Source organism: Ochotona curzoniae, unplaced genomic scaffold (assembly GCF_017591425.1).
Source record: "Ochotona curzoniae isolate NIBS_2020 unplaced genomic scaffold, NIBS_Ocur_1.0 contig_1014, whole genome shotgun sequence".
Classification (NCBI taxonomy): Eukaryota; Metazoa; Chordata; class Mammalia; order Lagomorpha; family Ochotonidae; genus Ochotona; species Ochotona curzoniae.
Genome location: NW_024464920.1, coordinates 27,266,256 through 27,338,344, shown reverse-complemented (window position 1 = coordinate 27,338,344; position 72,089 = coordinate 27,266,256). Strand labels below are relative to the sequence as shown.

General features: G+C 37.8%; 1 protein-coding gene across 1 annotated transcript; it reads right to left on the bottom strand.

Moving 5' to 3' along the window:
• Positions 1–14,503: 14,503 nt before the first annotated feature.
• TSPAN8 (tetraspanin 8) lies at positions 14,504–43,844 on the bottom strand. The gene is made up of 8 exons (XM_040990046.1): positions 43,553–43,844; positions 36,162–36,224; positions 27,759–27,896; positions 26,286–26,360; positions 26,077–26,184; positions 21,326–21,460; positions 18,313–18,396; positions 14,504–14,794 (listed from the first exon to the last, which is right to left on the bottom strand). Exons 1-8 carry the CDS (start codon positions 43,610–43,612, stop codon positions 14,741–14,743), a joined length of 717 nt encoding a protein of 238 aa, XP_040845980.1. The 5' UTR covers positions 43,613–43,844; the 3' UTR covers positions 14,504–14,740.
• Between the last annotated feature and the right edge of the window lie 28,245 nt (positions 43,845–72,089).

The window sequence follows — 72,089 nt, the reverse complement described above, 5'->3', positions numbered from 1 at the left end:
CTCTGCAGAATTTTTAATTTAGTAGAAACATTGTTTTATTGTGATGGTATACTTCACCACTATTCATATTTACTATTACTATCTAAATAAATTATTTTCATAATATTTATCATAATGTTAGATATTTCATATTCAAAAGAATGAATTACAAACTTTGTATTGACAAAAGCATGAACTGAAATCAATCATAATTGAAATTACTTTTTCTGCCTCAAGAAAAATAATTAGTTTACAGAGGGCTATTAGTACAGGCAATACATTAGCTGTAGTCACTTTGTGTCATATTCTAGAAAAATTTGAGTTGAAAACAGAGCAATTAGTTCAAAATGGTTATTTGATATAAATAAAATCATGCCTTATAAAGTGTTACATAAACAAATCTATTTATTCAGTAGGTATTTTCTGATTTTGTTATGTGGTCATATGAAACAGGTGATAATATAAATTAATTTATATTTATTACATATTCATCCATTTCCTCATGGAATAGAAATTCAGGACCTACTTTTTAAATTAAGCATACTTTTCCATTTTTTAAAATCAATGCTGCTGCAAAATCAGAATTATACATAGTACATTCTTCATCTCTGACAGGGTTACCAAAAGTTCCTAATCCCAGGAGATGTCCACATTTATGTCTTAATCATATCATAAGCTGCTGACCGTAGATCAGCTGAGCCCACTGCGAATCTCCCGGGCTCTGGTCCAAGGGCCTCCGCCTTCTGAGCTCAGTCTGAAGAAGAACCCTAATTTAGGTCATGCCATTCTTATAAAAAGGAGAACAGGAAATACTGACCAACACCCTTAGAATCTACCACCACACACACCACAGCCACCAAATACCCATTCAGCTTCCTTCTCTTCCCTACCACCTTTCCTTTTCTCTGATGGAGAAAAGTCAGAAGTTCTGTTTAATCGCAACATTAAGTTCAAATGTATAAGCAGAATATAAACATTTAATGTTATGTATTTAGGAAGAAAGAGATTAAGAGAAGGATAGAGCAAGTGACAGAGAAACAGAGTGAGAAAGTGAGAGGAAAAGAATCTCCCCAAATGTCACTCCACCTTCAGCAGGAGCTGGGAACTCAGTCTGAGTTTCACAGGGATGACAGGGATTTAACTATCTAAGCTGTTACCTGTTGCCTTTCACGTTTCATGTTAACAGGGAGCTGGAACCAGGGCTGGTGCCTGGCCCAGGAGCTCTGATATCCCAAATAGCATGTGAACAGCCACTCTAACCACCCACTCCTAAAGCATACTGTGCAGGCTCCACCTTCAGACCAGAGATGGTCTCCCCAGGAAACCGTTGAATTTATCTGGACAATAAGATGCTGGACTTTATGCTTGGTAGATGCTTGCAATGAAAGAATCTCAAGTGAATTTGAACTGTGGTAATGCAACATGGTGGAGGAATCCACCATGGGGGGCGGGTTGGGGAGGAGTGGGGGGAATCCCAGTACCTATAAAACTGTGTCACATGATGCAATGTACTCAATTTAAAAAAGGAAATGCCAGTTCTCTATTCCCATAGGCCATGACTCTGTTCTCAGAGTTGGTTCTTTTTGCCGTCCTCTTCTCTCACATTTGAAAGGGTTTGGGGGAATATGATCTATGTGTACTTTGGGGCTGAGTGACTTTCTGACTCACTTCTTTCCCTCAGTTGGAGCTCAAAAATTTCAAATTTTGAACTTTCAATTCATATATTTCCAATCTCAAATGCAGTAGGCTGTTTTTTCATTAATTCTAGTCATATTTTTGCACTAGAACCTTGAGTCACAGTTCCCTTTTTGTAGGTAGTTTTTAAGTTACCACATTCCTTTGCTTTCTTTGACATCCCTCATCCAGCCCCATTTATATTTCTCACTAACTGAAAGTACATGCCCTGCACTTAGCTGACTTCAAGGGGAAATTTTGCCTTGAGATATAATCTGAGCATGAGCTGTGATTTGAATGCTACATCCGTAATTGAATCTGTACTCTGAAAAAACTGAATAGAGGTTTTAATAGAGTATGAAAAACATGAAGTTCCTTTAGCTGTATTTTTTCCACAAAGGTTGAACTGCAATCAGTACTTGCCCTTCAAAGCTTTCAAAAACATATTTTTTTATCACTATGAAACTTTGGAGTTGTAAATTAATCCCCTTTTATAACCCTTCTGGTCTTTGGATTCTGAGTTCTTTATTATCTTTTACTTCTGCCTGTAAAACAACCGTTTTCTTCCTGATGACATCTCTTTGTTAGAGTAGCATTGCAAAGCAACCAATACATGCGATTAATGTTTCTGAGCCTTCCCTGGAAAATAGATTATTAGAATCATCATCTGCATTGCAAATTACTGTGGAAACCAAATATCTGATAGTTGCATGAAATAAATGACCACATGTACATTTTTCTATAAGAATTTTCAAAGCACTAACCACTGATTCCCTAGTCATTACTTTGATTTTTATCTTATTTTATCACTATGGTGCTATCTTCTAGATCCTGTAACTGAATAATGTGGAATAGGTCATGCATTTCCAAATCTCAGGGGTTTAGACTAGGAGTTAGCAAATGCTGTATAAAAGGTGACAGAATGCTGACATTTTTATCTTCACAGACTGTATAGTCTGTGCTGTAATGACTTACCACTGCTGTTGTATCTTAAAAGTCACTGGAGGCAAAGGGTAAGCAGATAAACATGGGTCTCCTGCCATGGTTAATACTCTAACTACAAAAAGAAGGAATGCACCCATGAAGCTCTCAGGCTGCAGTTTGTCAAATCTGGCCTTACACATTTAGAATCTGTATTTGAATCTTTTGAGGCACACATTACAGATAGGACTTAAGTATAGATATATAACAAATCTGTGTATGAATAATCATATTTTACATCACTTAGAGTATTGATGCATTTATTCCCAGCATGGAATAAAGTCTAACTTCTCAAGGTATTTGACTGCTACTTCTTTCAAGCCTTGGCTGATGGTCCACATATGAAAGCATAAAAACAGGCTCTAGAAAGCCAGACTTAAAAACGGAAATAGACTACAAGGAAAAAATAATTATTTAAATCAGATACATCAGTGATCACATACATACTAGGCTAGGTTTTCATTTGTGGTGCCAGCATCCTATATGAGCACAGGTTCCTGTCCTAGCTGTTCCATTTCCTATCCAGCTCCCTACTTGTGGCCTGAGAAAGCAATGCAGAATGGCCCAAGGACCGCTGTATCCACATGGGACACCAGGAAAATTCTCCTTGTGTTGGATCAGCTCAGCTCCAGCCATTGTGGTCATTTCCAATCTTTTATTATCATAATCTATATGGGTTTTTTGGTGTGTGTTGTTTTGTATTTGCCAAGATGCAATGCCAAGATAAATTTCTGGAGATAGAGGTTGCAAGGTAAAGGGGCTATTGGATACACAGTATTGTCAGATGCTCCCAAACTTCTTCCATTAGAGGTGAGACCGTACTGAATACTGTGAAGGAATGCTAACTGCACTGATTCCATTTGTCCCCCAGGCTATTCCTTGTGCTTGATGACCACTCTATAAACTTGCTCACATGCCAACAAGACAATTATTTACTGAAACAGGGCATCCTGAAGATTACACAAACAACTAAACTCTTTGTTAGGAACAATTATTCAGTCTGAACTGTTCTGCAATAGACCAACAAGTCCACAAGCAAATTTATTTTCTAGTTATAATTTTTGACCAACAATCTAGCAATGTTTTAAACTTCCTTTAAGACCCATATAACAACTCTTTAACCACCCTTTCTGGGGACACTTTCTGATCTCTACAGGGATCTGTGCTTCCCAATTTGCAAATTTAAGATGACAAGTAAAAGCCTTTTTGCTTATCAGATCCTCTGAGCCTCTTTGGATGACAAATCCAACCACATTTGATGATAGGGACTGTTTTCTACAGCCTTGCCAACAACACGTATTTTCAAGCTTTGGAAGTTTGCCAATCTTTTATCTCAGTGCAGTTTGGATTTATAGTTTTCTTATTTTTAGGGTTATTTCTTTTCCCACAACCTGTCTTTATACTTTGGCCCAATTTTCCATTGAATTGCTGATCTTTATCCTTTTGATTGCAAATAACTTTTTACATTTGTGGAAATTAGCACACTGTCTTACAGGAATTTTCTCCCAGCCTGTCCTTCATATTTTGCCTTTACTTAAGGTAGTTTGATTTTTACACAGTTTTTTAGAATACACACAGAAATATAACTGCGTCAAATATACAAATGTTTTATACTTTGTGGAGCTAAATACATAAACTGTTTATTCCTTCTTGCTTTATAAAATGAGTTTCTTCACTTCCAGATATAAGAGCTTTATTTTGTTATGTATATGACTTTATTTCCCTGATTTTTATAGAGTTTATTATACTATAATGTGGCACACAGATATAACTCTATCAAATACTGTCCAGTTTCACCACTATAATATGTTAAAACCCATCTATTGAAGTAAGGAGACCACTTGCAATGCCTATTCCCACAGAAACGCCCTGTTGAACTCTCACATCCCACTTTGACTCCATCTCGATGTTAATGTGCACTAAAGATGGTCTACTGACAACGTGGGTCCACAGCTCCCATGTGGGAGACCCAGACTAGGTTCCTGATTCCATGCTTTGGCCTGGCCAAGTCGTGGAGGTAGTGAGAATTTGGGGAATAAACCAACATGTTGAAAATATTTATTTGTTTTTCCATCTTTGTCTCTGCCTTTCAAATAAAATGAAAATGTTTTGAAAACCACATGTATCCTTACAGTTACTTGGAATGAAAGATTTATCACAACCTAAATGACCAGGTAGATTTGGATCTATTTATGAAATTGCTCTTCTATGTATTTGCCAATGTTATATTAATTATGGAGGCTCTATTATGTTTACTATCTTACAGAAATAGTCCTTACAGTTATTGATTTCCCCAGCTGTTCTTACCTAATTACTTTTTGCATAAGACCTTTAAACCAATTTGTCCAGTTGTGGCAGAAAATGCTGTTTGAAATTTTATGTAGATTATTTTAAATACATATGAACTTACTTTCATTTGTATTCACACCCCTACACGTACACACAGAGAAGGTAATTGATGCATTTATAAACTTGTATCTTCCTCTCCAAGGATAGGTTACGTTTTCAGTTTTTGCTTGTTTGTTTGTTTTTAATTTGAGAGAGAAACAGAAAGAGAAAAAAAGAGGAGGGGCTGGGGGAGAGAGAAAGAGAGCAATCTATCATCCACTGGCTCACAGCCCAGATGCCTGCACTGGTAGGATTTGAACCAGGCTGGAGCCAGGAACCAGGAACCCCACACAGGTCTCCCACATGGGTGGCATGGAAGCACTACTAACCCCTACCCGCTACTTCCCAGAATACACCTTAGCAAGAAGTGGGAATCAGGAACAGTGCGAGGACACAAACCTAGGCCTGCCCTGTGGAATGTGAGCATCTTAACTTCTAGGCCAAACTCCCACCCACTTCCATCTTTCATTTGTCTCAGTCTTGCTCTGTCTGTCAAAGGTTTCACGTTCTCTTCCTATAGATTTTGAACATTTCAAGTGAAGTTTATTCCCAAAGATTGCATGCGTTTATTCCTATCATAAATGTAGTTTACAATCTATCTTTAGTCACATCTTACTTGTTAATGTGAAGACTTTAGGCTTGTGTAGGCTAGCATTTTATCTTACGCTTCCTTGCGAATTCGATTTGTAGGATTAATTTTTTGCTTCATTTTGAAAGGCAGGGTTACAGAGAGCAAGCTTTTCCATCTGCTGGTTCACTTACTGGCTTGAAGCCAGGAGCTTGCTGTGGGTCTGCACATGGGTGTAGGGCACCAGGGGCTTGGGCCATTTTTGGCTACCTTCCCAGATACATTAGCAGGGAGTTTCATCAGAAAAGGAGCAGCCAGGCCTCCCAGGTAAATACAAAACTGTATTTCCAGAGTATTTCTGTGAGGGTGTTTGCAGAAGAGATTGCTGTTTGAATCAGTGGACTCAGTAAAGATCACACTCACCGGTGTGGTAGACATGACCATTCTCCTTTAGCCCAAATAGAAGAAAAGAATGGAAAAAGAAGTTCTCTCTTCTTAAGCTCAGTCATCCATCCTCCCTTTCCCATGGACCATCAACTGAAATCCTGGGTCTTGGGTCCTTAGACACTCAGGAAGTTTCGCAGGTGCCCCACACTTCAGCCAGTTTTTAGGCCTTCAGACTAGGATTGCTTTTGACTTCCTTGGCTCTCATACTTCGGATTTAGACTATGTTACCTCATCCACTTTTCTGTTTTTCCAGCTTTTAGATAGCACACCTTGTCTAATTGTGTGAGCCCATTCTTACAATTAATCTCCTGCTGTAGAATTATAGTGAATTGTATTCTAGTCTACCTGAAAATACTACCATGCTTTTATTAATTATATTAATTTTAGCATTTAATTTCCTGGATTTCTCCATTAAATAATTCTAATTGGGAGCTGAGGTTTACACTCAAGGAATTGTCATATTTTTCAAATTATTTTCTGTGTTTTTAAATATGAGTATTTAATTTCATTGGAGAAATTGTATCTATTGAAATGATTTTATGAATTTTCTCTTTATGTCCTTTGTAGATTAATTGCATACGTATTAGTTCATAAATTTGTTTCTATTTATGTTTACATATAAACATAAGTTTATATATAAATATTTCATTATATTTCATCTATGTATAAATATTTAGCTTATAAGTGCATGAAATATAATTTATAAACCTATGTACAGTTTATAAATATGCATCTACATATTTATATAGTAACATAAATATATATAATTCATAAATATTTATAATATAGTTTATAAATATACATCTACAAACATATGGTTCATAAATTTATATTTATATATAGATAGCTATAAATTGGTATATAAATATAATGTAGCTTAAACTATATTAGACCTTGGTTAATTTGATCACAAACCACATGCAAAATAACTGAATAAAATGAATATCAAAATAAACCTGTCAATTCACTCAGTTATCTCACTACTGTGTATGTACCCAAAAGACTTCAACAAAATGGATCAAATAGAGACCTACATCACCATGCTTATAGCAGTACTGTTCATATGAGCCAAAATTTGGATTCATCCTAGCTGCCCATCATCAGATGAATGAATAGGGAGTGTGGTATATGTACTCAGTACAATATCATTCAGCTATGAAAAAATTAAATTTTACCATTATTATAGCAAAGTAGGCTTCCCTGAAATACATCATATTGAGTAAAATAACCCAAACCCAAAGGATAAACACCATGTGTACTCCCTTCTATGTGGGAGCTAAAATTTAAATTTTTTTAAATTAAAAAAAACCTATGTGTGCCAGTATTACTGCAAATATAATTTTGTAAAACTTTGCTTTATACTTTTGTCAAACCAATTAATGTTTGCTTAATTGCTGAAGAATGTTACACTGCCAGTCCTCATGATCAATGATTCCTTTAAAATTTACTTAGTGTGGATGAAATTGTCATTTTTCCGTTGTAACCATTGTTTGTATTCACACTAACCTAAAGTCTTTTTGCTTATTCTTGTTAAACAGGTTGTTCAGTGAAGTACTAAGTCTTTTTATTGTAATGTGAATTTAAAATATGTTACCTGAAAACTTGAAAAACAACCTAAAAGGAGGAAGAAAGTGAAGGGGAATGAGGTGGGGAGAGAGAGAGATGTAGGGAGAAAAGAAGAAATTATTTTGTTCTTGGAATGGTATCTTCAAACCATACTGAATCTATTAAGGACTAATTGAAATTAAGATTTTAAAAATTAAATAACATTGAATAAAAATCAAAGTCAGGCCCATCTGAATGTAAAACCAAGAACAAGCATCTTCCTTGCTAGATGAAACATGGTGGTTATGGCAGGAACACTGCAGATGTTAAAACTTTGATTAAAATGCAGCTATAAAAAACAACTAAGCAGGAGCAGGCATTTAGCCTAGTAACTAAGGTCTCCAAGGCCTCTGCAGGAGTGCCGTGGTTCCATTCTTCTTTCCACAAATGCAGAACCTGCAGGCAGCAATGGTGGTTCAGGTCATTGCATTCCTACCACCCAAATGGAAAATTTGGACTGAGTCCCTGATTTGGGTCCCAGTTTGGGTCCCTGGCTGGCCTGTGGCATTGTGGGAATTTGAGAAGTGATCTAGTGGATGGGATATAGATATCTTTGTCTTAAATTCATTCTTGAAAAAAATTAATTTAGTAAACAATATATGCTTTTAGACACAAAAATATTTAGGTGTACACTGAAAAAATGATATAGCAATGAAAATGAATCATAGTATATAAGGCTACACTGTATAACACAAATAAATTTCACAAACTTAGAGTGAAAGAAAGTCAACAAAAATAGTGTCAGTTTTTAGATTCCACTTATGTGAAAGAGAAGAAACAGTAAAAACAAAGTAAGGAAATAAGGCAAAACCAAAAACTATGTCATAAATCAGTGATGTAGTTTTGAAGCAGTGCAGAGACTAACGGCTATAAGGTAACACAGACCAAGTGTCAATATTGTAGTTCTTGATCTGGGTCCCAGGGTATCCAGGCTCCGTAAAGTTTTTCATTTGCACGCTTAATGTATTGTTTATTCTTTTGCCTAATAGAATATTGCAAACTTAAAGGCCCCAAATAATAATTAATCACTTCTCGTATGGATTGAATTCATGCAATGTAGACTTGAGTGTGTGGATTGGTCATGTCCCCTTTGTTAGTTGGTAAAATTTTCCTTGCATCGTGTCAAGAGAATTTTTATCAGTTTGGTTAACATTTAGCTGCCATAACATGACTGACAAATGTCTGCTGCTGATAGCCATTTATCCACAGGCAAGTGGAAATATAAGGGAGCCGCACACAAATAACGTTTGAGATCTGCATATTAAATTAAAAAGTATGTAAGGACACGATCCAAGCATCATTTCTGAGATATTTCCTTGAAATAAAATATGTAAAGTGCCTAGCCTTGAGCCTTACCCACAACCAGTATCTACAGAATGAATCTTGACTCCTGCCCCATTCCATCTTCTATATACTATGATCTTTTATTTTCTCTGGATAACTGGGTGAGTTTCATAGGGAATTTCAATGACATTATCCACACTTTCTTCTTAAAACAACAAATAATGTAACATTGCCATTTAATCCAATTTCTTTGGGGACTTAGGGAGGTTCCCAAAATTTCAACCACTTTCATCCGTCCCCTGCCCCTTAATCGAATATTAAAAAGACTCACAAAGCTACCCTTTGACCATAATGACACACTAATTACAAACAAGAGTAAGGTGGGTAGTATAAAAAGTAAATTCTCTGCTTTGTAATTCTCAAATATATGGTGTTTCCAAGATATTTTTAGAATTTTTATGGCTAGATGCATGCAGGAAAGTTGGCTCATCCATCAGAAACTCTCATCCTATCAAAAGATTTTGCAGATCTTTAGCTCTTTTGAAAGTTCTTTCCGAAGTGGAGAATTTTGAACCACTGAGGGACAATTAACAAGGATAAAAAAAGGTGTTGGGGAGTTAGCCAGCATCACACAGAGCCAGGCCCACAGCCCAGCTCATAAGCCACAGGTCCAGCATCCAGACCCACGAGACTTCCATTTTCAGTTCAGCAAGTACTGGCTACAATCTTGCGCTCATTACACGCATTTGATTCTTATTTTATTTCTGAGCATTCATTGGGCTTAGCTCTCAAAAAATTTTTTTGACTTGTCTGCTTCTATATTAAGCATATTTTGACTATTTTTAAAGTCTGATTTCCAGTTATCATGGCAGTTAATTGCGAATAATTTCTTGTTTATAGCATTCTTGATCATTTTCATCTCTAGTTTTGCCAGAACCCTAACCTGTTTTCCAAAATGACAATTTCTGCACAGAACAACATGTTCTATTGGAATCAGTTGAAATAATGTCACAAATTACTCTTGGAGATATCATGAGCCAGGTGCAGCGATGTGCTTGCTTGACTTAGTTATTGCTCTTGGCTTTGCCACAAGCGATGCTGAGATTGCGCTAAACAGACATGACTTATTTGGGTCTCACCTTGCCAGCAGAGCTGATCAGGCTGTCTCTCCACTTGTCCCCAAGTGTGCTGTTCAACATCACAAGGATTCCTGATTATATCTCCTTTCATTTAATGTCTGTCATTCTCTGTGGCTCATTTCCAGGCCCACAGTCCCTTCTCTTTCTTTCTGGTTTCACTGCTTAACATAATAGCTGGTTAGCAGCCTTTGAAAGAGATTCTGAGCCAAGGATTTATCATTCTGGGGAGGAGTTATTGTCAAAATCCATTTCAAAACTTAGGGCTTTGAAGATGAACTTCCCGATAGCCCAAAACATTCTTCAAAAAATCAAAATGCTTCATAATCAAAAACAGCACTAGATAAGCACATCATTAAATACTAAGGCTATGTGCAATTATTCTAAGAGTGACGGTGCTTTTGTTATGCTAAATTGACTACTAACTGTAGCATGACTTCTATAACTTTTTCATATTATTATGTAATTTCACCTTAGCCCTGTAGAGATTTTCTTTTCTCCTTATAGGATGGAAGGCCTTTTTCTCCATCTCTCCCTCTGTAACTCTGCCTTTATAATACATAAAATAAATCTTAAAAAAATATTATTGAATAATCCTCGCAGGAGAGATTGTGAGAGATAAAACAGGATGATGATGATAATGAATGAACAATGGCAGATTTGAGAATCATTTCCAAGTTTTAATATAAAGTTTATACTCTTGTGTTAGTACCATTATACAATCTTAAGCATCATGAAGAAAATTTCTACATTTTTTTTGAATGGGAAGAAATAGTTGTACCTATCCTGAATTACCTATTTGACCAGAGTGTATTTTTTTTTATTTTGTTCTTGCTAGGATTCTTAACTATTTTAACCTAATTTAATATAATTTTCTAGGATGGCTTGATCGTGGACACATGAACTTAAAGAATGAATTGATTCTTAAAACTGAGCTGAATGTCCTTTGAGAGAATAAGAACTTCCCTCCTACTCACCTTCAATACTAAAGATCAAAATGGAAACTTGGGGGGACTATCATAAGCAAATAAATATTGATATTTAAAAAGCAGGAAACTAAATACATTTAAGAAGGTAGTACACAGACAGACTGAGTAATGATAGAGAATTTAAATGTCTTCTTGATAAAAATGTTTGTTTGAAGAGAAACAAAATCAAGTTTGTTGAGTTCTAGAGGTCACAAAACTAGCAAGTGTCACATTCCATTCTAGGGTGGTGCCCCTGGACTCCAATCCATTCACTTTCCATAGTCACAGAAACTTTGTTTTCTCCTAAGATAGATTTTTTAAAAATTCATCTATGCTCCTCTGAAGCAGGGCCTTTCTACCACAGTTCAACAGACTGCTCATTAGACAATTGCAACACCCACACACTATGTACCTTAGTTGCACTAATCAGAAATGCCTCCAGATCTTACCAACGGTCCTCCATTACAGACAAGTGCTCTAAAGTCCTTCTGTCCTTAAATGTTATGTCCTTCAACCCTAACAGAAAGACTCTAAGAAACCTTATATGGTTGCTTATGATTCCTGAATTTCACTTATGCCTTCCACAATTTTTATAACATTTTTTAATTCAATAAGAGGACACACTACAGTTTTTATTCTCTGTGTGACATACACACATATAAAGACACAGAAAAACGAGTTAATCTGCTAACCCAAAAAAGAGCCTTCACCAGGAGCCAAATCTGACAGTAACTTGATCATCTTGTCCTTGGCATTCATAACTCTGAGAAAGGAAATTTCTGTTGTTTACTATACCTAGTCCATTATATTTTTGTTACAGCAGTTCAAGTTGAATAATGTAGAAATTTACTGAATTATATCCCAATTGCTTGAAATAGTACAGGGTTTCTGTTTTCTTGATACAAGTTCTTTTCTTTATAATTTTGTTTATTTGAAAGCCATGCGCATTCACTCTGTGTGTGTGTGTGTGTGTGAGAGAGAGAGAGAGAGAGAGAGAGAGAGAGAGAGAGAGAGAGAGAGAGAGACGTCTACCCACTGATTCACTCTCTAAATGCTTGTAACAGTTCCCAAGCCTGGGGCTAGAACTTCAGTCCAGGACCTCCAAGCAAGTAGCAGGAACTCAAAGACTGGAGCCATCCTTGCTGCTTCCCTGTGTCTGAATTAGCAGGAAGCTGGAGGCCAAAAACTAGAACCTGGTATCAAACCTAAGTGCTATGAACTGTCATTGTGGTGCAGCCAGTAAAGCCACTGCCTCCAATGCCAGCATCCTGCATGAATGCGAGTTCAAGTCCCAGCTGTTCTGCTTCTGATCCAGATCCCTGCTAATGTGCCTGTGAGATGACTCGAACAGTTGATCCCCTGACACCCAGGTGGGAGTCCTCCACGGAGTTGCAGGTGCCTGTCTTTGCCTTGGCTCAGCCCTAGCCACTGGTACAATTTGGGGAGTAAACTGGTAGATGGAAGATCTCTCTCTTCTTTCTGTCTCTCCTTTTCAAATAAACAAATATTTTGGAAAACCAAGTGTTGTTATGTGGATTCCAGATACATTAGTCATCATTTTAACCACTAAGGTTAAACATCTGGCTGTGACACAAGTTTCTTTGCAATCCTGATGCACTGTGACCTAATTTGTGTCTGACATCATACACGAGTCACTTTACTATTTGCCCCTTTATCTCTTTCTCCCAACATCATTATAAGATATGACATATGAAGCAGATTTTGAGTCATCAAGATGAAATCACCAGTCTTCCATTTGCTAGCTACGTATCTAAAAAAAATTGATCTCCCTGGGTCCTATTTTCCCTGAATGTCATTTCTCTGCCAAGCACTTCAATATAGTTAGGATGTATAAAGATAAATACAGAAGAATCAGCATCTCTAAATTTTTTAGTATATTAACAGAGACAAAATACATGAGCGGGCAATTATTTAAAAATATGTTTATTGATAGATATGGTATAGGAAAGCCAGCATGATCAATAGGACTGGGGAACATTTCTCAACCTTTGAAACTCAGGTCTGCCAATTATTAACTGTTCGACTTGGGGCAAACCACCTAACTTTTTTATGCCTCAGTTTTCTCACCTGCAAAATGGAGAGAGTAACAGAGGCCAGCTCATAAGGACAAGGCAGGAAGAGCAGAGACAATAATATTACATTTTCTACTGTGGTGTTTTGAAGACGGAAGATGGTTAATTTTATCATTATAGGAAGCACAAAATGGAGGTGCCTTTTCTAATCCAGCACTTCGCTCAAGTTACTTCTTCGTTGGTGGTCACTCTACTTCAAAGTAACCTCATAAGAGATCGACTAGTTTGGATATTACAGAAAAAAGTGCCTATAGAATCTGTTAGAACTGAACACAGTGTATAAAACACTTCCACTCTTGCTTATGCACCCCCAACATGAGCACATTTATGTACTAAAGGACATGTAAAAGGATGTTTTAGCAGCTTTGTTTATAATGGTGCCCAAATCAAAAGCAAATCAAATGCCCATCAATAAAAGAATAGATACCGAGTGATGTATCCACTAGAATGATATAGAACAGGGAGAATAAACTGCAGCTAAAATCAACAACACAGAGGAAGCTCACAAACACAATCCTGACTGAAAAAAAAGATGGCATACCTTTTTGTTGCATCAAGGCGAAGTTCAAGAGCAAGAAAAATGACTCAAAGGTTATAGAATTCAGAAGAATGATTAGCCTTAAGGACGTTGCTTACTAAAAGAGGCAGTACAGTGGTCAATATTTATCAATCAGTTGTCCAAAATTAGAGAAAAATCCAGTTCCGGTTTTATGTCTAGTGTCCAATTTCCATGTTGGTGAATTTCCAATGTGATGTCACCAAGTAGAATTGGGGAGCTGTGTGTGTGTGTGTGTGTGGACTCAGCTCTCTCAGTATGAGCCAGCAATCCAGGACAGCACTGGGAGGTGCAAGAAGCAGCACTGTGTGGTGCTGGAAATGTTCTACACGTTCAGTCAGGAGAGTGTTTATGCAGATGTATGCACAATCCTAGAGCTATACAATAAAGGAATTACTCTGATAAAAAGCAGATTTTAAACATGTTTCTGGGATCTAGAAAGGAAGGTCACTGATAACTATAGTGACCCAGAGTAAAATCCAGAATATACCAGAAGTTCAAGAGCTGGGACATGGCATTCACATATTCTTGTCCCCACAATAAATATTTAACAAGAGAGACATCATGATGGTCATTGCCATACATAGAAGAAGAGGCTGAGACTTTAGAGCGATTGCCTCAATCAACACAGCCTCAGATTTAATTCAGTCTTTTCATCTGAGAACAAATTACACAGGAAAGAATGTTGATTCTGGAAATCCCAGAGGCACTGCCTTGACTATCTCTGACTCTGTCACTGAAAAGTAAAGATTACTCCACTGGGTGGCTCTAGATGAGCATTTTACACACAGCATTACCTGAATAAAGTGATTTAGATGCAGAAAAAAATCCATATAAAGTTACTTTTATTTTGAGTAAAAATACACATCCACATAATTTTCATTTTGTTCCTCAATTCTTAAATATATTCAATGCATCTAGAGTATATCCTAGGTCTAACTAAATGAGACATTTTAATAGAACAGTTGCATCTGAAATACACGTACTCACATATTTAGTCACAAAGCTAAAACAAAATTTTAAAGGGTTTTGACGGATGATAGCTTGACACTTCTGCAGAATCATTTGTTCCCAATCTGGCAGTACAGGACCATAGAAAACACCAAACCAAGTATCTGGAGGATAAAGCAACAAAATTAATATGGTACTAGAGACATAAATAAACAAGAAAAAACTACGGATTTTAAAAGAGTCATTCCATGGAACATGGATGTGGCAACTTCCATGTTTCTAAAAAGAACACATGCTTTCCCATACACTGAAAAATACACAGTGTTAATTCCTCATTATTTCATTTAATAACATTGATTGGCATACATCTGTCACTGTCATGCAATTTGTGGAACACTATAGATTTTAAAAGATTCGGTCTATTGAGAGTTCTGATTTTATGCATCTAAAACACTATTTTTCCTGAGGCTCCGTCAGAAGAGCACCCAGAGAGCTCTCAGTCAGGTTTTAGGCTGATCGGTCAGATTCTAGGAGTCTTGTTGAGTTCTGCAGTAGCAGCTCCCCAGGGACCTTGATCCTCTTTCTGGAACACATGTAGTCTGTAGGGTATCTGCCCTAGAGCCTGGGGGAGCTGAGACCTCTGGGGGTTCAATACACCTATTGCTTCCAGAATAATCTGTGATCATCTGTTTTAAATCATCTGCATAAAAATCAAGGAGTCTTAAATTTCTTCTGCCGTAGTTTTAGGCATTGCTGAGAGGGATGAAAAAAATGAAGTAACTTAAAAAAAAAAAGCTTCTAGACTATGGGGAATAGCTTAATTCAGGAATTTCCTTTGAAGCTGAAAAAAGCACAGCTGAAAATCTAGGGCATAATTTCCACCATATTATGCAGCTCATCTAAGAGGAAGGGACCCCAAATTTTGCCCTAATTGCCTCTGCAGGTGGTTTTCTCCCACACTGTGGCTTTGATGTTGAAATGACAGAGAGGACCTGTTCTCTTCTTCACCAGTCCTGTTACTAGAGGCAGGAGGGAGGCAAGGTGCCATCAACACTGAGTCAGCTTAAATGTTCCTGCTGTGTGGAGCTCTCCTGTTGGCTAATTCTTTCCTGGAAATGTAATTCAAATAAGAATTGCTGCCTAATATCCCTTCTTTCACAACAATAACAACAAAAGTCACCAATTCTCTACAAAAATAATGATGTTCACTCAAAAGTGTTCTAAAAGGATTAAAACGTGGTCTTTTTTGTTTTGACCTTAAGCCTTGAGTCTGGGGAACAGGGATTAGGAAAGAAAAAAATAAAATGCAAAATAGTGGGATAAGGCAATCATGTGTGATTGTCACATTCTTTAAAAAAGGAAGCCCACAATTCATCAGTGAACTAGACAGCTAATACAATGTGTTCTGTTTTATATTGATCATTGTTTAGGGAAATACCAAATACAAGATAATCATTTCACAATAGGGTATGCTAAGAGTCGAGAAAGATTTGCCAAGTGGTATGCAGAAGACCAACATTCTAAGGAAATCTTACAAAAAAAAGTTGTAAAATTTTCATTTTAACTGCTCCACCCTCCTGCCAGCGTAACTTTTATCCTACACAGTGATGACTACCAGTCTCAAACAGCTTTTTAAAAAACACTAAAAGAGAATAAATGTTGATCATTTGAGGGGGGGTAGGAAACTTATAAATCATTGCAGTCAAATAAAGATGATAGTCTGGCTATTGAAGTGAAAATAATGATAATTCCAAACATGTCCACAGACACATCTTTCTAGAGTAAAGCATTTTGCAAACATTCTGAGCAACAGATCTGCGACCATTTTGAAGTGCCTTTAAAACTATTACCCCACCAGTGCCTACACAGGCTAAGGCCAGTGCCTACACAGGCTAAGGCCAAAGGTGTAAGTGAAAAGGGTGTCATTTGTTTGTTCTATGACTTATTTCTAAGGAAATGGTCTGACTGTGTTTTCTGCAGGTATATCAGTTCCCTTATAAATATCTGCCAGAAAAGTTTTCTCCCTTTGTGTCTTTGTTTCCGGAATTTGAACTTCAGAAACAGAAAAGGAGATGGGCCTTCGTGTTAGACCACCTGTATAACAACCCATTTTGATTGGGAAAAGGGGGTACGTTTTTTAAACTGGCTGGCAGAAGAGTACCTTCTAAACTCCTTTTCTAATAAAGCAAGAATGAATACAAAATTAGTTTCTTTCTCTTCAAACCCTTCAGAAAAGGCAGGCTTTAGATTCAGATTTAGAACAGAAAAAAAAAATTGAAAATTAAAAAAGCTAACAGTTCTTTGACATATCTACAGAGCCTAATTGATCTAACTGTAAAATATACTCATATTTTATGTTAACACCATGTAAATTCCTCAGTTATAAATTATTGCACATAAGGTTTTTATTAAGTTATTTCACTGTATATTTCTTTAGAAAAATCAAACAACTAAAGTTATAACAAATACATGAACTATACCAATTTCATAAATATCTCAATATATCATTCCTCTTACAATCTTATTTTCTACTCAGTGTATTTAGATTCTTGGCAATATATTTGGCTACGATACAAGAGACATCAGTCTCTCCAATCAATTATTATTTTTTCTGGCTTGACTTACCAGAAGCTTCTTCCGTACATTTGTTGAGTATAGACAGCGATAGCCAGTTGTCTGAGTTTGGGTGTAAGAAAAAGCTTAACACTCACATTGACCATTTTCTCATTTCAGGCCTGCACTAAGAATCTTTCTTTTAAATTCAACTCCACAACATATATGCATATATGTACTGTATGGATGAGTATATATGAGTATTTATATAATTTTTCTCGCATCTCTGTGTCATTAGTAGTTAGTTCTAAATTAGCATAAAGCCAGAACGTAGAACAAAGAAATAAAGGCACATTTTTCAAAAGATAGAATCAAGAGAAATTAACTGGATCTGACATTGTGTTGCAGTGGCAGAAGCCTCCACTAGTGGCTCCAGCAACCCATCTGATGCTGGGTTGAGGCCCAGCCACTCCACTGCTCCACTTCCCATCGAGCTGCCCGCTAAGGTGCCCTGGGAAACAGCAGAGGATGGCCCAAGTGCTTGGTTCCCTGCCAACCACTTGGGAAAACCAGCTGTTGTTCTAGGTTCCTGGCTGCAGTCTGGCCCAGACCTCAGCATTTGCTTCTATTGGGGAGTAAACCAGTGGATGGAAAATCTCTCTCTCTCCCTTTTTCTCATTGTATCTATCTGTCTCTCCCTCTCTGTGTAACTGGGCTTTCCAAATAAACAAGTAAAAAAATTTTTTTTTAAAAAAAATCACATACTCTTGGAACTGTTTTGTAAAATAGAGAAACAAACTATTTCAAGTTGGCTATATTTCAGATCTCGAGACAGCGATTATCAGTCACCAAAGACTTACTAATCTGGGCTACAAAAAAATTATAGAGTAGCTCTACCTGCTGTGAATGGTCCCTACCTTTTCTCTTCTTGTTGGCTGGGAAATTTATGAATTATAGGAATAGCTCACATCCTGAGGATTCTTACTAATGTCCTGTAAGTGAATTTGGCTCACTTGGTATCTAAGTTACTCAACATGAGAGATTTGGCTTACCACAGATAATTTGTTAGGAATATTAATGAACTGACAAAAGGATGAATGAGGAGCCAGTAAGGCAAGATTGTACATACCTCAATAACCGCCAGTCCAAAAGCGATTCCAATAATTATAATAATATGTTTCTCAAATAGGTCTTTTACCATGGAAATACATGTCTGTCAAAAAAAAAAGAGTAAAATTTCACCTTTAGTAAAATTTTGATGTTATATAAATTAACATATTTATTCATTCAATTGAATAAATTCATGTCTTTCATTGTTACCAAGCAACACACTCAACAAAAAGAAAGGAGAATATTTTATCTACTCCCTACTTCATCCTTGCTCCAAAAAGTTACAACTGGTTTGATCTTGTGCAAATTAAAAATCACCTATAAATGTACTCCTCAGAAGAAACATTTTGCTCAACCATATAGCTACTAAATATAGGATCTAAAATTGTAAATGATATGCTTTCACCAATATCTCCCCAAATTAAGATATTTCCCCCAAATTCAAAATCACTTGAGGAACAAAACTGCTTCAGCTAACTGGCTGCCAAATCTATCGATCAATTATTAATCATAATTATTATAAATATTAATATCAAACATTTAATTAATGCAAATTGTATACATTATACAAATTATAATGTTTATAAATTACAAAATATAATTTTATCCTAAATTCAGATTCTTCATTTTAGAGCTGATATCACTTTGATTAGGTTTTTAGGGGATTTCAGAAACTGTAAGTGAAGGGTTTCTGGTTATGATTTTAGTTAATTATCTAACAAATTTTCATTTACAAAAGAAGAAATTTTTAAACCCCTTTGCAATATCAATGTCACAAATGTGTACAATTTTGTCAGTTGAAAATGAAAGGAAATTATATGAGAATGTTTCACTGTTATTAAAGGAAAGAATCTTTATATCTACCATTATGCCATCAGTTTAGGTAAACAGGAGAATATGTAATGTTGTCACTATTACCCTTTTCAAATTTATTCAAATCACCACATAATTCCCCAAATTTAAAACATTTCAGATTAGACCTAAAAATTTCCAGAAACTTTAATTTTTAGGGATAATTGTAAAAGTGGAGATTGAATTTATATGAAATACAGCATCTTTAAAACATTCTGATGTGTTCAAAGGCCAACATAATATTTCTATTTGTTAAATAACATAAGTTTTTCCATCCAGTTGAGTTGTTATTTCCTCATTCATTCCTAAATGTAATGAGTTTCTTCATTCATGTCTGATGCAAAGCAGCAAATATTAATGGAGATTTCTACATCACTTATGGTTAACTGAAATTAATCATTATATCTACTGAGTCACATTAGTTATATCTAAGGAATTTTTCCTTACACACCCCTTGAGATAACAAGCTTATCTTGGTGAAATAAGGGTTGGGGTAAGAGGAAATGCAAAGTATAGCCATTCCAGATTTCTTATTTTTCCAGACTTGTTGAAAATGAGCAAAGGCAGATGGAAGTATTTTCTGAATTTATGGCCTTCCTTTTGGAAAACTGGTGCATCTATCAAACTACATCCAGCTGAATGATGTGTGAAATTGCAGGGCATACCCTTTTTATGAATACTGCTAGGGACTTTTTTAGGATCTGAGGAAAAAACATTTTTGAGTTGAATCCTTACCAGGAGATCTCCAGCAATCTGTAATTGAATTGACTCATTTTCTCATTATGCTAAACTGAAACTGTATCCATTTGTACCGTATTCACTTCCTTCCCTCTTAGAGATAATGTACCATTAATATTAGATGAGGAAGCAGGGAGCAGGCAATAATACAAACGGTAAGAATAAAACGTTTTTGGTGGGATTACTTTGACATTGAAAATACACGGTAACATTACAGTCTTGTAATAACTTTTCCCATACCAATTACTTCCAATATTAATGCCAGCAATTTGTCTTTAGAACAGAGCTTGTGGGAGGAGGAAGTATTCAGGTAAAAGGAATTTTCCCTTTGACACTATTGTATTCTAAACATTAACTTCAGTATTAGTTGCTAAACAGGAACAACAAAACATTGAAAACAATCTTTAGGCATTAAAGAAATCAGCTCATTGTGATTGATGACCATTTGTATGCATCTCTCTCTTCACTTGAATCATAATCCTGAGGATCCAGAACCACATATGACCCTATGAAGAGTCTATATCACACACAGTGGGCACTGAAGAATTACAGTACACACATGGCATACTAATACCAATTTATTCATTACGCATTTCTTCCAGGCAAAAGGATGTCAAGTCCTCCGCCTGGATTAGAGACAGAGGAGGGCCCAACACTTGTGCCTACTCAAGCAATAGCAATATCCACTGAATTGAGTTGCCTAATCATATTATTCTCTCTTCTAATGGCATTAGTTCCATTAATAGAGATGTTATATGGTGTTCAAGAAAGGATTCCCCCAATCTGGTAGAACATCTGCCACATAGGAGGTGCTCAACAAGTACCTGATGACTTGATGAACAGCAAGAAACAAGACATTCACTAATATCCACAAGTCACATAAACACTGCTTTCACAGATATACAAGATAAAGTCACCTTTCCAATTGACTTTAAATATCCATGGTAACTTCTCATTTCATAAATAACTAGATAAACTGAGAGTTTCTTTAATGCCATAACCTAAATCTCAAAACACCAAATCCTTCCTTTACACTTATATAATTTCTTGAGAAAAGAAAACTTTAATTTGAAAAACGTAATGTAAAAATACTATTTTTTTAAATTTATGTTTTTAAGTTTACTTTTAAAAATTTATTTCGCTAAAAACAGGACAAAATATACTTTATGCATATACTTTGCCATCTTTTACTGGTTTTATGGTTTTATTGAGTATTGAAGTTGCTTTCAAATAACACCAAACTCATAGAAGAAATATGAATACTTCCTTTTCTTAATACATGCTTTTGTCCTTAGGTAAGGTATTATCATCCAAGGGGGAAACTCCTGCGAATTTAATATCATAATTCCCATTTTACTTGCTGCGCTTGGATTTTCTGGACACACATTCATTGTGAAAATACCATATCCACATTTTTGTGGCAAATTTGATTTTTTTCTCACCTCTTTGTACACATACAGTCCATTATAAACTGTACAGGAATCTAACGTCGTTGATGAACATTCACATGATTTGTAATTTTGTTGAAAATTATTTCCCCAATCAGCAGCTCCTTTGACCAGACCACAGCATTGAAACTGTTTGATGAAAAGAATGAGAAGCAGTCATTACAAAGATTTAAAACATTGTCAACACATTAAATCTTACACTTCTGAGCTCATTATTAAGATGTTTCTAATGTTAAATTATAAATCTCACTTCTCTGAACATAGGAGTCAAAATGAAAGTTTATTTTATCTTAATGAGGAAAATGACATTAAGATACAAAAGTTGGAGAAACTTAGAAATAAGATTTTTAAAAATTCATCTTCAAGTTTAGTGACAAGAGAAGGGCTAAATCGGCTCTATATAGCCCAGATTTTAGCAAAGATGCTTCAAAAGATTTGAAGAAACTGTCAAGGTATCACTAAAGAACCATTGTTCAAAATGGAGGAGAACTTTTAAAAATAAAGTTTTCATTCCAAAATTTCTGGTCACTTCTGGAGGAGAGGAGAAAAATTAGAAGCACCTCAAAAAAATTACATTCTCTCTTTTTCTCTCTTTCTCTCTTCATTTTCTCCCTCTCTGTTGCTTAAAAAAAAATGTAGTGATATGGAGCCAGGAGTGGTGATTAATGCATTGAACAACAGATTCAAGTTCCACAAATAGTTCAAACAATGGATTTAAACTAACAAGTTCAACTGAGAAGTTACACAGTTTCACACTTTGGCTGAAAGAATTAATTGCGCAAGAACATGACTCAACAGGTGTGTGTATGACAAAGAGCTGGAAATTTTAGGTGGTTCCAAGATCAATATTAGTGAGGAGGGTGATCTTGAAACAATTTTTTTTTGTTTCTGTGGGAGACATGATTAATTGCCTACTCTTTCTGATTATGTAATCTTAAAAAGCATGAAATGATGCAGATACTCCAATTCAAACAGAATGTAGGTCCCACAATACACAGAGATCAGTTTGTACTTGGAATTCAACACACCTCAGGGAGGCACACAGACATAGAATAAAGGTGGGAAGCAGGAAAGCTCAAGCTTACCATAATTGATCAACAGATCGACAGTGGGAGCAGTTAGGAAAAAAGTTAGGCAGAACTTGGGGAAAGCTGTGCAACCTCTGAATAAAAAGGGCAGTCTACTGTGAAGCACAAAGCCCCTCTAGACAGTTACTATTAAGAACCCAGGAGAGGAACATTCCATCATATATCAACAGGAAATCTGCATGGAAATTCCCTGAAACTCAAAAATGAAAGCTGCACCTCCTTTGCAGTTTCTGTCTATGGGTAGTAGAACCCATATTACCCAGCCAAAATCAAGAGTAGGACACTTTTCCCAAAGAATCAATTAAAACATGGAGGATAAAAAAGAAGAAAAATAACCAAACTTAAGACAGGAGAAAGGAATGGTAGCCTAATAAACATAAGGAGCAAAAATGAAGGATTTCTGTAACAAGACTGGGGGCACTTGAGCAGAATATACAAAAATAAACAGACTATTTAGGAACTCACAGCTAGCACTGAGAGTTTGAATTTCAGGGATAATGTACAGCAAGTATGACCTCTGGCACATCTGGCTGATGCCAACCTTCTAGGGGGGTCTAAGTTACTACATCTGGCCAATGCCAACTGACTGGGAAAGGTTCAAAGTTGCTTAAGGATTAAGGCTGTGCAAATTCTTCCTACTTTAAACTTGTGTTAGCTTGTGTCCTAGAGTGGAAATGACCCAGAAGGAGAGAAACAAAAATCAAAGGGATGCAACTACAAGGGAGTTAAGATCACACACAACACTGAGGATGCTGAACAGCGAGTGACCCTTATCAGGTTGCAGTTATTGGAAACAATGCTTTAAGCAGAATTTTTACAAGCTGGAGTCTATCCAAATGGGAACTGAATAATGCTCCGGGGGAAAAAAGGCATCTGATAAATAGCTTAAGAAACCAAGGATGTTTCAAATTGAAAAGCAAAGCTTTTAAGAATGAAGCAATATCAATTTTCAAAGAAAAAGTTGCCATGTGTGAAAGCATCCATAGAATTTCTTTGTTTTCTGAAAATGTTGAAGAAATAGGACTAAATGATGTAAACTCTAGGGAGGTACATTTGTTTTGAATTTAAAAAAAAAAACAGTAATCATCTGACATATTTAAATGGAATGGAAATTTAAAAGTTTCAATTCTTTAGTATTTATTCCTAATGTATTTATGTTATTTATTACTTTGAATGAGACATGAAGAGAGAGAAAGAGTGAGAGTTAGCACCCATCAGTTGGTCATCCTCTGTCCCGCAAAAAGTTTATAACAGCCAAGAATGGACCAGGCCAAAACCTGAAACCTAGAATTCCATGTCTTCTAGATGAGTCACAAAGGCCTCTAAGTAATTAAATCATCACCTACTACATCACAGGGTGTGTATTAGCAGCAAGTTGGAGTAGAAGGCACAAGTGCTTGGAACTTGAACCCAAGCACTCTGAAATGGCCACCTTGAGTGGTGGTTAAATCTGCTGCACCTAAACCCAACCCTTCAATGTTTAAACAGAGGGTGGGTACAAGATCACAAATACAATGCTTCAGTAATTGGGAAGTCAGGTTAAATAATCTATACAATTATCCTCTAAAATTGTAAGAATTTGCAAGACTTGCATGAAATGAATACTACTAGTAGTTAATCTGAATTAGAAGATATGAAAAGGAAGAATTTCATAGGGAACTGTTAGTTTCTGTACATGGATTTTGAAAGAAAAGAAATTAGTACATTCTAATAGTGGACAAAGGTGAAGGACAGCGCAGTGGCAGAAAGGCAAAATGTCCCAAGGGAGCTCAAGGATACAAACGAATTGGAGTCCAAATGTCTTCTTCATGGAAGGGTGTACAGCCAAATGAAAAACAGTAGGTGAGAGCCAGATAGTAGAATACCTTCTGTGTCTAGCCCATTTTTAACTTTATCTTAAAAAGAAGGTTATCCTGGAGTGGGGTTAGTGTGGCAACTATAAAGTAGTAAATAGACTAGCAATACAGATCTCAACTCAAATGCCAACCCCATTTATCAGCAGTCAGATACCTCTAAACCTCAATCTCTTCATCTGTAAACTGGGATGATGAGAATAGTGATGCTATCCATCCTTTGTGACTTGGATATTGGTTTGGATGTTTCTCAAATGACCAATATTAAAGGTGTGGTCCTCAGGGATCACAGCTGTAAGGTCTTGTCATCTCTTGGAGCTGGACCCTTGCAGTGGTGGTGGGGGTGGGGGTTTCTTAGATCATTGAGGACATGCCCTTAGAAGGACTGAGGCACATGCTATCACTTTTTGCTCCTAGATGGAGATGTGACCACCTAGTCCAAGGCACACTCCTGCCATTTCTATCTGCTACTTGCACAGATCCCTCACCAGAACTGAGAAAGATGCTGGCTTCACATCCCTCAAAACTGCAAGCCAGTCAAATAACCATTTTGTCTTCTGAAAGTTACCTGCTTTAGCTACTGTGACGTTAGAATGCAGCAGCTGACTAGTGTATCCTGTGGTTTGGTGTGATCATAGTGTGTTTCTCAAAGCTGCATGTGCTGGAAGCATGCTTCCCAGTGGACTGGCTTTGAGAGGGTGGAAGCTTTAAGAGGTGGTGCCTAATGGAAAGAGTTAACTCTCAAGGGTTCCTTCCTTGCAGGTTAATTAATGCTGCTTTTCTTGAGTGGATTGTTTTTGCAGAAGTGAACTGATTGTTATGAGAATAGACTGTTACAGAAAGGCTAAACCTGGACTGTCCCCAACCTCTTTCTTCATGTCTTGCCATGTGATGTCTCTCTCAGACATACACCTGTTGCAGGATGACATCTGACATCTGCCTGTCCTGCAGTTGAATAGGGGCAGGGACCAGGTTCTGTTATATTAACACAAATTGAACCAAAACACCATGTCATATGATTATTGTGAGGATTAAAATAGCCACTGCATGTAAACTGGGTGCATCATGAGTATTAATATTAGCAAAGCTTATTTGTATGAGAGACTGAAGAACGGGCAAGAGAGAGAGGAGAGAAGAAGGGAGAGGAGACCCCCCAATCACACCATCATTTTGATGACAAATTTTAAAGCAATTATTGATTTGAACCAATCTTGCGCATAACTTCTTACCTCTACCTTCCAAACTGCTAAAAGAACTACATATGAAACTAGAGGGCCCGGCGCGGTGGCGCAAGTGGTTAAGTCCTCGCTTTGCACGCCCAGGATCCCATATGGGCACCGGTTCTAATCCCGGCAGCCCCACTTCCCTTCCAGCTCCCTGCCTGTGGCCTGGGAAAGCAGTCGAGGACGGCCCAAAGCTTTGGGACGCTGCACCCGCGTGGGAGACCCGGAAGAGGCTCCTGGCTTCGGAGCGGCATAGCATCGGCCCGTTGCGCTCACTTGGGGAGTGAATCATCGGATGGAAGATCTTCCTCTCTGTCTCTCCTCTCTGTATATCCGCCTTTCCAATTAAAAAAATAATAAAAATAAATCTTTAAAAAAAAAAATAAATAATAATAAAAAAAAAAAGAAACTAGAAAATGGTTTCAGATATTTCTGAATTTTTCTCAAGCATGGGAAAAGCAAAACCAGTCAAAATCTGTAAAATGCAAACATTATCAATCTTCATGGAATACAATCCCTTTAAAAACACCCAACATAAAAAACTGCATCTAACTCCCAAATGACCCACAGATTCTAATTACCTCTTCTTGAAATTCACTCATCGCCTGCTGGAAGGTTTTTGCAGCGTCATTTGTTTCACTCAACAGTTTTGCATTTTCATAAAGAGTTTCATTTAGAATGCGGCTGTACTGCAAATGACAACAAATGTTATTCAATTACTTGTGCCACAGGGCATTACTGCAGTTTCTTATACTTTTCCAGCACTGTGAAACATCCCCTATATACACACCTCAGATTTAAAAGTAGCTCCTAGGATTCCCGCTGCCACTTGCAGGAGCAGGATCAGCAGCAAACCTATGAAAAACTGAAACAAAGCAATAGGAATGTTTATTGTCCTCTATGCATTCAGCAATTTTCAGGAAAACTTCCCTTGACAGCTGGAGTCTTACCACAGTTAAGTGACAACCACACTCTTCACTTACTCTACCCTGCCTCAAACTGCAAACCCCAGCTCTGTGGTTGCTCAGAAACATCTGCTTCAAAGACTGGCCAAGGAGAATAGTTCAGATGAAGATTTACAGATAGTAAGTACCATGGGCATCTACGAGTGTGAATGACGGGGGCTTTAAACATGCATTTGAATATTATCGCTCCTCTTTCCTTTCTTCATAAAACACAACTCAGAGATGGTCTTGAAACAGCATTTCCATCATTATCAGGACCATCTGACCTCCGGTTAGATAGATTCCCTCAGTCTACTTCAGGTCTACATAACCATAATTTTGGAGGATGCAGCCCACTACTTCTTTTTGTTTAACAAATTGCTCAATAAAAAAATTAATTCCCCCACATTGCAAATAAGGTCATACCAACCAAAAGGCACTGCTAAAGATGCTGTTACAGTTCTGTTAAAACTCTTGGGCTTCTTTGATAGAAAAGAAATAGTTAAAAGAAATTCTTTTCAGGGGCAAAAGAAACATTAATTTTATTGAGAAGCAGGCTTTGATTAGCTCTGATAAACACTAGTGTCAGATTTATAACTGATAAACACTTGGGGGTTTTTTTCCACTAGTTTTATCATATCCATTCATTCTTTGCTACTGTTCATGTCAAAATCTTCGGCTTATCTAATATAATTCATTCTCCTTGAAGCTTTCTGAGTGATAGACTCAGTTCTGTTATTCCTTATGCTTGTCTTACCAGGCACATAGGACACTTTCTGATTTGACCACAGACTTAGCTCCATCCCTTGCTGCAGGCAGCTTCTGCCTATTCTCCAGCCATTTCCAAAGCCTTTCAGTTCCCCAAACATACCACTAAACTGTCAGGGCCTCATTTTTAGAGATATCGTTATGCCTTTGCCCATACAATCATTTTTTATTTTTTTCCCTGGCTAACTATTCCCTACCTGTCCCCACCCTTTACCTTTTTTTACTTATTAATCTTTCCTTCCAGGTTCTAATTGCTTTAAATTGTGTTTAGGATTTAGCACAGGTTCTGACACATGGAGGTATGTAGCGGTGTTAACAAATGAATAACTTATAAACAATTGGATGAATGATGACCATTTATCTTTTCTTACAGTATCCTCCAATCTAGGCAAACTTAGTCAACTCTAAGTCAAGCTCTCGTCCACAGTCAAGCCCTCTAACAAATATTGGCATTAGATCAATCTTAGCTAATCCTTTGGAAAGGCAAGGAGGGTGGGTGATGACCCTCCGAGTCTTCTGATTGAGCATTGAAGCTTGCTTGAAACACTCACCAAGAGAAGCATGCAGCGGCTTTCTTTCACGGCACCGCAGCACCCCAGGAAGCCCAGGACCATGATGATGGCACCCACAGCGATCAAGAGATCCACAGAAACATAGGAGTTGGTGCCAGTGTCCCCACTACTGAGAATCTGGAAATAAAAACAAGTTGATGACAAAACAAACAAACAAACAAAAAGTCCTCTGCTTCATGCTTCCTTCACTTAACAGTTATATCTCTCTCTCACACACACACACAAAAAAAGAAAAAAAAAATTAGCCAGAAAACAAGATTGCGAACAGCTTTCACCTCTGAAAAATCTTCATATTTGAGAAAATAAATATGATCTCCTTGATTGAACATTTTATACACTACATATGTATATATTAAAATATCAGTTGGTAACCCATGCATAAGTACAGCTTCTATGTATACAAAATCTTAGTTTTTCTAAGACAATACATTGAAAGTTGAATGAGATAGATGCAATAGGTTTTTTTTTAAAGATTTATTTGTTTTTATTGCAAAGTCAAATATACAGAGAGGAGAAAAGCAGAGAGGAAAATCTTCCGTTCAATGATTCACTCCCCAAGTGGTTGCAATAGTCGGAGTTGAGCCGATCCAAAGCCACGAGCCAGGAGCCTCTTCTGGGTCTCCTACATGGATGCAGAGTCCCAAAGCTCTAGGACATCCTCAATTGCTTTCCCGGATCACAAGCAGGGAGCTGGATGGGAAGCAGGGAGCTGGATGGGAAGCAGGGCTGCTGGGATTAGAACCAGCACCCATATGGTATCCCAGTGCATGCAAGGCAAGGACTTGAGCAGCGAGGCTACCATGTCAGCTCCTGTAATGGGCTTTTGAAAACAATTTTCAAAAGCTTAAAACAGATGCTTTCCTTGTTATTGTTGTGATTGTTGGTTTATATATTTTGTATTTTATACATTAAGTAGTATTATAAAGCATGTGCATCATTGTAATTTAATTTTTATATTTAAAAGTCCAATGATTCTCAAACTATGGATTGACATGTTTTAAATGCATTTTGAAATTACATTGATGTATATAAGAGTAAATAATATGTGAACTCAGTGATAGGTAATTCAAGAACAGGTAATACTACATTGATGATAATCAAAACAGTGTTTGCCTTAGAAGAGATAGTAAATTGTAGATACTGATTGAAAAAGGACATGGAGGAACATTTGTGAGTTAATAAGAATATTTTTTGTCTTCATAAAAAAAAGGCCAAAGCCAGGTATATCATATGAATTCCCTGTGTGTTGTATGGAAGTTAAGTAATGGGATATTCTAGAAAAACTTCTTGAGCCTTTTCTGGAAGGTGAGCTATCCGTGTGGTGTAATTCAGTCCTATTAGCACACACACACACTTTTCCTCAACATCTACTTAACAACTAGCCTCAACGCTACCTCTTGTCCTCCATAAATGTGCAGAAACAAACCACCAGAAAAGACTGAAATTGCTTGTGTCATGCATGAGTGTCACATCAGCCCATCTCGCTCTTCCATACTGTATCTGGTCTGTTCCAGGTGGAACACTAGTTCTCAGGCTACTCCAATTACTTTGCCTCTCCGAATCTGCATTACAGATGCGGGACATTCTCTAGCAGTGTCAATTGCAAAACTGGCCACTGCAATAACTTCTAGCACTCTTTTTGTTTATGCTCAAAGCTTTTTGTCCCACTTCATATCAAGAGAATCTCTATTCTCCAATCAATAGGAAGGATTGTGTTGAAGTTTGAAATGCATTAAAACAAATTTTTAGGCCCCAGCCAGGTTTTGGGTAAAGACCTAATTTGTTACAAACACACACACACACACACACACACACACACACACACACACATTTGTAACTCTGAAATAGTAAAATAGTCAACTTGGGCTCAGATTTTCCCTTTGCAAAAAGATTCTGCACCAGGCTCTGATAATCCATGGCATCTTTTGTCTATAAAAGTCTGTATTTACAGATAATGTTTCAATTTACATAGTTTGAAAGCGTGGTTATGTCCTAAAGATTTTTGTTTGTTTTGGGGCTTGCTGTGTTTGTTTTCTTTTTAGGATTGCAGCCATGAAATCAGTTTTGTTAATAAACAGTCATGATATTTGAGTCAAAATACATGTGACAAAAAAGCAGCTTAAAAAAGCCAGCCTGGAGTGGGCATTTGGCCTAGCAGCTGAGATGGCCAGTTAAGCTGCCTGAATCCCATTTGCACTGCCTGGACTTGACCCTCAGTTTTGACTCCTAACTCTAGCCTCCTGCTCGTGCAGACTCTAAAAGGCAATAGGTGATGGCTCAATCAGATGAGGCCCTACCTTCCATGCGGGAGACCTGGCTGAATTCCCAGCTCCTAGCATGTAGTCACTGTGGTGCTAGTCATGAATCAGCTTTGGGGTCTCTTACTCTCTATCAGTCTCTCCTCTCTCTGTCATTCTCTCAAATAAACAATTTTTTTAAAGAAACAAAATAGCCATCTTTATTGACTCACCACTAAATATTGCAGCCAGTACATGCAAACCCTAAGTTGAACAACAAGATGGAAGACTCACCATCTGGATCATCAGAGAACAGATAGAGACCTGGTTGGTACAGCCAGCACTTATACAACATATTGCAAGGTGCCTTTGCAAGAATGGCCCAGGTGAGGTGACCCACTGTCAGAGACTGGCCAGAAAGCCATGGATTGGCTGCCTGGCAAAAACAGTGCCATGGCCAGCCCCAAAACAACTATTTAGGAATGGAGTAGAAATCTGAGTTCAGATGTTTGCTCCAACTATGCAATATTAAAAGCTGTACAGAGATTCTCTTTGGATTGGGGAAAGTCTCCTGGGACAAGAAAGGCTACCCATTCCCTTTGCCTCATGGAGCTGAGTTTTTATATCCCAAAGGAGAAAAAACTTCCTATGAAACTCTCTTGCAGAAAAATATGTTACCTCCTCCCCAGCATCCTCCTTTTCTATCTGTGTCCATGTTTTCCCTTCTGAAACTGCTCCTTCTATTCCTCCGCTACCATAATTCAACTCTTTACTCAGTCATGATTCTTTGTTACAGACTTCAGATAAATATAAAGCTAATTCCATATAAGTCAGGCTGGTTAATGTGGTCCTGGCAGATAACTGGTTTTTGTTCATGCTAAGTGGCTGATGGTGCAAGTGTCTAAATGTAACTAGAGATGCTGCCTAGCTCCATTAATTCCTTCTTATGCCCAGATGAGGAGTAACACCCTCAAGACAACAGTTCTCTTTAATACATTCAAGATGTGTAACTTCTTAATAGACTAAACACCAAATTTGTTTACCAGAAACACTGGGAAGAGAGGAAGTATCAACTAGAAATAAAACAATAGAATAAAATAAGATGCAAGCTTCACACACATATTAAAAAGTAGGTGGTTGTTAAACTCTGAGTTTCATTATGAGATCCAGAGTCAGACATCCCAACCTAGACAACAGGATCTCTGTCCATCTACAAATACCCTTCCTGGGATCAAACACAGGATTCTCAAACCTCCAGAAAAGCGTATTTTTCACTATAAAATAATAAATAAATCCTGATGTACTGGGAGCTTATCAGCTAGCTGTCATACTGTCCCTTGTCAAAGGTTATCACCAAACAAAGGCAAAGAATGAGGAAGTGGCTGAGCGTCACCATGATTCTAGGGGTTCTCTAGGAGTGGAAAGCAAAATATAAGAGAAATAAAGGAGAAGGGGAGAAGGAGAGAGAGATATTGAGAGAGAGAAAGCAATTTCCACAAATGTTCCTCAACTTCAGGCTAGGAAACAGAATAAATAATTTTGTTTTTAATTGCTCTTTCCACAAGGCTGTGAATAGAGGCATTTAAGTGCACAATGATAAAACAAAAACTAATTAGACATTCACTGACTTGAACAAATGATTGAGTCAGTAGTAAAAAAATGGTGGAGAAAAAAAAATACGAATCAACAGAATCAGAGACACAACAATGGATATGTCAGACACACATAGAATAATCAGGAACTGTTACGGAAACTGTATGCCAACATGTCAGAAGATCTAGAAAAATGGATATATTTTAGGGTACATACTGTGACAGAGTGAAAAATTACAGAGTACATCATCCAGTGGTCACCAGTTGGGCTACTCCCTTAAGGAGGAACCAGGTCCTGGAAACTGAACCCCATGGGAAGTAGAACCAATTTCCATGAAGTTAAACAGTAACTGCAATTTTAGAATTGCTCATCTTGAATCTAACCTGCTTATTGTAGCTTCTGTACCCTAGCCTGCTTGCTTGCCAGCCAGTGTGCAGGCCACCAGAATGTGTTTTTTTTTCCTTTAAAAGCTCCTTACAATAACAGCTCACGGCTGTAGCCCTTAGATCTGTTCTGAGTGGGGGTATTTGCCAGCTGGCTAATAAAGATTTCTCAACTTTTCTAATTGGCTTCAGTAGTGTTTTATATGGTATGCTCCAAAACAATACAATCTACCAAAATTGAATCATAAGGTAATTAATAACCTAAGTAGCCCTATGATCAGGATGAGGATTGAATCAGTAATTAACACCCCCCCCCCCGCCAAAAAAATCCCTGGATCAGATGGTTTTGCTGATAAATTCTAGCAAATGTTTTAAGAACCTACCCCAATCTTCTGTAAGCTATTCAAAAACAATAAAAATGGAGGCGATTCTTCCACACTTTCTATGAAACCAACATCACTTTAGTACAAATGTCAGAGACAAAACAGAGAAAGAGACACAGACTGATATCCCTGAACAGAGATGCAAAAACCCTCAACAAAATACTAGCTGAAGGAATTCAACAAAATATCAGACAGGTCATTCACCCAAAGTGGGATTCATCACTGGCATGCAGGGATGGCTTAACATTCACAAACCAGTAAATGTTATATACCACATCAACAAATTAAAGAATAAAATCATAGGATCATCTCAACAGATGCAAAGAAGGCATTTGATAAAATCCAACACCACTTCATGCTAAAAATCCTAAGTAAGATAGGCATAGTAGTAACAGTCTACAACACAATCAAATCAATATATGAAAAACCTAATGCCATCATCATACCAAATGAGGAAAAACTGGAAGCTTTTCCACTAAGACCTGGAATTAGACAAGGATGTTCATTTTCATAATCACTATTCAACATAGTTTTGCAAGTCCTCATTAGAGCTACTAGGCAAGAAAAAAGCTAAAAGAATTCAAATCAGAAACTACGAATTAAAATTATCCCTACTGCAGACAACATGATTTTGTACATAGGAGAACCAAAAGACTCAATCAAAACACAATTGGAACGTGTAAGAGTTTGGCAGGGTAGCAGAATATAAAATTAATGAACATAAATCATGGTCCTAATATACATAATTAACTCTATGACTGAGATAACTCCTAGCTATTAGGGAAATACAAATAAAAACCACACTGAGGTTCCACCTTACTCCTGTGAGATTGGCCTACATTTAGAACTCTACTAACACTGGCACGAAGGTTGGGAGAAAGGCAGTCTATTCACTGTTGGTGGGAATATAGGTTAGTACAGATACTATGGAGGTCAATATGGAGAGTGCTCAGACAACTGAAAATTGATCTACGGTATGACCCACCTATCCACTTCTTAGAAAAGAGCTAAAGTGAACTCCGTATATAAGAAAGTTACCTGTGATCCTATATTTACAACAGCACAATCTACAATAGGGAAGACATGGAAACAACCCAAATGCCTATCAAAAGAGGAATGGATAAAGAAAGACTATGGTACATCTATTATATGGAGTATTACTCAGGCATGCAAAAGAATAAGATTTTACCATTTGTAACAAAATGGTCCCAACTAGAGAAGATTTTGGTCAGTGAAATAAGCCAATCCCAAAAGAGCAAATATCATATGTTCTGCCTAACGTAAGGCAATCTTCATGCAAAATACAAAATCAATAGATATATAGGTAAACATGTGTATAGATATATTCATCTAGAGGAACTGTATAATGGAAACTAGCACACCAAGAAGTGAAGATGCGCTGCAGAATGTATCTCTACTGCTGAATAAAGGACGGACTCCCAAAGAAACTGGTAACTATATGTTGACAATAGGATGCTTGACTGTCTACCATTATCTATACGTACTGTAATGCCATGACACACTTAAACAGCAAAATGCTGGACTTCTAACTGCTGCTGAGGGACTATCATATTACAATAATATAGGGGAAAACAGTGGTGGGAGAAGAAAGAGGAGGGTAAAGGGAGAAGCCCCTCAGCCTAAGGAATTCTATCACGGAAAGTAAACAGAAAGAAGCTGGCTGTCTGCATTCCACAACCAAGTGGTAGATTTGAATGCTGGCTCCACTACAGACTCCAGCTTCCAATTAATGCACATCTCGGGAGGGAGTAAGTGATTTTCCAACCACTCCATCCCTGCTACTCATTAAAGAGACCAGGACTGAATTTCTGAGTTTCAATTTCAACATAGCCTAATTCCAGCGCTACAACTGACTTAGCCATGGTCACAATGAGGGCATATTTGGAGTGCATCAGCAAATGAGAGCTTTCTCTCTGTCTTTGTCTTGCTACTTCTCAAATAAAGAAAAAAGGGAAAGAAAGAAATGTACTGTCTTAATTCGTGGTATAAGAATAGCTTAAAAATACCAAATAGGAATCAAAATTTTCCCTGAGGAGAATAGGAATGAAAATTTTCCCTGTGGAGAAGCAGGAAGCTCTCTTCATTTAGGAAAATGTCATGAAATGACTGCAGTTATAGACGACTCGATCCTGCATAGTACCAAAAGCCCAGGTCACAAACAAAACTGAGAAAATGAATGCACAGGACTAAGAGTAATAATTCGGAAGTGATATGTGCCCCTTAAAAGAAGAGGAGAGGATCCAGTGCTGTAGCCTACTGGGTAAAGTCCTTGCCTTGTATGCATTGTGATCCCATATGTGTGTTGGTTCATGTCCCAGTGTCCCCACTTCCCATCCAGCACTCTGCTTGCAATCTAGGAAAGCAGTCAAGGACAGCCCAAAGCCTTGGGACCCTGCACCCATGTGGGAGACCCAGAAGAAGCTCCTGGCTTCTGGCTTCCGATTGGCTCAGCTCTAGCCATTGTGGCCACTTGGGGAGTGAATCTGAGAACAGAAAATCTTCTCTGTCTCTCCTCCTCTTTGTGTATCTGCCTTTCCAATAAAAATTAATTAATTATTTCTTTTAAGGAGGAGAATGAAGAAAGCAGGAAATGCTGCCAAGGTGGAATAATGTTGGTTAAAAGTGAGAGAAGACCCCTCTTTGCACACACTTGCATAGGCTCCTTCCCTCCCCAGCCTTCCCACATTTGCGACACTGCACGCACTGAAGTCCAGCATCAGCACTCACTCAATTTTCACCTGCAGACATGTGGAAATGTGCGTAAGCTCTTTGCCCCCAGTCATGCACATCTTGCACTGATAGCAAGAAGCTGGACATCCCAAGATAACTGCTGAGCTATCCTCCCATGACCAGGGGTAAACTCCAGTGCTAGTTGCCATGGGAAACATCAAATGTGTTTGTTTCTTGCTGCTTTTAAGGCACAGACTCAAATTTTCTTCTTTAAGGTAACATCACTTTTTTTTTCATTCTAGGCCAACCATTTTAAAATCAGCTAAATTATTGTCAATATTCTGTGCTATTAAAGCTATTTCTCATGCTGAGGAGGGAAGATGATCTACATTTTCACATGGCCCATCAAACCGGAATTGTACAAACAGTGAAAGAGGAATGCTTCAGTATCGGTCCCTTTCCACCTGCGTCTTCTTCCACCTGTCTCTCCTTTTCTCCATAAATCCTATCTGCCTTTGCAAAAAAAAAAAAGATAAATCTTTAGAGAGGAAGGAAGGAATGAAGGAAGGAAGGAGCAAGAAAGAAAGAAGAAAGAAAGAAAGGAAGAAAGAAAGAAAGAAAGAAAGAAAGAAAGAAAGGAAGGAAGGAAGGAAGGAAGGAAGGAAGGAAGGAAGGAAGGAAGGAAGGAAGGAAGGAAGAGAAGGAAGAAAGAAAAGAACTACAGGCTGGCACGTAGGCATTTCACAGTAATCCTCCACCTATATTGCTAACATCCAATATGGGTACCAGTTTGATTCCTGGCTGCTCCACCTTGGATCTACTCTATGCTAATGGCCTGGGAAGGTAGTGGAGGACAGTCCAAGTCCTTGGGCCTCTGCACAGAGATGAGAGACCCAAAAGGACCTCCTGACTCCTGTTTTCAGACTGGCCCAGCTCTTGCCATTGTTACTAGTGGGGAGTTAACCAGCAGAAGGAATATGTCTTTCTGTCTCTGCTTCTCTCTCTGTAACTCCTTCAAGTAAATAAATCTTTTTTTAAAAAAAAGAAAGAAAGAAACTATGGGGTGGGCAAAGTGGCTTATATTTGTATATTTACCTCTTGACCATCTTTGCTTACTCGTACCCATATCGCCACGGCCAGGATCAAGATACCACACACCTGCAGAGGAAAAAAAAAAGAGTGAAATTAGCAATAAAATAAACTAAATCCATGTACTTTCATCCATCTGTTTATAACAGATGTTAATTAACTACACCATCACAGCCTAAAAACATAAATGAAATATACAAATAATTGTTGAAACATTCCATGGCAAAGTATATGTTTGATAAGAATAACTGTCATCTGCAGAACACTGATGGATCTGTGAGCCAGAAGTCATCTCCAGTAGATGAGAAAAGGCAGTTCTCCATGATGCAATTCCAACACTGTGCTCTGGAGACTGTAGACTCAAGAAGGCAAACCATGTAAAAATAAAACATCCATACGAAGCACTTGGATTTGTCTCTGAGAATATATGTTGGACCAAGGAAGAAAAGACTTGATAATCACAAAATATTCACTCAGGATTTAAGATGGAGAATAAAATTGGGGTAAACAAGTAACAGTGGTACCTTTGACAAATTTGCTGTTAAGCAACTGGGATACATGCTAACCAGCATTTTTGAACCTAACTAAACTTCTTGAAAAATAAGCTCCTATAGGTGGTGAAGCTTACCAAGAAAAAGACAACAACGAAGAATAGTACTTAAAGTCTTAAATTCCTTTAATGACTCTACCAGATTATTTAATTTGGACCAATGCCAACACATAAGATGTGAAACACATTATACTTTGTTGTAAGGAAAATTCTTTCAGACTTTCTTTTTCTAAAGATATATATTGTGAAGTAAAAAATAAAATGAAGCTCTTTTATTGGAGGTAGATTTTGAGAGGAGGGCTGATAGAACCAGACATAGCAGGCCTGGCAGACTTTGTAGGACTGTAAGCCTCCCATGCTCTGATAAACATCCACGTCCTTCAAAACCCAGTGTCCTCAGAGCATGGCCTTTTATGCATGGCTGAGTCATGGTCACAGTCCCAATGGCACCTTAATGGCTCCTTATGAGACAGAGTCAGGAGATTTTATTAACTGCAATGAGTAGCTGAATAACAACAGAAGTTGTATGCCTTTTACAGTATACAAATTGTCTTTTAAGACTTCAAAAACAAAAACCCACACATCTTGAATAAATAAATTGGAATCCAAAGAAATAACAATCACATTCAGAAAATCAACTTGTACTCAATTCATCCCTACCACAGATTCAACTCCCACAAAATAACGAACACAAGGAAAAAGAAAGCTTTAATCTAGATACGAAACAACCTATGCAATTTAATTACCTTACACATGCACATATACAATAAAATGTAAGCCAATGGGGAAAAAAAATTTAGAGTTTCAAAATTCTCATTTTTTTACATCCCAATTTCCTCTCATTAAATATTAATTTTTTTTTTGCAAACTGGGATAAATTCTTATTTTAGAAGTTCTTTGTTAATAACTCCCTAAAAGAGAATTTACACAAATGTTAACGAAGTCTTCTGGAATTCTCACTACTTTTACATTAATAGAAATTTTTGTTTATTATGTGTTTTCGCAGATATTTTTATTTTTATTCTCCTTTTACAAGTACACTTTCATTGATTATCTAAGTAGACACTTTATCTTTAGCCTTCAATAAACATAATGTTCTTATTCTAGTACCTTTCTGTCTCTTAAAAATTATACAGCTGTCATTGAAATTTCTGTTTTCAATTTTATATGGTACTTATATGGTATTTATTATTTTGAGCTCATCCACCAAGGTGCTCAAACAGATCCATGATGTAGATATATATGACTATATTTTGTGATTTTTTGATGAGGAACAATAAAACAGAGAAGTTTACCAATTGCCAAAAGGAGTCACAACTGGTGATGAAGGAATTAATATTCAGTCTGAGATCTGCACCACTGGGTCCTACTGTGTTTTGTGATTGTCATAGTTCCAGTTGATTGCATAATGATGAACAATCACTGTATTTACAAAACTCATGAATTGGGGCTGGCACAATGGCTCAACTGGCCAGTCCTCCACCTGAAAGTGCCAGCATACCATAGGTTGCCAGTACATGTCCTGGCTGCTCCACTTCCCATCCAGCTCCCTGATTATGGCTGCGAAAGCATAGGATGGCTCTGCCTTGGGATCCTGCACCCACAGGGAGACCCAGAAGAACTTCGTGACTCCTGGGTTCGGATCTGCACAGCTTTGGCCAGGGCGATCATTTGGGGAGTGAATCAGCAGATGGAAGACGTTTCCCTTTGTCTCTTTCTCTCTGCAATTCTTCTTTTCCAATAAAAACAAATAAATCTTTAAAAAAATTCATGCATTTAACTAATTTAATCCTTAATTAGTTCTTTTTCCTTGGGTCAGGCCATCAATATACAGAATAAAATATAATCTTATTCTATCTAACTTAAGAGACCCAAGTAACACATAAAAGTCAATGATGAACACTGAATTCCTAATTCTGGAAACTCTTACTTCCTTCTTTCTCGTCATACTTCTACATACATTCACTACCCTCAGATGCTGATATGTTTGACTCCACAACTTCAGCCTCGTCTCACCTTGTCCCATTTGGGAGTGACTGTGTTACCTCACTCTACTTTCCTTCATTAAGAGATGGCCTCTCCTTATCTTTCTGTTACTGTTCATGACTCCACTTTGTCCATGAACCAAATACTCCCTGTTCAATCAGACCCCTAACACACTCTCAGCACCTATAATGCCCACCAGCATGATGTATCTGAAAGAGGGAGAGAAAAATGTGGGCATTTAATTCGTTTTTTAAAAAGTCAAGGAAGGGCCCGGCACGATGGCCTAGTGGCTAAAGTTCTAGCTTTGAATGTGCCAGGATCCCAAATGGGCACTGGTTCTAATCCCAGCAACCCCGCTTCCTATCCAGCAACCTGCTTGTGATCTGGGAAGGCAGTCAAGGATGGCCCAAATCCTTGGGACCCTGCAACTGCATGGAAGACCTGGAAGAAGCTCCTGGCTGCTGGCTTCGGATTGGTGCAGCTGTGGCCATTGCAATCACTTGGAGAATGAATTGTCAGATGAAGGACCTTCCTTTCTGTCTCTCCCTGTCTCTGTATATCTGCCTTTCCAATAAAAGTAAATAAATCATTAAAAAAAAAGGGAAATATATTTTATACCTGTCTATTATTACCACAACACATCCAATTCTTCAATTTGCATCAAATTCTCCCGTAAGGGACTGGAATCATTTTTACTTTCATACCTTTTTCTTCAATTAGTAAATCTAACACGGAAACCACTGCATATTTATGTGGCATATCTCAAAACCTCCCCCAAAAGAAACCAGTATGTTTATATTAAGTAACAATATGCATATCACAGAGATGTTTCAACATCTGGCCCTACTTTACAAAGGCTTTGCTTAGCAAGTTATACCAGAAAGAATGCATTTGGAAACACAAGGCTATGAACATCTACAAGAAAACCACATCAGTGGGACTGTTAACATTTTTGCTTAAATAAACATTAAGAATGTGACAACATGACAATTTCCTATGAAGGATTATAAAATTCCAACTGAGAGCTTAGATTGGGGGCAGAAAGGAGAGTGGAGGTAGGAACATACTCTAAGCTCAGAGAATCTTCCTACTTCCTAAATTTTGATTTAAAATGCAGATGTCACCTTAGGCTAAGAAGTTCCCACTGGTAGCATTTACAACTTCTACCTCAACCAAATGATTTAATCTCAAGATTTCTTACATGGAGATTATAGATCCCATTGCATATATTAATGGAAGAAATCCCCAGGGACATCAGAAATATTTATGTACAATCAACATTATTGGAAAGACTTTGTGTCAGCAGAGAAACACAGAAAGTTAATGTCATCACAATCACAACTTCTCAAGGAACCAGTGAGCATCTCTGGTACAGCACTGTACAAAGCCCTACAACTCCTTTTGAATGCTAAACATGCAAGAATATTTCAAAAATGTTGTGGAAAATGAAATTAAAAGGAGGAATTTATTTTGGTACAAAATTATTTTTAGAAATATATGAATATTTTTCCATAACATATTTCCACATATTATGAAACACTTTGGGATGCAAATAAGCTCATACTATAAATTCCACTTTTCCATGAGCTTTTTGAAGTACTCTGGTATTGTCCTGAATCTGTAACATAGACGGGAGAGTGTCATGGCACAGTGGATTAAGCCATCAATTGGGAAGCTCATATCCCAGCTCAAGAGCACTAATTTGAGTTCCAGCTGCTTTGTTTCCAGACTATCTTCCTATTATTATGAAACTGAGAAAAAAATATATGGCCCAAGAGCTTGCGTTACTACCAGTCATATGTAAGACCCAGACAGAGTTGCTGGCTCCTGGCTTCCGCCTGGGCCCAGCCCTGGTAGTTAACAGATATTTGGGGAGTAAACCTGTAAGTGGAAGATCTCCCTTTCTCTATCCCTCTGCTATTAAGGAAAAGGAGTGTTTTTTTTAAAAAAAATCAGATCTGTTCTAAACAGTTCTTTGCATGCTACTTTTATGTATACAAAAAAATCTTTAGGGCCCAGCATGATAGCATAGCAGCTAAAATCTTCTCCTTGCATACATCGGGATCCCATATGGGTGCAGGTTCTAATCCCAGTGACTCCACTTCCCATGCAGCTCCCTGCTTATGGCCTGGGAAAGCAGTTGAGGATGGCCCAAAGCCTTGGGACCCTGCACCTGCGTAGGAAACACGGAAAAGGCTCCTGGCTCCTGGCTCCTGGCTCCTGGCTTCAGGTTGGCTCAGCTCCAGCCATTGCGGCCACTTGGGGAGTGAATCATTGGACAGAAGATCTTCCTCTCTGTATATCTGTCTTTCCAATAAAAATAAATAAACCTTTTTAAAAAATCTTTAAAGTTGTTAATGATTTGAAGATTCCTACCAGTTTGTATTCTTTAGGACATCTTAATAATAGGGATCCTGCACTTGTTAGTATGTGAATACTTTGACAAAGAATTTAGAGACAAATACAAAATATTCTTGCAGAAATTATTGATTCCATGTCTGGGTAGAAGGTAGGCAAGAGTAGGGAATGATTTGTTTTAGCAAATAGCAAATGGACCGACAAAGTTTTTAGAATTATGGCAAAAGGTCTCAAAAGCCAACCTGAAGAAATTGTGCTAGGCAAAGGTAGAGTAAATTGCACATCAGTAAAATTAACAAGTTCAACTGTTATTTCATATAACATACTTAGAGAAACACTAGCTTATCACCTTGGAATGATACAAAAAAGGGTAATTCATCATTTTGAAATTTGAAAAGAAGAAGCTAAGAAAAAAGTTCTGATGTTACCTGTTTCAAAAATAAAAACTAAGTGATAACTAAACAGAAAATAGAAACTACTTTCTTATTGAAAGTTTTCTTGCTCATACTAGTACAGGAAGAAAAATTACCCATTTTAATCTCTTAACCAAGTAATAATTTGCGTAGTACATAAGCATCAATGGCTACTTATCAAAAAACAAAACAATCAAATCCTATGTGCCTTCGGATGAAAAAAGCACAGCATCCTTCACAAGTAGTCTTCCAGAAAAGCAAACCAAAGCAAACTCTGAAACCACCATGAGCCACAGACAATTAATATAAAGGATGTGAGAGCATGTTATGTTACACCTGCAAAATGGCAAAATCCAGACTCAAAACCATGATAAGACACATACAGCAACACTTAAAATCTAAGAAAAAAAAAATTGGAGGAAGTTTTACAGATAAAATTGACCTAAAAGATATGCCAAATAATATCAGAGTGCTGACTTCATCTGGATCCTGATTCACACAGAAATATTTAAGAGGCAACTAGACATCTGAACCCTGTATGAATATTTGATCACGGACCATGAAATTATTAATAAATTTTTAAAGACTTAAAGGGATAGTGTGTTTACATTTTAAAAGAAATTATCTTTTGGAGATCAACAATAAAATATTTATAGATAAAATTATGTATCTGGAATTTCCTAAAAGTATGAATGGAAGATGACTGGCCCTATTTTTATGGCTGTAGGGCTAACTGATGGAATTGATTATTCTATCTTCTCTGAATTTTCAGTTATTCATAGTAACAAACTAGGAAGAAAGTCATAACAAAGACATTTCATTCTTTATGTTACACTCAGAATGCTTAATCCATTTAGCTATTACAAGGAGAAAATGTACAAGGCAGGACTACTTAATGAAAATTAGTGCAATCAAGTTTTTTCTTGTAAAAACAGAAAGCACAAGTGACAAGCTTTTCATTGTATTTATGCATTTACTCATTTTCCCTTTAATACAGCATCTGTGCACGTTAGGACTGTTGATCACTGAGTGGAAAGTCATCCTGTACAGTAAATCTATTTATGCACTAAACTTAAACTAAGTACATCATTTTTGGCCTATCTTTATTATTCAAAACATGGAGTAAATAATTCATCAACCAGTGTACATATTGTAACAGATACATCATTTGGTAAGGATACGACAGGTAAATAACTAGGATAAATACTATTTCATCACTTTTGAACGACAACACAAAAATAACTCATCAATTTGAAACTTGATAAGCAAAAAGTTAGAGATATTTTTGAAAAGGCGCTTTTTAAAGAATTTTTTACCTGGGCAGAAATCAGCAACATGTAGATACTAGCTCTTTGCTTACTGAATGCAGTGGAGTACAGAGCATACAGACAACAAGCACAAAAAAATGGAGTTATCTTCCTTGTACTGCATAATCCGTTATTTTTAATGATCTGCCCCAACGTGCCTTCTGCATTTTGTCCATTTCACAATATTAGATGCTACTTACAAGTTTATTAAAGGTGGGGTGATGACATGAAAACCCTAACTCCAAAATGTCAATTTACATTCACAAGCTTAGTTTTATGATAAAATTCTATTGTTTCCTTCTTGAGGGTTTTTTTTTTTTTTTTGACAAATTATTTTCCCCCTCTTTGGACTCAGAAAATGATCTTTTTCTCATGTCTTTATCATTCTATGCCTCGCTATTCACCTGTTTCTAATTCAGATGTGAAGCGATGGAATCAAACCATGTTTTTCCCACAGGGGACTTAAACCAGGGAAACCTGATTGATATACAACTAAGAATAATTGTCCTCTAATTAAGGAGGCAGTTTTCCTCTGTGCTTGTTTTTACAACAATATCAAAACATTTATGAAATGTTTACCCTGACAGAATGTAACTGCACTTTTTGAGTCATGGGCTCATTTTCAATTACTGAAATAACCAAAGAAAGAACAAACAAATCCAAACAAGTCAACGGAAAATACATTTTCCTGTTCCTTCTACTCTCCAATGCAGTTTGTTCCTGTTTATGATATCAAGATCCCCTTTCTTGCATCAAATTGATAATTAAAAGGGAAACACTTACCCAGAATAAGAAGTTGAAGATAAACATAGAATATTTTAGACAACCACTCACACCTGCCATTCTGCAAAAAGATCAGGAATCCAGATGCCAGGAATGTAGTGATTTGTTATAGGATTGTCGTGCAATCCGCTCCGGAGTAATTTGGCTGCAGATTCCTATGCCCACAGCTTCAGAGAAGAAATACAAAGCAAAGAAGCTGAAGTGGATAAAACATTAACCCACACATTTAAATATCACCAACAGTATCTGCAGACAAGTGCGTTCTTTCTGCTTGTCATGACTCTAGGGCACTGGGCCAGGTTATTTATGATCCTTTCTGAAAACCGGCCTCCTGCAAACTGACATATCAAGTTAAGGGAGTGGCACCGGATCAAGGCAGAGAATGGCACAGGCAGATAGAAGGTGGTTGGAACTACTGAAACTACAGCCTGACTGCCCTGCCCTCTGACTCCACTCTATAAGGAGGTTGTACTACTTGCTGTACTTTGCATCTTGACTCATTTTGCACTACATTTTCTCAGGGACGTGGTAGTTCTTCCAAGGATCCTAAAATGCATTTAGAAATCTGCCCAATCTCAAGGCGTAGATCGAGCTTTATCATTAACATCGGAACAGTCAATCAACCAGAACATATACGTGCCTTTCAGGGTTTCCAATTTATTTCAAAACAATTCCTCAGAGCTACCTTAAATGCACCACAGCTGTGTAGAAGTGGCTAGGGGAGGCATGTTTGCTTTTCAGGATAAGACCATTATGTTTTTATCTTTATTTCTTTATGATATAAAAGGAAAAATGTTCTCAGCAGCCTGGTTCTGATACCCCCGCTGTGTTCATTTCACAGCTTGGTAGTCGATTTCATAGCTTTACGTGTTTGAAGGAACATTGTATTTCCTTCCTTCTGATGAACTAGTTCTGGTAACAATGCATAGCTACAAACTCAGTTTCTGAATTCTGAGTCCTTTTGTACAAAACAAAAGTCCAAAATGGATCAGTGGGTGTGGGCTGGGCAGTTTGTTTCCAGTGCTGATAGAAGACTGCTGTCCCAGGTACAAGCAAAATTCTTTGACCCAGTGAGGAGGGTGTGGACTGCTTTGTGTAAACAACCTGGAGCACACCGTGGCACATATTCTGCCTCCCCAAAGGAGCTCTACTTCCTCCCAAAATAAAAAAAAACCCTCTCTACTCTTAAAGATCCTTAGGAAAAATACTTCTTACAAACTTGTCAAAAATTCTACAAAATGAGCAAGCATGTTTCTTCCAACAGAATTTTTTTTTCTAATTTTCACAGAGGTATATTTTAAATGCATTATCAATAACAGCATTTAGTCTCAAAGGCCGTATTGAGATAAGTTTCACAAAGAATGATTTCACACTTTCAGTCATCACTAACATTGTCAGGGGTCTGTGCTGTTTCATCCGAGAAAATGAAAACAAATGCTGCTGCACCTCTGGAGTGCTCCTCCTTCCTCATCTCCTGTTCAAACTCCAGAACAAATGATTTCTCATTTCTCCTATCCATTATAATCTGAAATGGTCTCAACTGTCACTCTTTAGTACAATTGTTCATATCTCTCCCTAATTTCTTCCTTGTTGCCTGAGAGAGAAACATCTTGGCCTACTTATCTTTGTGCCCGTGGCTGCTATCACTGGAGAAAAGGGGCTATGTAATTGAAACCAAGCTCCCCAGAAAGTTAAACCGAAACTCCTTCTTAGAATTATCTGGAGAACAACCCAGATGCAACCCTTCCTCCCTACACAATTTCCAATAAAGAGAAAGTGTTTCTTTAAGATATATTAGAGAAACCTTTAACTTTCCCATATTCAAGCAGGGGTGCTATATATACCAATTCTCAAATGTATATAATCCTAGAGCTTATTTTTTAAAAAAACATGTCCAGGTCCAGAATTACAGAATATACATACAGACTTAGAGAAACCTTGACCCAGATAAAGCCCCACATTTTATAGATCAGAAAAATGTAGCACAGGAGAAATTGAAGTTCACAAAGTCAATTGGTACTGGAACTCCTTGTATAAATGTGGTCATATGCTTAGCAAATCAGTTTTCTGTCCACTGCTATCTTCCATGTCTTTAGTTGTAAGATATACATCATTTACCACCTTCAATCTTGATATGCTGTCATATAACAGACTTTTTAATAGTGGTTGAGGGGAGGATTCGAGAATGTCAAGACCAGGTAAGACCAGGCCAGGAAGGAAGGGCAGTAGAGTACAAGGTTTCAAAGCAAGAAATGACAATGAAGGGAAAGAGCAGAGAAAGTATCAACAGCTACAGATGAACTTTCCTAATGTCATTATGCCAATTACTATTACTCACAGTGAATGTGCAGGGCCAAATAGGATATAAATTCAAATTTGATTCGTAAGGTAGTCACTGTGGAAGTGGCTTTTGATAACACTGAGATTCTTGACCAGGAAGAGTGCCTTCATTCTCAGAATAAGGAAACAGCTTGAGTAGACCCCCAGCTGCCCTGTGTGGACCACCTTTTTCTCCTAGGCAGGAAGCCAACTAAGCCAACTTTCAGGATGTGTTACGATCTGTGTCTTGCAAAGCGCATGTAATGGAAAGTTACTTCCCAAAGCAACAGTGTTGTGTGATGTGACCTATACAAGATGACTAAGACAGAAGGCTCTGCCTTCAGGAATGGATTAATGGCATTATCAGAAGAATGACCTCGATACACCCTCAGCAAGTCTGTCATACAAAAAAGTTCAGCCTCTCCCTTCAGTAACCACACCCCCTTGCCACACAACCTCTCCAGTCTCCTCCTAATTCCTTCTCTCACTTGTGTCTTTTTGCAGCCTTATTTTTGCCTTGTGCCATGGGATGAGGCAGTAAGAAGGGTCTCACTACGTGTGGATGTCTCAACTTTGGGCTGTCTAGTCTCTAACACTTTGAGAAAATAAATCTCTGTTCTGTATACATTACCCAGCCTTAGGTATTGTTTCGCAGCAGCACAAAGTACACTAAGATAGGAGTTGAACTAGAAAGCAGACATTTACAGATAATCCATATTGTCACTGTAGTATTATCTTCTCTGGGTTCAAAAGCCCATTCAAAAATGTATTGACTGTCTACTCTATTCCAGACACTTTACTAGATGCAAGAGACATCACAGTTTATATACCAAGATTAAATCCTTAACTGACTGTGTATTTTGGTTTCCAAAATTACTAACCTAACAGATTTGCTAATAGAGTAGTAAGAAATAATAAAGTATATGTTTTAGAGGAAGCATTCTTTACTCTCAAATACACCTTCCTGGTCATTGTCACTCTGTACTGTATATTCTATAACATAGTGGACAATCAATTTATTTTCTCAAAGGCCAATAGCAGCAGTAAGAAAATGATGTTGAAATTTATTTTCCTTTTGATTGTGCTTAGGGGTAGTTGTGGAAGGACATTAGATCATGCACTCTGAACTAGAGAGAGAAGAGAAAACCCCAGTACTCTCTAGTATTTCTCATCTCAAAACTCTTTTCTTTTGTTTGAAAAGTTGCAGTTACTCACTTGTGGGTTTTATGGTCACTTTCACAGGAGTCAAGCCTTGGCTCTTGTTCATTGGGCCAGTTCCAGCTCTCAGGAGATCCACTTTCTTCTGTGCTTTCATGTGAGTCTCTTGCTGTGTACTTCCTACCTTGTGTCCTTCCTGAACCTGGCTCATAAAAATTTTTTGTTATTCCCATTGGGGATGGAAAGCATCCGGAATGAGAATGAACCCACTCTTCCCCTTGCAGTACACTTGAAAAACAACAATCTCTCCTATAGTATCCATTCCAGCTCAGAAATAAAAGGTGATTTAGTGTTACCATTGTGAAATGGGAATCCAACATTCATGGAGAAAGGATCCCCAATAGCCAATATTCTTCCTATTCTATAAGGTATTTTTAGTTTAAAATATTTACATTCTTGAACATGAACACCAGACCACTAAACATACTGGTCATATGAAAAAAAATATGAAAATCTGCTCTAGAAAAATGCTTCAGATCACCAAAACCTGTTCTAATGTGTTTGTAAGTAAAAACTGGGGCAAAACGGTGCAGTAATTAAAAGCATACTTTCTGGGCCCGGCGCGGTGACGCCCGGGATCCCATATAGGCGCTGGTTCTAATCCCGGCAGCCCTGCATCCCTTCCAGCTCCCTGCCCGTGGCCCAGGAAAGCAGTCAAGGACGGCCCAAAGCTTTGGGACCCTGCACCAGCGTGGGAGACCCGGAAGAGGCTCCTGGCTTCGGATCAGCATAGCATCGGCCGTTGTGCTCACTTGGGGAGTGAATCATCGGACGGAAGATCTTCCTCTCTGTCTCTCCTCTCTGTACATCCGCCTTTCCAATAAAAAATAATAAAAATAAATCTTTAAAAAAAATTTTTAAAAAAGCATACTTTCTGATAATGGTGGATTACATATGTCCATGAGTTCTCATTTGATTCCAATACAAGCTTTAAACGCCTTTAATATTTTCAATAGTTACAAGTTGAGAAGGAGACCAGCAAAAGGTAGCATTTAGAATCAGGAACGTGTCTTGGCAGCTTCATCAGCTTAACTCTGCCAGTCTTTCCTGGAATGACCTGCTTAGGAAAGATGCACTTGTAATGCTCTCCCAGGAGTCAGAATGTTAATGTACTTGTTTTTCATGAGAAATTCACCCATTAGACTATCCAGCAGCATAAGAAAGAGGTTGGTCAGAAACTGCTAATGCAGACAAGCTGCCCAGAAACCAAAGGCTGCACAGAAGGTATATCATGGACACATTCTGGAAGAAAATTAGTGGATATGATGCTAGCATTTGATAGTCTGAAACTCCAGCACTTCTCCAGGGCTCCAGCAGCCACACACCACTGATGAAGTTCTCCATGGCTTTGGGTTCCTCTCCCTGAATAATAAACCACCAAATTCCTTCTTCTATCATTTAGCCTTCTTTGCTCTCTACCAACTCCTGCCCACTCTGGGATCACACTGTAAGTTCAACTCAATCCTCCTTTCAAAATCTCATTTTAATTCCATTTTAGATACTTTCAAATGCCCAAAATTCTTCACTTACACATGGTTCAGCTCTTGGTCCCTCTTTATAGGTTTTATAGTTGATTTCACAAATACCAATCTTTTTTCCCTCTGTCTAAACTGGAGCTTGTATTTGCATTCACACAGTAACACCCTACGGTGAATAAGGATACAAAATAGGACTTAACGTCACCATGCCAGAATCGTTGAATAGTCCATTTTTGTGTCAAATATTTGCCTGGTTGTTTGCTTTTTAAGTTGAAAGTTAAAAGGCCAACTTGCTTTTCTATGAGTTGTCTCTGAATCAGTCCTTTGTCTGATAAGTTCACAAAGTACACATTAGCTGCTGGACATGATTAGGTTCTGAGTTAACACTGATTAAGAGGTAGGAACATGAGAGGAGGCCACCAGCATAGCATTCCAAAAGTAAAAAGAGAATAAAGGAAAGAAAAAAGTAGCATAAGGGATATAATGCTTTTATTAGACATCAGCTTCTTAAACTGAACCAACAAAATGTGACATGGAATTTAAGTCAGACTAATCTCATGACTGGTCAGAAATAAACATGGAAACTTGATTCATACTACTAGGTAGGATCTTACAAGTGTCTAGCTCTAAATTAGAAAGATTTATTCAACTTCATGCGGTGGAAAGGCATTGCGTGGCTTTTCTGGTTCCCAGGGAGCAATACAACAAAGGAAATCATTGTAAAAAGTCGCTTTTGAGGAAATCCCAAACTTCCACCTCACACCTTTATATGAAACCGCAAAATGCACCCTAAAGAAGAATATAAAACTCATGCTCTGATTAGAATAGATTCTTTAAAAAGAGAGAGAGAGAGTCCTATTTTGGTTTTCATTGAGTGCTTGGAAGATCGATTTTCTGTTACTGTGGGAAGACAAAAGGAGCAGAGAGCCCTGGAGACTTCTGTCTGAACATCCAGTCCATTGTTCCCAGTTGGGGAGGGAAATGGCTGCCCTGGCCTCACCCTCCTCATATAAGAATGAAGCTTCTCAATTGTATCACATAAAATAAAAGTGAAGGTCTTTAAGAATACAAAATCCAGATGTAGCCTTGCCAGACACAGGAGGCACTGTTTCTCCTAGCATCCTCTTTTGGTTTCCTTTCCCCATTTACAGTCAGGCATTCCACTGTCCTTCCCTGACCTTCCCATTATTTGTCTTACTTATTAACAGAAAGTTAATCCAAAAAGTGCCTTACCCATCCATAAGCCAACCAGGTGAAGAACTAGAATTTTTTGTTTTTTTTAATAATAAACTACTCTTGGGAGTCACTCAACTGCCTATGTTGACAACAAAGCATAGGAGTTGCTTTGTTTTACAGAGGCTCATTGATCTCTAATTTTGCCTATACTAATCTTTCAACCTCCAGAAAATATTCCAGAGAAAATCCTACTGTTTTGCTTTTATTATGGAAATAACCCAAACTCTTGCTGCCTACTAATTTATTTATATGATACCCCTGCTTGAAGTTGCAGAGTGCCAGGGAATTCCTGTAAGCCTCTCCTCTCTTTCCTCCTCATTCTTCACGCTTTTTTTGAGTACACGAGCGTGAAGAGGTACTGTGAAGCCAGCTAGATCGGCCTAGCCAAGGCTCCCGAAGAAGGAATGTGCGAATCTGGGAACACACTCCAGGGTTTCCAGCTACCAGCACAGGACCTGATGGATAAGACCAATCAGTCATAATTCTAATTCTCTGCCTTCTCACCCCACCGCATATAGAATTTTTGGGGAAGGAAAGAGTTCATCAAGCCATTCTCTGTGCAGTAAAAGATTGTGTCATTCCCTGGCTTTGAACTCCCTAATGTTTTCCCATCACGATGAGAACGAAATCCAAAGCCACACAAGACAGGTCCTGAGCTGCCTGCCACACTGACCCCGCTTCCTCCTACGCTCTCCCTCACTCCTGTGGTCTCAGCCATCCTGGACTCCTCACTGCTCCTATGGACTTGCCAAGCGTATTCCTAACTCACAGCCTTCCCACTTCCTGTTCCCCCTCTGGAATGCTCTTCATCTGCAGAGTCAGAAGTTTCATTTCCACACTCTTTGTTTGGCATATTTATTCATCTCTTGCTTTCTACATTCCTTTCTGGAATGTAAACTTCAGGAGGTCAGGGGTATTTGCAGTGCTGTTTACTCTCCAGGTTCCAGAATATTACTAACACTCAACTGCTATTTTCTAAATGAGCAATCAAATAGCAATTTACCTAAATATACTAGTTAGTGTCTCAGTAATAGGATGTTGTCATCTGTGTTTGCCTCAATACTTCTACAGCCTAGTGGAATGACCGGTAGCCCATAGTCATCACCACGTGCCAGGGCACAGCACTGAGAAAGGAAAATGAGGCATATATCTCTGGGCAGACCTTATATTCTCCCAACCAGGGGACAAATACACATACTTACACAAAGAATCATCCATAAAAGAAAAGCATCAGGATCCTGTGTGACACAATAAGTGAGGAATTGCTTCACTCCATGGAACTCTTAGGAGCAAGACTACCAGATGACGTTGTGCTGTGAAGAGAAGCTAGATGGGAAACTGGGATGACATGGGCTTTTATACTTTCCATAGGAAGTCATGGGGATGTGGAAATTTGTTCTCGTAAAATGAATGTCTTTCTTATCCTACATACATTTTGGGTTGTTACACTGTTTCTTGCAGAATGGCACTCTTCACTTAAATTATTGAAAACCTGCAGGAAATCATAACTGTAAATCACAGCTAGGTAATGTAACACAAAACAACAAAAAAATAGAAATATAGGGATTTGGGACAATAACTTTCCTATGAGATCTCAGATAAGTCTCTCCAAATGCTGAAATCAGAAATAATTCACACAATAGATTTGAATAAGTAAAATTATTCATGAACTTCACTACTAAATTACAATGAAATATCAAAAATATTGGATGAGAAATTAAAGGAAGTCAATAGTATTATGTGGTGTTCCATTCTCACTAGGAGAATAAAACAGTGGATGAAGAGCTCTCTGTCTCTCTCCTTTTCCTGTTCTCCCTTTCAATTAAGTAAATTTTTAAAAATAAATACTTATTTTTATTGGGGAGAGAGAGAGAGAGAAAGAGAGAGAGGTCTTCTATCAGCTGGCTCACTGCTAGGGCCAAAGCTGAACCAGTCCAAAGCCAGGATCCAGGAGCTTTTTCTAGGTCTCCCATATCATTGCAGGATCCGAGGACTTGAGCCATCCTCTGTTGCTTTCCCAGGCCATAAGCAGGGAGCTGGCTGGGAAGTGGAGCAGCTGGAACACAAACTAACACATATGGTGGATGCCAGCAGCACAGGCAGAGGATTAGCTCATAATGCCATTTCACCAACTCTAAATAAAACCCTGTAAGAAGATTGAAGGCAAGTAGGTTCCTGTTTGGTGAGTCTGTTCTTCAGGTATCTAAGGGAACTACAGAGAGTCTTTCACTGAATATTTTGTTCCCCAGGCACTTTCAGTATGAACTCCAAAAGCAGCATATTTTGAAGTATCATTATCAAGTCATAACATGTGCTTTTGAAATGTTGTCTCCCATTCTTGGCTTGGCTTTTCATTCTCTTAATCTCCCTTTTCTAAGTAAAATACATAATCTCATGTTCAATGAAAATCAAACCCATGATAAAAAGAAAAAAAGAATTATTCACTTCTCTTGAGAGTCAGAATTACTAAGACCAAGAGAGTGATAATGGAGAGAGAAATATTCCATCTGCTTGTTCACTTCCAAATAGCCACAAAAGCAGAGCTGAGCCAATCTGTAACCCGGAGCAAGGAGCTTCTTCTGGGTCTCCTACATACGTTCAGGGTCCTAAGGCTTTGGGCCATCATCTATTGCTTTCCCATGCCACAAGCAGTGGGCTGGACCAGAAGTGGAGCATCCAACACACAAACTGGAGCCCATATAGGAAGAGCCCATAGGCAGAGAATTAGCCTGCTAGACCACAGTGCCAGTCCCCAAAACCAGTTTCTTAACTTATCGTTTCCCAGTCTGCAGACACATTTTTTAACCTGTGGTATAAGTCTGGTGTTATGTAAATTGCCAACACTTCATCACATCTTGTTTTATTACTACTATAACTAGGTTCTTGGGCTTTCAGGCTTTGGTCTACCAAGAACTAAGATTTGCTGTCAGCATTTGATATCGAAAATAGACCCTGCCTACAATGCTGACATCTCATATGGGCCCAGGTCTTATCCTGGTGGCTCTACCTCTAATCCAGCTCCTTGCTAATGGGAAAAACATCACAGGATGGCTCCAAGTGCTTGAGCCCCTGCTACCCACATGGAAAACCTTGGCTTCTAGCTTTGGCCTGGGGCAGCTCTGGCCATTTCAACTGAGAAGGATGAAACGTCTCTCATTTTCAATCTCTCTCTCTCTCTCTCTCTCTCTCTCTCTCCCTGATTCAAACTAAAAAACATAAAGGTTCTACTTACAAACAAATTACGCTGCCATAACATAATGGTTGCTGTCAGAAGACATGACATTCCCGGGGCATATACTTTATAGTTCTAGGCACAGCAAACTCTGTGAGTCCCTGATTTTCAGTTCTCTCTGTACCATTGTTGCACACCATCCCAGGGGATGTTGAGGACTCATTAAGTTTGTGTAAGCCTAAGGGCCTTTGAGTTCATGAAATACCCATCTTCTAAAGAGAGTCCTTTATGTTGGCCCTGGGGAAACTCCATCTTCATCTTCTGTAGGCATTTGCTACCCAAACATTTCTGAGAATAAAGTTGTCTAAAACAAAAGTTGTTAATGCTTCTGCTCAGGACTTTCTGTACAGAAATATGAGAAAGAACTTTCTCCTATTATGATTCTTCATTGTTCCAGGTCACAATGAACTGCCCAAGTATACATTTGTCCTTAACTGTATAGCTTTTGCAACACCTAAACAAAATACAAAGTCCTTAGCAAAGCATCAAGTCATTTCAAAACTAGTCTCCCAATTCCCCATTCTAATATCAATTCCTAAACCTTCCCAAATGTACCAACTATAACAGCTAATATGGATTCAATCTTTTTCCCATTTATCTCTATCCTTCCATTATCTCTGTCCCAAATGTTCTCCCCATATTAACAACCTCATGGATATCACCATATCCATTTGTTGAAGCATTAGCTTCCCACTTGAGAACATTTTAATGGATTTCTTCCATAACTGAGGCTAAGAGCTCTCTCTCTTACAGTTAGCTATCTATTTGTATTTTGTCTCTATTAACATGCAAGCAATTTAAGTCCATATTTGTTCTTGCTTCATGCCAAGTACTACATCTAGCATCTTGCAGGTAAATAAAATAAACAGATATGATCTTTCTATTTTCCTAAGGAAGTTATAGAGTGAAAAGAGTATATACTTTTGAAAAACAATCATCTTTTATCAACATAACAACTGTAACCCAATTTTCTACTTCATATCATTCCAAAACTAGGAATGTTTTATACTTTCCCAGGTTTTTTTTTTCTTTTGGTGTTTGTAATAAAAAGGAAATGGATTCCTTTTATTAAACAGGTTGTAATTTTGTGACCTAAAGTGAAAGAAAAAACTATAATCGTATTCTAGTTAATCAGCAGTGCTTTTAAAATTTTTCTTCTGTCTTGAATAAAAGCTTCTCCAGTTTTCTTGACTGGAACCCTTCAAACATTTTCATTTAAAATATTTACTCATTTACTTGAAAGGCAGACCTACAGAGAAATAGAAAGAATGTCTTCCACCTGTTGCTTCACTCCTCAAATGATGACAATGACCTAGGCAGAACCTGACTGAAGCCAGGAGTCTGAAACTCCATCTCAGTCTCCCACCTAGGTGGCAGGGGACTAAATTATGCAATCTTCTGCTGCTCTCCCAGGCACATTAGCAGGGTTTGGAACTGGCACAACCAGAACTCGAGCCATTGCCCCCATGGAGTGCCAGTGTGGCAAGTAGTAATGCTCTACAACATTGCCCCCTCCCTTTGGCCACTTTTATGTTAGCACTGCTTACCATGAAGTCACCTTGCATATAGCATCACAAGTGGAATGGAACCAACTAAGCTCCCAGAGAGCAAGATAAAAGCAGTGTATATGGAGATTTAAAAAAATACACTATTTTGAAAAAGAAGAGTCACAGCATTTTTTCCAGAAAGGCATACAGCATACAGCAGTTCAGCCTGCAGCATGTGGCTAAGCATAAAGCATGTCAGGCAGTGAGAAGAGCAAACCCTAAGTTCTCAGTAAAACCATGGCCTTGGCATCACATACTTCTGGATTTGAGCTTAACCATCTATATCTTACTAACTAGAATTTTTGTTCTTTCTCTATTTGGTAAATATTTATTAATAAGTCCAAAGAATGTAATATTCAATAGTGCAAATGGAATCACAGCCATGACAGATTTTAGAGTCTGACAGGAATTAGACAAAAAGGCAAATAGATCAATAGATCAATTTATACTTAGAACTTATGTTAGGCATCATGAAGGAAAAACACAAGGTGTCCAAAAAGTCACTGGTTTTAAGATCCTGCTTTGACTGATGGTCCTGAAGGCTTCCTGTTGAGACAGAACATTTTGCTTGGTATGCAAAATGATGATCCAGTCAAACACAAAGTGGGGAGCAAGTAATAACCATGGAGTTGAAAAGCTCATCTACACAACGCATATTCTTAATGCATATAGAGTTGGGCAAAGATTGGCACTTACCTGACACTCAGCAAAGATCATTCATTTTTTTCAAGATTTACTTATTTTTATTGGAAAGTCAGATATACAGAGAGGAGAGAGACAGAGAGGAATATCCTCCATCTGCTGATTCACTCCCCAAGTAGCCATAGTGGCCAGAGCTGTGCCAACCCAAAGCCAGGAGCCAGGAGCCTTTTCTGGGTCTCCTATGCAGGTACAGGGTCCCAAGGCTTTGGGCTATCCACAACTGCTTTTCCAGGCCACCAGCAGGCAGCTGGATTGGAAGCGGGGCTGTCAGGATTAGCCAATATCCATATGGGATCCAAGGCACATGCAAAGCGAGGACTTTAGCCACTAGGCTACTAAGCTGGGCGTGAAAACCACTGTTGTTGCTGCTGGGACTGTTGACCTTATATACCTTGTACAAAGGTTGTGAAAGCTTTCAAATCTTTCAAAACGTGGGACAATCTTTTAAACCCTACCCGACATTTAAATAAGTACCAATGGTTACATCTTAAAAAGAGGATAATACACAAACATTTTACAAAACACAAAATCTCTTAAGAAATTCAGAATATGCTTCTGTATCATTTATCTAGAATACTGTATAATGAACAAAACCCACTAATTCATATGCTGATAATTAGTGACTTTACATTCATTTTGTGAAGCCAGTAAATAATGTAATAAAAATGTAAGGAGGCAGAATATTTAATTAAGAAAAATCTGTTGTTTCTCAGTAGCTTTAACCACATACATTTGCATACAATTAATGTGTTGGTTACAAATGACTAGGATATTTGCATTACAGAAAAGCAAGTAAGGTCTTAATTCCTTGACAAATCATGCCCATAAGTAAGTTATGTCACTAACTTAGACTGATTCTTTTCTTCAGTTGAGTCCACATTGAAATTTTCTGTGTGGCCAATCTGGACCTACTTTCCTTTAGTAGTTTTCCTAATTTATACTTTGTTATTTTCCAGAAGGTAATGGATCCAATTAAGGTAGACCTTTTCATGATTCAATGATCTTTATAATAGTTGTAATTTGATAAAAATTGAAAAGGTGTTCAAGATGTAATTTTCCTTCCTTTATTACTCTGCCAACTCTTCCTTTCTATAATCCTCAAGACTGTTCCCACAACTTGAGTGCATGTGCCCAGAGCCCCATAAGGGCCCCAGATGATTCATATGGTTCTCTACATACTAAAATAAAAAGTCTTTGTTCTCTGTCTTATGGGAGGAGATGAGTTGTTAGAAAAGTGTGCAAGTTTTAGCAGTGGAGACACAGAAGTCAGACCTCACATTAGAAAAGGATCTCAACATTGGCTGTGAACAATTAGCGTTTTATAGATTTTGAATGATCTTGATATCTCACAAGAAGAATGATTGCAGCTCATCTTGGGTGTTCTTTCCTGAATATTATAAAATATTCTGAAAGGTGTAGGCTTATCTTTAGGACCAGCTTCCAGCAATGTTAAATAATTAAGGAGTTGGAAACTGGAATCAGGTTTCCTAATAGGGGAGCAAAAACCCAGTTCTCAGGGCCAAAACCACTGTCTCCAAGGGTCCACATTAGCAGGAAGCTGGAGCAGAAGGCCAGATCTGTGGCTCAAAACCAGACACTCCAATATGGCAAGTGGACACCTTCAACAACATCGCAACTACTAGGCAAAACAACTGTCCCCAACAGTTCTTCTTTTCTTTTGGAGGAAGATTCCATACTAGTGTGAGTACATGAGCTAGTAAGTAGTTAGGGTCATGTCCCTCTTTGAATGAAAGAAAGGGAGTCTCTTTAAAAGTGTACAACATATTTGCTTCTGCATTTAAGGCGATTTTAGCAAGGCTAAAGTGCCATCTCATACTTCTGAGTTTCTAGTTTTATCATGAAAAGAGAAAGAAGTTATAGGTCACATCCTTCTGATGGCTTTTTGTTTTATATGAATAACATAGGCAGGATTACAATGAATGAAATGTAATGTAATAAAATCTGCCATGCCCTCTTACTAATTGCTTTTTTAAACCATTTTTATTCTTATTTTCCATGATGCTGTTTGTAGGTATAGGAATTCCCCCTTCCACCTCCTTTCCCTGCCTCTCCATTTTCCTCCTACCATATTCTCCCATATTATTACAGTAGTATAGACCTTTAGTGACAGTTACAAGTTTAACATTCTGCTGCTTAAGCGTGTCATGACAATGTAAGTGCAGACAATGGTACAAAAAAGTTAGTATCATATTGTCAAGGTACGTGTAACTGTTTCAATGACAGTTTTCCATTTATTCTGGAGTAGAAATGCAAACTGCAATGTATCTTTATTTCAAATATGCTTGCCTCCATTATATACAGTTCCTCTAGATAAATTAAGTATATACATGTTTACCTATATGTTTTTGATTTTGTGTTTTGCAGAAACATTGCCTTATATCAGAGAGAATAGATGATTTTTGTCCGTTTGAGATTGGCTCACTTTACTGAGCATAACGATCTGCAACCTAGACCATTTTGTTGCAAATAATAGAATTTCATTCTTTTAAATGGCTGATTAGTATTACATACAGTATATTTACCATAGTTTTTTTTTTTTCTGATGGGCATCTGAGTTGTTTCCACATCTTCGCGATTGTGGATTGTGTTGTTATTAATACAGGATTTCAGATTACTTTGTAATATGCAGATTTCATTTCCTTTGGATCTATTCCCAGAAATGGGATAGCTGGGCCATATAGCAAACCAATTTTTAGTTTTCTTAGCACTCTCCATACTGACTTCCATAGTGGTTGTACTAGACTGCATTCCAAGCAACAGTGAAGGAGGGTGTCTTTCTCCCCATATCTACGTCAGCAGGTAACGTTAGTAGAATTCTGAATATAGGCCAGTTTCACTGGAGTTAGGTGAAGCTTTGATGTAGTTTTTATTTATATTTCCCTGATAGCCAGGGAGCCTGAGCATTTTGCATCTGTCTATTAGCCATTTGAATTTATTCTTTTGAAAAATCTTATTTCCTTTGCCCATTTAACAGGGTTGTTTGTTTTACAATCACTGAGTTTTTGAAGCTCTTCATAAATCCTGGATATTAGTCTCCTATCTGTTATGTAGCGTTCAAAGACTTTCTCCTGTTCTGTTGGTTGCTTCTTTGCTTTTTTTGATTGTTTCCTTCACTCTATAGAGGCTTCTTAGTTTGATATAGTCCCATTTGTTTATTTCTTAAGTTGACAAAATTTATTTTTCAAATTCCGTGGTACAATTTCATAGGGTCTGGGATTTCCCTAACCCTCCCCAAATTCCCAACCCCTGGCTGATTTTCCCATTATTATTACAATATTATAGTCCTTCATAAGCAGTCCGAGGTCCATCAATCTGTTATTTAAGTGTGTCCTGACATTGCTGGTTCTGACAGTCTAGCACCCTATTGTCAAGATATATCCAACAGTTTCATTTGGAGTCCATTTTATTTGGAATAGAGATGTATACTGCATTGTATCTTCACATCTGGATATGATATCCTCCATTACGCTGTTACTATACTTTCCCTCAAACAAGAAGCCATGAAACAAATTCAACAGCAGTAATAAAATTAAAAGAAAAAATTTACAGCACCATGGAGTTAAATAAACCAATGTATTGATGAATAAATGAAAAAGAAAACACAAAAGCTTCTTGGGTAAAATGATGCTACTGTATGATCTATAAGTCAATGAAGAATTTGACAAGAGAAAAGAAACTATTTGGAGAAAATGAAAATAAAAACATCAAAACACATGGGTTGCAGCAAAAACAGTATGGAAAGGTTATTAATCTTACAATTTGCTTGAAGGTTGCCTTATATCAGAGAGAATATGTGGTATTTGTCCTTTTGGGATTGACTTATTTCACTGAGCATAGTGGTCTCTAGTTGGGATCATCTAGTTGCAAATTATATAATTTCATTCTTTTTAATGGCCTAGTAGAATTCCACGGAGCAGATGGGAAGTGGGGAAGGTGTGCTAGTGCCAGACTAGATCTTACAAAACCACTTAAAAATGCACAGGTAGGACCAAGGTTAGCAGAGCTACAGATGGCTAAGACTGCCCAGATCTCTCTGTGAATGGGCTGACCTCAGAATGAAATGCAGATATAGCCCCAAGTCCAGTTCATCAGTGCCCGGGCCAAAATATGAAGGGACCAATTTTGGTCTGCAGCCAGGATCAGATATACCAAACCTGGTGTCATATCCCAAAGCTCTCCCAATGCAGCTCTCATTTATGAATTCCCAGGAGCTGACAAACTTGCTTGGGGTCCATGAGGGAACTTGTATTCTACTATCTTAACTGGCCTGAATTTATTAACAACACTAAAACAATGGTAAAGTGTCTTTAAATTTTTGAGGAAAAGTGATTTCTGAAACAGAATTCTCTATATAGCCACACTGCCACTTAAATGTGAAGATAGCACATGATAATACAGGCTTGCACACAAAGGCAATGTGCATGCCAGAAGTGAAACTACATACACAGCTCCCCTGCAACCTTTCTCTGGAAGTTACTGAAGGAGATACTCTACCAAGATGAGGGCATGCAAACAGGAAACTCACCTCATAAATGAAGGAAAAGAAATCTTGACTAATGGAGAGAGATCACTGTATGACCGCTGTATGCCAGGTGGTTTAAACTGATGTATGTTAGAAAGCTATAGGAGCCATTGATGAAACTGATAGACTCCTGGTGTGTTTAAGCACAGTAACAGCAGATATACACAATGAGGGATGCTTGAATTAATACATAGGAAAAACTAAACAAAAAGAGAAAAGGGGGAAATGTTAACTTTGTGGATTATAAGGAAGCATGCAAAAATGGAAATATAGTTACATGATTCACCCCTGACTGTGTTTAAGCCAGGGCCATGTGACATCAAAATCAAGATAGTGATAGATTTGAAAATTCTTGGAAGTATGTGTAAATGGGGTGGGGGGGGGACTGACAAGAGACAAATTCTCATCATAACAGGCATGTACAACTGACGCTGCCTAAGAAGAAAAAAATCAAGAAGCAATATGTTTTGTATAGAAAAAAATGAATATTAAAAAATAGAGGGAAATAAAAGCATGTTGTCTATAGACTGTAAAAGGGGCAAAGATTAGGAGATTGCTGTTTTTGTATTTTAAACCTTGGAGAACTACTGAAACTTAAAAAATGGCATTTTTATTTACCAAAGTTTACAGTTTGATAACTATTATTTTTAGAAGATGTATTGATTTATTTGAAAGAGTTACCAAGAGGGAGAAACAGATCTTCAATTTGTTGCTGCACTCTCCAGATGGGTTCAATGGCCAGGTTTGAGCCACACTGAAGCCAAAATTTTCATCCAGGTCTACCACTTGGGTGGAAGGGGCCCAAGCACTTGGGACGTCATATGCCACTTTTCTCAGGCCATTAGAAGAGAACTGGATTAGAAGTGACGTAGCCAGGCACATACTGGTACCCATGTGGAATGCTGGCATTTCAAGTGGCAGCTCAAACCATTATGCCATAACAGCATCTAAACCACGTTTTTTAAAAAATAATTATAATTGAGGATGTAGAGATAAGTACATGCAACTTTTGGACGAATTTGTAGGAGTGGGAGGGGGAAAGATTAGTGATACCAAGTAAGTAAATAAGGACTCAGGAAGTTATATTAACACACACACACACATATATATATAATACATAAATATTATACTTGTTGGACCATGTGTGAAAGTTGCAGAAGAGTCATAAAATTAAGAGAGGTTACTGAGAGAGAGGCACAAATAGCTATGATACAGGAATACTGAAGCAGCAGGCTCTTGGGACACTGGGGTGTGAATACTGACTGACAATACCTTTGAATAGAAGAAGGGAAAGCTCTTCTGAAACATCTGGAAAGGAAGAGGAATGCATGTGGATGCAGCCGCAAGCAATGTGGTATTCAAGGGAGGGTAGCCGAATCACAGGAGTCTAACACTGAATTCTCAAAATCTAATGAATTGCAGATTTTGTCTCCTCATTCAACAGTGCAAGCACTCTTCCTACTTTCCAAAATCAGTTTTGTATTATTAAAGCAGTTTCTTTAAACAAATGTATTCATTGCTACATGGTTTACATTCTAGCTCCTCACACAAGCAAATAGGTAGTGTTACAGAAATGAACTGTGGTCTAGAAGCCTCAGCCAAACTGTGGGTTGACAACAGTGGCACATCTGTGGCGCACAGCACCACTGTGAACCCATGATTTACCAGCTTCCACTGGATCTGTCAAGGCCAACTTCAGTGGCACAACCTCCCACGGGAAGGCAAACACACACCAGCAACTGTGGCTGACCCTGCATGACAGTCTGTAGCACCCGAAATTCTGTTTCTGTGCCATCAAAACCCACTTTTCACATACCATCAAGGCCCGCTCCCCAGAATTCTGTGTAGCAGAAACTACAAGACCCACAATATGGCAAAGAGAACCAGGTCCAGCTGGGAATACCCAAGACAGCTGCAGGATGTGAATTCATTGTAAAATCAATATAATAAAATCACATGGCCAACACCCTTGTTCTCATCATGCCCCTGACACCATGACACGGAAATGGGGGACACGTGAGCTTTTCTCCAAACTCCGCCCTTTTTAGATATTCAGTTATGTTCAACTCCGGCCACCATACCTTATGCCTTCAAATAGTACAGAAAGCATGGTCTGAACCTTCTTGGCAAGGGGAATTGTTTGGGGTTTTCCTGATGGGGTCTTTTTGTATTTGGACTTTTTGTTTATCCTCTCTTCTTTCTTTCTCGAGCTGGTCTGTTCATTTCTTGATGTGTATTTTTGCTTTGTTTCAAATAAATCCTGTTTTCTTATGCCTTTGCTTTGAATTCTTCCTTGGGTGAAGGGAAGAATTTATGATAAGCCAAGCTGGGGACTCAGTTGTGTATTCTACTTCTATTCAAGTCACTTTGGTGATAGCAGATTTGGACACGTGCTCAGGTACACACACATGTGCAGACACAGGCACCCACCTACGTGTGCATGTGCGTACACACACACACACACACACACACACAGAGATACATTTTTTGCCCACTGATAGGATTTTGTAACTGAGAATTTCCCTCCTGGGAAAACTATGCTGAGAACAGGACACAGAAGGCTTGCATTCTCTCTTATAATTACGACTTTTTTCCTATTTCTATTTCTCCTTAAGACTATAGCACCAGCAATCTTCTGTGGCAGCTACCAGTTTAGCTCTTTAGGCTCTAAACAATCAAGGGAAGACAGTTAAACAATACATTAATCAAATTACATTGTCTACACATTGCTAGTACTACATTGACTTGGAGTGCCCCAATAACATCTTTCAAGGTCAGGTTTTCCAAATGACAAGTCATACCTGTGAGCAATATGTAGTCAATCACTTCAACCTCTTCAATGAGGCTGACGCTTTCATTTAAAAATTTTTCTCCCACATAATGTGCCTATTTTTTTTCACTGACATTTTCTAATTTTTTTAATCAAAGTTCCTCCTTTTTTTTTATTGCATCTCAATTTATGACAGATTTTAGGATAGTCCAAACTGGCTTATAACTTTAACAAGGCATATGTCAACAGTTGAGGCACAGAACAGTTTTAGGAGGGGTGTGCAAAGAAATCTTCAATACCCCAGTGAGGAGTAACTTATTTTCATGCCCTACCTAGTAAGGTATATGTGAGTCCCCGCTGATCGTTTCCTGTCTGGTTCTAAGCTTTCCTTGCTGTTCTCTGTCTACGTATTCTAATTTTGTTGTTGTTTTTATTGTTTTGTTTTGGGGGGGTTCTGGGGTGACCCTGATGGTCATTGCAGGAGAGGGTGGGGAAGAACATGCCTATTATAATATCACTTCTGATTACATTTCAAACACAAAAAACTAACCTACATAGAGAATTTAGCATCAATATCTATGTTACAATTTTTTTTCATTTTTTATTTATTTGGAAGGCAGAATTTTGGAGAGAGAAGGAGATATAGCAAGAAAGAGAAAGAATCTTCTGCGTGCTGGTTGACTTCTCAAATGAGCACAAGAGCTAGTGCTGGACCAAGTTGAAGTCAGAAGCCAGAAACCTCTTCCAAGTCAATCTTGTGGGTGGCAGGGGTCAAAGTACTCAGATCATATTCTTCTGCTTTCCTGGATGCATTAGTAGGGGACTAGATCAAAAGTGGAGCATCGGGGACATGAATAGGCACCCATATGGAATGTTGGTGTTGTAAGCAGTGGCTTAAACTGTTAGGCCACAACGGCAGCCCTTGTGCTAAGCTTTCAGATTTAATAATTTGTTATTCTGCTAGCAGCCAGTCTAAAGCATAAATATGGTGCTGGTCCCACTCTAAGAATTGTAAGCTGAGGGCCTCGTGTGATGATGGTTCAGCAGCTAAATCCTAGATACACACACACCAGGATCCCATATAGATGACAGTTCATGTCCTGGCTGCTCCACTTCCAGCTCCCTGCTTGTGACCTGGGAAAACAGTAGAGGATGGTCCAAGCCTTGGGACCCTAAACACGTATGGGAGACCCAGAAAAGCTCCTGGCTCCTGGCTTCAGATCAGCTCAGCTCCGGCCACTGCAGCCAGTTGTGGAGTGAACCAGCATTTGGAGATGATTCTCTCTCTTCTTTTCTCTGTAAATCTGCCTTTCTAATAAAAATAAACAAATCCTTAAAAAAAATGTAAGCTGAGTGGTATAGCATTGAAACTCAGGTCCTAGGTACTATTCTACTGATAGAGTGGTAAACTCAGCACTTGGACACCCACCTCCCACACTGAAGTGCTTGATTCATTTTTTAATCCCTCTAGTTTAAATCTTATAAATTAAATCTAGTTTCCTTATAATTCACATCCTGGAAGAGTACAGATGATGAGACAAGTAATTGGTCCCAGCCACCCATATGGGAGATATTGCCCAGCCCTGGTTGATAAGGCATTTGAAGAATGATCCAATGAATGAAGAGCTCTCTGTCTCTACACTTTCAAATTAAATAAATAGCCCAGGTCTTTCTTTCCCAGTCTTAGAGTAGCAGGTGCTACTGCTTTTCTGCCTTCTGTGGTCCGGTGGCAAAACAGTGAGTTAATACGTGGGCATTGACCTTGCAAAAGACATGGAGGCTTTCTCCTTTTCACTCCTCAACACACTGATACAGGTCAATACAACAGATAGTGACAAAAAGTTTGTATGAACCTTAATGTTTAACATGTTATTATTATAAATATAATACAATTACATTATAAAATATATGATCAAAAATCCATCTTTGCAATGTTTCATGAAAAAAATTTAAAAAATGCATCATATTTCCCATGTGGATTAAACGCAGAAACTGATAGGCTTTAAATTCAGCTCATTTTTTTTATGACATAGAGTCAGACCAAGAATGTCCACTGCATATAAATATGATCATGCTACAACTATTCATTCATCAGGTTTATATTGTACAATTCAAACTTTAAGAATCCCATATGGATGCTGCAAACAGATGTGCCTGGTCCTTTTAAAAGGCAAAGGCATTTCTCCAAAGGACCTCGTTTCTTTCCTGTTAAAGCTGTCATGTCATCAGTTCTATCATCTTGCAATATGCAAAGAACAACCTTTTCTCATCATATGTCAGAAAATAATATTCTCTTCTCTCCAGAAAATTTGCCTCACAAAATTATCCTGTCCTTGAGATGTTTTCAATGTAGAATCAGCGGCAAAAGGTTCAGGAAATTTCCAGTGTCTGATCTGTGTGATTACGATTCCTACTTGCCTCACATCTTACTCTTTGGCCAGTAAGAGGTCCCTGGTTTGTTCATTTCATTTGGAGCTGACAAGGACTGGCATAGCGTAAGGACATATTAATAGCAAGCAATGTCCTCAGGAGTTAGAAAAAGATCATCTGTTCTATTTTTAAGGCTTTTTTTTTAATATAGCTTCTTTGGGTATACAAAGAGCCAGGGGGAAGGTACTAAATATTACCATGTATGTCCTGCTCTCAAATAAGCATGACTCCCTCATTATCAACATTACCCTATCAGAGTGCCATGTTTCTTACAGTTGGTGTACCAATGTTGACAAATAATTGCCACCAACCATAGATTATAGCCTACATTAGGAATGACTCTTGGTGTTATACATTGGCTTGGAGAAATGTGTAATAACATGTGCCTACCACTGCAGCATAAAACAGTATTGCCACTGCCCTAAGAACCCTTCGTACTCCTCTGTTCAACTCTATTCACTTCATTTTAAACTTCATATAAAGCTGAGTTGCCCTTCCAAGGAATCAGATACATTAATGAATTAAGCAGAATTATATATGCACATGTTTCCATCTATAATTTGTGCTATATGCACTAACTTCAGAGAGCTTTTCTTCAACCCTTTCTCACAACGAAGATTCTAGAAACTAAGCTTATTTTTTAGAAAACAAATAAGAACAGATTTGCAACACAGATGTTGACTATACCCACAGCAGACTTTAAAATACAAAACAGTTCCACATTCATAATTATGCAAAACATTCCAAATATGAGGCTGTCACACCCAAGGGAAATGCACAAATTAAAAATCTCATCACTTGTGTGACTTTAGGGGACTTGCTCTCTTCTCCCATTTCATGCTACATCATGTGTACTGCTGCATCAAAGCGAACAGTTTGTTTCATTTAAAATCCCTTCAGCGAGTTCAGCAAGAACAGCTGCAGTGCAGGTCTCTCCCCTCACATTGATACTACTGAGTATTCTGGTGTTCTATTTCCACTCTAGACTTGACTGTGTTGAAAAGAAAAAAAAAACTGTGTCCAGCCACCTGCCTGTTTCCACCAGGTGAGTAAATGAGTAAGCGATCATTAATGTGAGTGTTACAGGAACCACAAGCAGTTAGAAAGGAAGGAAAGAAGGCATTGTGGGAGAAGGGGAGAAATGGTCCCTCCTTTTACATCCCCAGCTTCAATGCATGCAATGTGGTGGCGAAGCTTACATATCTATCATAGCATCATCTGACCCAAGAGTACATACTTCCAAAACAGGCATGTGCTAAACCCAAGCCCCAACCCTGCTGCCATTATTTTATGATGTGACTTCACTGTACTCTGGTTCAACCTGACTACAACTAAACAAAGCCTTTCCTATAAGAAGCAAAGATGTGTGGACAAAAGTCAGAGATCAATAAAACATCTAAGCTGCTAAGAGGAACACAAATACATACTGCTTTAATAAACTAATTAGATGCATATTCATACAATCTCCCAGGGTCACTGTCAATAGACAGTGGTAGAGCTGCCAAGACTGAATTTTCACAATTAAAGAAAATAGTGACATTAAATTTACACAGATTGTGATGTGTATCATTAATCCTCTAATTCCTTTTAATTTCACACACCTAGTGCTCTTTTTTCCTATATATTTCCATAAACAAACACGAAGGACACGGACTTTGTATTATACTGAAAAGCAATATTCTGCTGGACCTTGCTAGGATGCAACTTTGCAAACACATATACCTCCTTATTGAGACAACATATTCAGAAAATATGGTCATGAAAACCAAGCAAAGCAACAACTTTTAATGTCAAAAGCCTTTCAGGACAATGAGGAAAATCAAGAGCTCAAGTTTAAAATCTATAAAGGCATACTTCATAACTACACAGCAATTGCAGTTTCAGTCTAAGAAAAAGTACTATGGAATAAACTGTAGGGATACTGCGCCCTGGTTTTCCCATTAAGGAGTTATATAAAGTGTAATTTCTCCAGGCCTTAATTTGTTCACATTATGCTAATGATAGATATTATGCCTACATATCTTTATTTGGTTTTGCATTATTTATAATGGCTTTTAAACTCAGTTACTGAAATGTATAAAGGGCAGATAAATTATATTACAAAACTAATAATATTATCAGCTTCCAGTTACATATCCTTGTACTTCTATTTCATTGTTTCCATACAGGCATATGTTCTCACACTCATGACTAGGCAACATGGGCAGCTTGGTAGCAGCACAGGCTAATGTGGACCTGATTGCCCAGAATTAATGTCCACTGATGCAATTAATCAAGCTGGCAGAACTTCCTTCACCACGAATCTGCTTCACAATTATTTCCAGGCAGCCCTGATAGTTTGTGCCAGTGGAGTGACTAAATCAAGGTTCAGCAATTTTTTTTTCTGAAAAAGGCCAAATAATAAGCATTTTAGGCTTTGCAGAGACTTTCTCACAGCTACTCAACTCTGTCATTACAGTTCGAAGGCAGCCAAAGACAACATTTACATGTAGATAAATACGCATGCTTGTGTCTCAATAAAGCTTTATCAACATTTATACTCAAATCTACAATGTTTATCAAAAAATATTAATCTTTTTATTTTTAATAATGAAGATTTTAAAAGCATTGTTAGTTTTTGGACAATAGTAAAAGCAAGTATGGGATGGGATTTTAGCCCAAGGGCCTTTGTTTGCCAATCCCTATATGAATCTTAGAGAATGTTGAGTCTTTGTTGAGACTTATGTTTGGGCTGTTTTGCGTGACTGGTAATTTTTCTCAGCATTGATAAACCTATACACTGTGTCATAGTTGTATATGTAGATCAGGAACAATACACAAAGTGAACACATTGAGAGAAAGACAATCTCCCATTTGGTTCTGGGAGAGCAGTGAAGTGCATTGAGTTGGAGGCTGTTATTCCTATTCTTGCCTTTGGCTCAGAACCACTATGATCCTAAAAAAAAAAAAAAAAAAAAAAAACCACAGACAAGCACACAAACACAAAAAAACAAAGCCACCTTGGCTGTGGGTGAAACACAGAATTCTTGCATCTTACCCAAGTGGGCCTGAAGGCCTTGGAGGCTCCCTGCCTATTGCTGACAACAAAATCATAACATATACCCATGATTTTATCTCTGACTTACTTGGTGAAATCCCAATAATTCTCAAAGAAATAATTCTATGAGTCACCAACACTGATTTTAATCAGGTTGTGTGTTTCATTGAATGCTTGAAGCAAACAGGAATGTCAAGCAGGAGCTAGAGGTGAGCAGATATTCAGGAAGTAGAAAGATCAACAATGGGGTGGTAGCACTGTGCTAATGTCCAAGTTGATGTTTAGTGCACCCCTGTGACTCATTCCATGGCATTTATGGGGCCCCTCCTCCACTCAAAGTGATTGGCATTACCTTCACAATGCTCATAAACACAGAAACATGATCAAAGTAGCCCTTGTTATAAAAAAATAGTAACACTAGATAAGATGATCAATTGTACTCTACTAACATATTAAAGTTAATGGGAAATTCATAAAATGTCCATTTTTACTAAAAAATGGCCCAAAATGAAATTTGTAAAATGATATTGTGTGCTGACTGCCTCACAGGTTCTTTTGTTCATGCTTTTTTCACATTTATAACCCAAGTACTTTGACCATCAACATCCATGTAATGGCTGAGAGGGTTAATCAACTCAGGTACAAAGAAATATAAAAAAAAAAAATTATAATCTGAGTTTGTCAAGAATTCCTACTTTTGCTGTAATTTTTCATCAGAGCAAAGGAAGTGAAATCTGCATATGAGAAAGTTGTTTGCAACCCTATATTTATAGCAGCACAATAGTAAAGATATGGAAAGCCCCAGATGCCTGTTGAAAGAGGAGTGGATGAAGAAACTGGTATTTTATCCCATAGAATACGTCTCAACGATTAAAAAGAATGAAATTTTATCATTTGTAACAAAATGTTCCCAACTAGAGACTATTATGCTCAGTAAAACTATTATTATGAACTATTATGAAAAATACAAAAGAAATAGATATTAGGTGTGCAAGTACATACATGTATTTTCATAGATGAACTGTACAATGAAGACAAGAATACTTGGAAGTGAAAATATACTGCAGTATGCATCTCTACTCCCAAATAAAAGGATTCCCAGTGAAACAGTTAAATACACCTCAATAATATAATACTAGATTTTCTATCGTTGCTTATACCTACAATTCCATGATGCATGTAAGTGGCAGATTGCTAAACTTGTAACTGTAACAATATGGGGGGAAATGATGGGAGGGTTTCTTGCAGAGGGAGAAGTGAGAATCCCTATACCTACAAAACTGTATTGTGGAGAATAAAAATAATTTTAAAAATTAAAAACACACTTGATTACTCATTGTCACTAACAATGTTGAAGATAGATCAATTGGAAATACCTAAAAACCTGGGGGGTGACACAAAGGACGCAATTAAGTTTAGAATCAATGAGTCACAGTTGAGTCCCAGGTTAGCCATTTCACAGCAGAATGTCTTTAAGTAAATTATATTCACTCCGCGGTCTCATCTTCCTGCTGTGCAAAACAAAAGTAGGTATTCTTACTTCCAGCCTGTATGCTGCCAATCAACATCAATCTTTTTAAAACAAACCAAGTAATTTTTTCTACATGAAAGCCCTGAGAATAAAACTCATAGACATTCGTTTTCTAGTTAACTGAATTTATTGAATAATCTACACACTGTGCCTTCAAATAAAAAGGCCTGGAGGCCTATATTTAAGACTTATTTTTTGTAACTGAATCTTAAGAGTGACTACATACTTGAATGCTGTCATCTGACAAATCTGTGAGCTCACAAGATATTTTTACATTTTCGATGCTTCAGGTTGGCCTTTAACATCATAATAGTAGCAGTACCTCACTTCTAACCTCTGTGTTATCATTCCTAAATATCTACACGTATAGCTTTTAAGGCTAATAATGCTGTGCAAATAAGTGTTGGTCATTATGACTAACATTGATACTTTGTGTATAAATGATAAACATGTTGAAAATATATGAAAGCAAAATATTCAAAAAGAATAAGGGAGTTAGCTAAACATGCAAAAAATGCATTCACTTAAGAAGTCATTATTAAACATTATAGTGGACCAGGCACTGATCTCCGTGTGTGTGTGTGTGTGTGTGTAACAAAAAGAAAAGGAGAGAAATAAATAGGTGCTTTTCAAATTACTTGCTTGATTTTTAAGGGTTAAATATGTTTCTCTTATAAGTTTATACTGAAGCCATTTGCTGATTTCACCTAAAATCTAAAGGCTGAGAATAAAACTCTGGTTTGGGATTCTTTATTTACGTGAGATCCACCCCAGATATATCCCTCTGGGTAATTCTCTAGGAGTGCTCCCATCTGTCATCACTCAGCTTTGATTTTGGGTGGAATTCACAACCTCCTTCTGACCTCACATGGCCAATAAGTGAGGACACTGCCCTTGAATGTGTCCTCTAGGAAGGATCTAAAACTCTATTATAAAGATAAGAGGTAGCTACAACCCAAGAGGTGACTGAAACTGCTCTTAAAAACCCAGACTCAACTGACTGTCAAACCCAAAATGCTGAGTATCATGTAACTGCAGTGGGCCAGGCTGGTAAAGAACCTGTCACCCTGCTGTGTGTTTTTTTTTAACTGCTGGACAGAGATGGAGATGAAAGAACTTGTGGTATGTCTGACCTAAATCCCTACTTTAAAACTATTTCTTTTGCCAGATGAGTCTAACAAAGAGTTAAGTTTGAGTGTTAGAGTTAGGATGGTTAGTAATATCCTGCTAATGGAATTCTCTGGAAATGACACCCTGGAGACAGTTGTAAGAACCACATCTCTGAGCTGTCCTGATAAGGCATCTCTTTACCCTTGTAGTTAAAGCAAGGGATGCTTAGCTTCCCCAGATCACGATGCTTACTCTGGCCACCTACCTGGCCATATCCTGGAGGAGTGACTTACCCCTTCACACACAGAGCATCTAAGAACTGCCTGACATTAATTTTTTCCATGTTGAGGGACACACAGTGTGACTGTCAACAAGCAAAGGAACAAACTATTTCCTGCAAATAACAGACTGAGGTAAACCAATGTGTTAAATGTGTTCTACCAAAAGAGGAAGTTATGATTCATTTTCTTTCCAGGGAATATAAATCTATCTCTCTATAAGGGGGAGATAAGAAAAAATAAAAGTCTCCAGAAAAGGTCTTAAGATGAGACATTCATTCATGAAAACTCGGTTTGAAAGATTCCAACTTGGGGAAATTACTAACCACATACAACTTAGAGTGGCCTCACAACACATTTTGACATTCTTGTTTCAAAAACAAAATACAAAAACAAAACAAGCAAACAATAACAACAAAAAACCCCAGCCTTCTTATTTTTTGTTTCTCCTTGAAAAACTTACATTAAATCAAAGGAGTAACTTAATATCCATGATATGCTCACACTGAGAAATTACAGGATAGAATCTGTCCCTAAAAGACCCAAAGAAACCAGGCTGTGAATATCTACTTCTATGTATGACTTCATCTGGAGAGTAATGAGAAGTATCACAGGTATCATGAGCCGAAAAGAGATTGGATTGTTTTCACCATGGCAACCGGTTCAAGTTGGTACAGAGGAAGGCTTTCCAAGGGCAGCCGCAGTCAGCATGTGAGGTCAACCACAAAGAAGGTGCTTTTTTGGGAACAGAAGAAATCCAAGAGACATTTCAGAACAGAATCTACAATATGCAATTATCATTTAAAACAGATCATTTCAGAAACAAAAGGAACATGCAAGGAATTGAAACCGAGTTGACCTAAAACTAAAAGGGAAAAGAAGAAATGCATTTCCTGAGAGTATTCCCCCAAAGTTGCTCATATTCCAGGATGGACAAACTGTGATGAAGACATTGAAGAGAAAGTAACATGGTTGTCACATCCTAAGATCAAACTTTGATCAGGCAGGTGAAATGGTCAAAGCAGAGCCACTTTTTATGTGCTTGACCACTCAACAATCAGTGTTCAGGCATTTCTCCAACCTAGTCCTACAAGGAAGTTCCCACT

Bases quoted from the DNA above. Each gene is read 5' to 3' on its own strand.
- TSPAN8 (XM_040990046.1), bottom strand. From the start codon at position 43,612: ATGGCAGGTGTGAGTGGTTGTCTAAAATATTCTATGTTTATCTTCAAC. The intron at 36,225-43,552 runs GTAAGTGTTTCC...TTTCCTCTGCAG, and splicing joins TCTTCAACTTCTTATTCTGG to GTGTGTGGTATCTTGATCCT. The intron at 26,361-27,758 runs GTGAGTGTTTCA...GCTTTGTTTCAG, and splicing joins GCCGCTGCATGCTTCTCTTG to TTTTTCATAGGTTTGCTGCT.